This window comes from Syzygium oleosum, unplaced genomic scaffold (genome assembly GCF_021117445.2).
Source record: "Syzygium oleosum isolate NSW1041296 unplaced genomic scaffold, Sole_v2.1 Sole_v2.17, whole genome shotgun sequence".
Lineage (NCBI taxonomy): Eukaryota > Viridiplantae > Streptophyta > Magnoliopsida > Myrtales > Myrtaceae > Syzygium > Syzygium oleosum.
In genome coordinates this window covers 2017708-2089796 of record NW_026607501.1, presented here as the reverse complement: position 1 = coordinate 2089796, position 72089 = coordinate 2017708, and the positions used below count along the sequence as shown (strand labels likewise).

The following is a 72089-nucleotide window of genomic DNA, read 5'->3' as shown; positions in this document are numbered from 1 at the left end:
AAAACGACAGAGCAAAAGTCTAAAAGTCTGAAAGAGATGAAAACTAGAGATATAAAAGATCAAATAAAGAATTTAGTAGTTAAAAAATTAATAGTCCTTCTTTCGTGTGAATTAGGTTCATAGAATATGTTTCGATCCCTGAAGCATCAAGTACAGATAATTTATTTTTCCTTATCACTAACACGAGTTTATGCTAAAAAAGAAAATGGTTAATACCAAGAAAAATCCTAAATTGATACACTTGTGATAAATTTACTTCAAACTAATTTTTTGATAACCAAAAACCCTAAACCGGTACATGCCCTCCGTTAGTGTCCCTTAAACTAGATTAATACCACAAAAAAATCACAAACAGGTACACCTGTGACAAATGGAGGGTAAAACCCAAAACTAGTACATCCATCAACTGCCGCGTGTTATTTAACAAAATAATTTGATAGTCAAATTTAACGGAAACGACCAGAGGGTAAATTTGTCACAGGTGTATCAGTTTGGGTTTTTTGTAGTTAAAAAATTAGTTTATGGTAAATTTGTCACATGTATATCAGTTCGGGGTTTTTCGTGGTATTAACCCAAAAGAAAAATTCAAATTCAGAAGAGATACGAAGGACCAACTTCTTGTTTCACGTACGCTTGGAGGGCCATAATGGACCACGTGCTAGGAATTGATACTCTGCCGGCCCCGAATCATGTTTTTTTCAATGTGTCCATCCACCATTCGAAACGGCCACATGGTATTTAAAGCACGATCAACATTCGAAAGCGAAGCGTGGTCCATGTTATAAATGCGTGGTACATTTGAATGGTAAGTGCACCTAAAGTTAGTGGGACTACTAGGGTACATATAATGTTAGTGGTCTGCCCTAAGAATCAATCAAGGTTGATACTCTAATATTAGTTGTGGATTAGGTTATGTCGGAAAACCGATCTTCACTATACTTAGGTAGTCATAATGTCTTGCTAGAGACCGCTTATGATTTGTGGGCCAAAAGAGTTTTAGGCACACTGCTAATGTTTAGTGAACCTACAGGGTCGCACACAATAGCGAACGGACTTAATATTGTCTGTGCGCCTTGATCTACTTAAGAAGTAGATTTTAATTTATTCTCCTATTTAAATTATCTATGCGGTCGTGCGCGTTATGAGATAATGATTAAACGTACGATTGAAGGTAGACGGTTTGGCGGGCCCAAATAGCCCAGCCCACTTCTTTTAATTCCGCTAGATAATGAGGCTGTATAAATAGATAGAGAATCGTTCTCTGTCTATGGTTTTTCGATAGAGTATCGAAAATCAAAAGGCGTTCAAGAAAAAGGAACTTCAAGATCTTTCGCTAGCACGTGGATCGTTGGAGAATTCCGTTCGTGTGTGTGGATACCGGTAGAAGCGCAACACTTGGGGCGCTAATCCAGACACAATCGATTGCCGATTTATCTTCAATCTGCAAAAGGTACGTATCGAAATTCCTTTTCGATTTCAATATACACATGGATCCTGTCTAGGGTTCTCTATTCCGCTGCGTTGTTTTTCGTTGATGAACCCTACAGTGGTATCATAGCTGCTTGTGATATATTGAAATTGAATCGGAAACCCTAATTGTTGATACATATGATGTATGCCTGAAGTGAGTCTCAATTAGGGTTAGATGAATTTAAAATACGAATTGATATGATCAATTGAGAAGGAACGAAGCAGGGATGGATTGATCTTGTTCCGCTTCGCGCTGAAGGCATTGCCCGAGGCGAGAAACGGCGTCGTGCACAGGGCATTGCCCGAGGCGGAGACAGCGAGCGAGAGGCGGTGGCGCGTCTGGGCCTGTTGCCCGAGGCGGAGACGGCAACGCGCCTGGTCATCCGGCACGTCGAGGACTCAAGGCGTTCGGCCAGATGCGTACGGTGAGGGCGCGGGAGGTGGCAGCGACGGATAGTCTCCTGAGAATACAGAAGTGAGACTTCTGTCAATGTTTTCGGGGCTCTCCTGGAAAACAGAATTGAGAATTCTGTCTAGGTTTCGGGGGCGCTGCCCCTCGACCCCGCAAGGGGGCGCAACCCCCTTGACCCATGCATGGAATTGGTCGTTCCCGTATGATTGATGTACCTTTGTTATTATAAGTGATGTTTCGTTTATGTTTATAACATGCATGCATTCATCACTAAATAAACATTAAGAGTCCCTAATAAAATTAAGTAATAATATGATGCCTTTCCAATCATACACCTATTACGACTCGAATCGTCAAAAGATGGGCCTGCCAAAGCAGGGTGTCTTTAATTATTTGAGTAAAATAGGATGGATAATGGTTATCCATATGTTAAGATTGGTTTACTTAACGAGGCTATCAAAACAGTTTTGGGCCTTGAGGCATAGTGTTTGGGGATAAGATATGAGATGTCAACCCCAACAACCAAGAGTTGTATTCGATACAATTGACAAAGAGTTGTCTACCTAAATAATTTAGTCTTGAGCGGTAAACCAAAGTTTACTCGAGTCTTGGTGAAATATGGATATTGGTCCATTATACTTATTGGGACACATATTATAAAAGTATAGTGGGAGTTTATTATAAGTAATATTAATGAACAATTCACTTTGCATATTTGTTGTAGATAATGGCAAATAGCTCTGCATCACACTTTTCACTGCGATCTATCCTTGAGAAGGACAAATTGAATGGTTCAAACTTCTTGGACTAGTATAGAAGCTTGAGAATTGTTCTCAAGCAAGAGAAAAAGGATTATGTCTTGGAGAAATCACTCCCTCAGAAGGCACCTCCTTCCAATGCTCCCCATGCTGAAAGGAATGCTTATCAGAAGCATAAAGATGATGCATTGGATGCATCATGTCTAATGTTAGCTACCATGAACTCAGACCTTTAGAAGCAGTTTGAGAACGTGGATGCCTATGATATGATCATGAACCTGAAAAATTTGTTTCAGGAGCAGGCACTCACTAAAAGGTACCAAACGGTAAAGACCTTAATTGAGTGCAAGCTAACAAGTGGGAGCTCAGTTAGCCCACATGTCATAAAGATGATAGGTTATATTGAAAACCTGGAGCGACTGGGCTCTCCCATTAGCCAAGAGTTGGCTACTGACATTATTCTTCAGTCATTGCCTCAAGATTATGACACGTTTGTTATGAACTATAACATGCATAATCTGAACAAGTATTTGACTGAACTGCATGGGATGCTCAAAACTGCTGAGCAGAATATCAAGAAGGACCCTACCCCTAATGTTCTCATGGTTCAAAAGGTGAAAGGCTTTAAGAAGCCAGGTAAGGTCAAGGGTAAGGGCAAAGGCACTAAGCCCAAACCCAAATCCAAGACCAAACCGGGTCCGACTGCTGATGCTGTATGTTTCCATTGTGGGGAGAATGGACATTGGAAGAGGAATTGCAAGAAATATTTGGAGGATCTGAAGAAAAAGGGAAGTGAGACTTCCGATTCAGGTATTTATGTTATAGAAGTAAATGTTACTACTAGTTCTACTTCATGGGTATTGGATACCGGTTGTGGTACTCACATTTGTATGAATGTGCAGGGACTAAAACGAAGTAGAACACTTACAAAAGGTGAAGTGGAGCTACGCGTTGGGAATGGAGCAAGAGTTGCTGCATTAGCCGTAGGAACATATGATGTAGCTTTACCTTCTGGCATGATTTTAGGACTGAATAATTGCTACTATGTACCTGCTATACGCAGGAATATTATTTCTGTTTCTTGTTTAGACAAGGAAGGTTTCTGTTTTGATATAAAGAACAATAGTTGTTCGTTTTATCTTAATGGATTATTTTATAGTAGCGCCCATATTGTGGATAGGATATATGTTCTAAATCTTGATGTGCCAATCTATAATATAAATACAAAAAGGTTTAAATCTAATGATTTGAATCCAACCTACGTATGGCATTGTCGATTAGGCCACATAAACGAGAAACGAATTCACAAGCTTCATAGCGATGGACTATTAAATTCATTTGATTTTGAATCATTTGATACATGTGAATCTTGTTTAGTTGGAAAAATGACAAAAGCTCCTTTTACTAATCAAAGTGAGAGGACAAAAGAATTATTGGCCCTTATACATGCGATGTGTGTGGACCACTAAGTTCTGACAGGAGAGGAGGTTATCGTACTTCATTACATTTCTTGATGATTTCGGTAGATATGGATATGTTTACTTGATGAAACATAAATCTGACTCCTTTGAAAAGTTCAAGGAATTTCAGAATGAAGTACAGAATCAACTTGACAAGAATATCAAGGCTCTTCGATCTTATCGAGGAGGAGAATATTTAAGCCAAGAGTTCAATGACCATCTCAAAGAGTGTGGAATTGTTTCACAGCTCTCTCCTCCTGGAACACCACAGTGGAATGGTGTCTCTGAGAGGAGAAATCGAACTTTGTTAGACATGGTTCGATCAATGATGAGTCATTCAGATCTTTCATTATCTTTCTGGGGATATGCACTCGAGACAGCTGCGTTTATACTAAATAGAAGTCCATCAAAAGCTGTAGAGAAGACACCATATGAGATGTGGATAGGAAAAGTTCCTAGTATGTCTTTTCTAAAGATTTGGGGTTGTGAAGCCTATGTAAAACGTTTACTTTCTGATAAGCTTGAACCCAAATCTGATAAATGCTTCTTTGTGGGATATCCTAAAGAAACGAAAGGATATTACTTTTACAATCCATCAGAGAACAAAGTGTTTGTTGCTCGAAATTGTGTCTTTTTAGAGAAAGAGTTTCTTACTAAAGGAACCAGTGGGAGTAAGGTAAACCTCGAAGAAGTTATTATGCCACAAGAGGGTGTTCCAGTTCATGAGGAACCTCAATTAGATCTAGAAAGAGTTGTAGAGTCTACTCCAGTGGCACCTATAGTTCGTAGGTCTGAAAGAACACATCGTGAGCCTATGAGATATGGTTTTCACGTGACAGAACATCGTCATCTATTGTTAATAGAAAATGACGAATCTACAACCTATACAGAAGCTATGATGGGCCCAGACTCCGATAAATGGCTTCAGGCCATGAAATCCGAAATGGACTCAATGTATCAAAACAAAGTTTGGACTTTGATTGATCCACCCGAAGGTGTCAAACCTATAGGGTGCAAGTGGGTTTTCAAGAAGAAAACTGATATGGATGGAAATGTTCACATCTATAAAGCACGGCTAGTAGCTAAAGGTTTCAAACAAACTCATGGTATTGACTATAACGAGACCTTTTCGCCAGTGGCCATGCTTAAGTCCATTCGGATTATCCTAGCATTTGCTGCATATTATGACTATGAGATATGGCAAATGGATGTAAAGACAGCTTTCCTTAACGGAAAACTAGAGGAGGATGTGTACATGACACAACCTGAAGGCTTTACATCACCAGATAACACTGGGAAGATATGCAAGCTTCAACGTTCTATTTATGGATTGAAGCAGGCATCACGGAGCTGGAATATTCGTTTCGATGAAACTGTCAAAGAGTTTGGCTTCATCAGAAACAAAGAAGAAGCTTGTGTATACAAGAAGTCTAGTGGGAGTGCAATTGTGTTTCTAGTGTTGTATGTGGATGACATACTACTCATTGGAAACGACATTCCTATGCTTCAGTCAGTTAAGACATCGCTAGGAAAAAATTTCTCCATGAAGGACATGGGAGAGGCAAGCTATATCTTGGGGATCAGGATCTATAGAGATAGATCTAAGAGACTTATTAGACTAAGTCAAAGTATATATGTTGACAAAGTCATCAATAGGTTTAATATGCAAGACTCCAAGAAAGGTTTTCTCCCGATGACACATGGCATAAGTCTTAGCAAGACTCAGTGTCCTTCAACACAAGATGAGCGAGACCGCATGAGTAGGATTCCTTATGCATCAGCTGTGGGATCCATCATGTATGCTATGTTATGCACTCGTCCTGACGTTGCTTATGCATTGAGCATGACAAGTAGATACCAGTCAGATCCAGGGGAACCTCACTGGATTGCTGTCAAGAATATCCTTAAGTACTTGAGAAGAACTAAGGATTTATTCTTAGTCTATGGAGGTGAGGAACAGATCACTGTAAATGGTTACACTAATGCTAGTTTCAAAACCGACAAAGACGACCTTCGATCGCAGTCAGGTTTTGTCTTTTGCGTGAATGGTGGAGCGGTGTCTTGGAAAAGTTCCAAGCGGGAAACTCTTGCGATTCTACGACGGAAGTGAGTATATTCTTTGCTTGAAGCATCAAAGGAAGCTGTTTGGATTCGAAAGTTCATAGAAGAACTGGGAATCAGTCCCACTAGTTCGATTCCAGTGAACCTCTATTGTGACAGCAATGGGGCCATAGCTTTGGGTAAATAACCTAGGTCTCACCAGAAGACCAAACACATACTCAGGAAGTATCATCTCATTCGAGAATTCATTGAAAGAGGTGATGTCAAGTTGTGCAAAGTTGCAACGGAGTTGAATACAACTGATCCGTTGACGAAGGCTCTTCCACAACCTAAGCATGAGCGTCATTGTAATGCTTTAGGTCTTAGACACATTAGTGATTGGTCTTGATGTGAGTGGGAGTATATGTGATATACATTTTCATTGTTCATTAATAAAATATATATATTATACTTCATTTCGATTTAATTTGAGTATATAATTGAATGCGAAATCGTTATCCCCTGAATATTGAATATCCTTAATAGATAATCAAATACGTGATTTGATCGTGAAAATCTATTAATAGAGTGGATATTAATATTCTAAATGTCCCTAGTCAATTGCCATTGTGCATTGGGACGCAAATGGCGTTTGAGACTAGCATGTGAGTCAACTGATGATCAAGTTTCATGGGTCATGAATATAGAGATATAAAGTTGATCACATGGAATACATGTTGGAGAACATTGTATTGGACCGACCCGCTATGAGAATACTGTAGGATTGTTATATAATGTCATCAGTATTTCTCATCACAGCTATAGAGTATAGTCCTTTGGCCTGAGTCTGCCATGGTTTCCTAGACGTGGATTGGCATGCTTTAACATTGCCAAACGTCAGCCGTAACAGGTGATTATAAAGGTAATGGCTGGGTATGTCATGAAGCGTGCTGAGTGATGTGAGTAGACAAGATGGGATTTGTCCCTCTCATATAACAAGGGTATGATTTCCTGGCCTCCCGTAGAGTTGAGACTGTGAAATGCATGGCCATGCTCAAGTGAGTTGAAGAGTCAACTACTTGTTTTGACAGTCTAACTGCGGTATCGGGAAAATGAGTTTAAGCTATATAAGGATGACACTTGTCCTGCCTTATGCTTAACTCGGAAATCAAGTGACAAAGAGACTTAGTTTATATTATTGGTTCTAGTGCAAGTGGGAGATTGTTAGTGGTCTGCCCTAAGAATCAATCAAGGTTGATACTCTAATATTAGTTGTGGATTAGGTTGTGTCGGAAAACCGATCTTCACTATACTTAGGTAGTCATAATGTCTTGCTAGAGACCGCTTATGACTTGTGGGCCAAAAGAGTTTTAGGCACACTGCTAATGTTTAGTAAACCTACAAGGTCGCACACAATAGCGAACGGACTTAATATTGTCTGTGCGCCTTGATATACTTAAAAAGTAGATTTTAATTTATTCTCCTATTTAAATTATCTATGCGGTCGTGCGCGTTATGAGATAACGATTAAACGTACGATTGAATGTGGACGGTTTGGCGGGCCCAAATAGCCCGGCCCACTTCTTTTAATTCCGCTAGATAATGAGGCTGTATAAATAGATAGAGAATCGTTCTCTGTCTAGGGTTTTTCGATAAAGTATCGAAAATCAAAAGGCGTTCAAGAAAAATGAACTTCAAGATCTTTCGCTAGCACGTGGATCGTTGGAGAATTCCGTTCGTGTGTGTAGATACCGGTAGAGGCGCAACATTTGGGGCGCTAATCCAGACACAATCGATTGCCGATTTATCTTCAATCTGCAAAAGGTACGTATCGAAATTCCTTTTCGATTTCAATATACACATGGATCCTATCTAGGGTTCTCTATTCTGCTGTGTTGTTTTTCGTTGATGAACCCTACATATAATTCAACATTTCGTGTGTTGCCAATGATTTTGGTTGATAAAGGTCTGCTCATCGAGATCTTGCATTTTTTTTATATTGTACAGTTATTTTTCCATCGCTCGTCCTTTTTCTTCTGTATATACAAATTAGGCGGATAATATAATTGGACCGTTATATCATATAAATAATGCAACTGATTGTGTAGAGTCGGTTACGTTCCGTAAATTTCAATGATTGTAATTACACTCGATCTTTGTACTCTGATATCGTTGAGAGAGCACTGGGGATTGGGGTGAAATGTTTGGGAATGTGTACTTTAGTCTCTGAACATGCACATTTGTTTTCTAATCGAGTTTGTGTGCTATTAACTTGACAGATCAAGTCCTCGAACGAGACGGCTTTTTATAATCAACTCCCTCCAACTCTAGATCTTGTTTATTGAAACTCAACTGTCTATTTATAGCAACGAGGAGCCTAATATTAAATACTCGATTAAATTATCCGTGTTGAGACATCTGATTGCACGAGGTCGAGGTTTTCAAATTTGTGCTTTTTAGTTTTGTGCATAAGTTGATAGTTAGACCCGACAGATGTATCTCTCCAATCAATTGAATCTGAAGTCGGAGAGACTTAATTAAAAAAAGTTACGTGAATTAAAAGATTTGAGTAGACAAATTAATTATAATTCCCTACTGAAAATAATGTAACGCACAAACTCATGAGCTAAAATGGGACTTTTTACCGTAAGAAAGTTGATCTATCGCGATGTGTGAAATAGTAAATTGGGTGTAAAATTTAGTGAAGCAAATGACAAAAGATCGTGACCCTGTTTTATCACTTACACATGTCATGACACGTGGGAAAGTATAGTTTGATTACTTTAAAATACCTTTTTTATTTAAATATTTTATAAAATTAGAAAATCTGCCAAATCTTATACTATTTATTCATGTCTTACTACTCCGTGATTCTTCAATTGAGTTGATCCTATCAAGGTAGGTGTATTATCACATATTACTCTCAAAGGACTAAAGAACACCCTTTTAATTTTCTTTATTGGAAAATAGGGATATGTTCACTAGAAGTCCTAAAATTTGTCACCAAAATGCAATTGAATTTTAAAACTTGCAAAAAGTACAATTGAGTTTTAAAACTTTTCAAATTGGTTCAATCGAGTCATAAAGTTAACGCCGTTAAATTATTTAACAAAAAAATGCTGACGTGGCATATTTAAATCAAATTTTCTCTCCTACATGGCATTTTTTTATATTTTCCCATTCAAATCCTATTTAAATTAAATAAAAAAACTAAAAAAAGCTAAATTTTTATTTACAAAAACAACAATGAAAAAAAAATAAAAAGAAAGGGGAGTCCTCGCTGTTGGGCACTGCCGCCCATCACCGAAGTAGCGAGGGCGGCCGACGCTCGCCTAGATCTGGGTGAATCCGACAGTCGCTTGAGCCTAACAAGCGTCACCGACCCTCACCTGGCACTGGCGAGGCCTCACCCAGGGCTAGCGAGGGTGGGTGGAGCGCAAATCTAGGCAAGCCTCGCCGACCCTCACTTGGGGCCGGCAAGACCTCAGCCAAGGCGAGCGATGGTCACTGGCCGTGAGGGCTAACGTCGCCCAGATTTGGGCACCTCAACCTAGATCTAGGTGACCCTCGCCGGCCGTTGCCTGGGCAGCGAGGCCTCGACCGGGGTTGGCGAAGGTCAGTTACCCTCGCCCGAGGCCAGCGATGGGCGGCAACGGCAACGCTCTACCGGCGAGGTCTCCTCTTCTTCTTTTTCCATTATTATTTTTTTAAATAAAATTTTAGCTTTCTTTACTTTTTTAATCTAATTTAAATAATATTTAAAGAATAATAATAATGAATGCCATGTAGGAGAGAGAAATTGATTTAAAAATATCGTGTCAGCATTTTCCGTTAGACAAATTGACAGTATTAATGGAAGAATTTGATTTGACCAACTTGACAAGTTTTAGGGCTTGATTGTACTTTTTACGAGTCTTAGGACTCAATTACATTTTCATGACAAGTTTTAGGACTTCCATTGTACGTATCCCTAGAAAATATGCACACGCATGCATTTGAAAAATTGATATTTGCAAGATTAGCAAATACATTTTATTATAAAATATATGATCAGTCAATAAGGAAAGAAATTATTGGTCAAACTACTCGTTGTCCAAAGAAATTGTAAGTATATCATAAAAGAAAAACTATGTACACAGGCACGGGGTATGTCCCAGAAAATAACACGGCTTTATGGCCGAAACAACTTGGGAACTAATCAGGCAGCACAAGCAAACTACTTAGTGTCCAGCAAAAATCAAGACAAATGAACGCATGAGCCAGGTTTGGTTCGGATCGACTTTCGGTTCGGTTCACAAACAACACATCAAGCATGTTCGGGTCAGTTCGGGTATCGGTGGAAACCTGAACCGAACTGACCCGTTGACGCCCTAGCTCCATCCATACACAATAAGCACAAGCACTCAACATGTGCTTAAAACTCCTTGATTCGACTCGACGGATGTCTCACCAGCCTACTGAGAATTTGGAGAATGCCATGCCACACTGCAGGGAAGTTGGAAGAAACAAGTTGCGCGAGAGCAAGTCTCCATACCCCGATAGAGAACTAAACGCTAGACGAAAAGATGACTCGGAGACACCCATAGATACGAGCATATGCTGTGCGTAGGTGAATCGGCAATACCTAGTCGATATAAGCGATCCCGAGTAGGAAGTCTCTCTCGAAAGGCAAGCCACAAAAATTAATGATGACCGCAGAACACCCCCTTGAACCAAATCAACTTAGCCCAATCTACCAGGGGATGACCACTCCTAAGATGATCCAGAGCTGGGGAGATGGAGGACACTCCATTAATGCTAGGCTTCCGAATCGCCTTATCTTCAGCAGACGAAGAGGGGAGGAAGGCTTCAGGATGGTACGATGTATCCAAACCTTGTAGTGCCCTTTCCCCTCCCCGTACGATAGCGGATGCTGCGAGGTATCCGAACCTTCGACAACATTGATTACACAAATGGCACAAACCACCACGATTTTCATGTGTGCTGCCACTTTATGTAAAAATATTTGCGCTGTCAGGGGACACTTCCTGCAATAATTCTTACATGCACCTAATTTGTGATGACAGCACACTTACTATTCCTGGGGTTGCTAAAGAAAATTTCTATATTCCGGGGTAACGACACTACAAGCACTTCCAACTTTCTTTCATTTTGTAATCATGTATCTGAACTTCTTTTTTGTTCAATTGGCTTCCTCAGCTTCACAAATTATGGTCGATGCAAAGCCTCCACTAAATTCATGAATGGAAAATGCTAATGTGATGCTAACGGCTTTAGGTATTTGATTCACATGCTGACGTGGAGGCTCATGTGGAAAAGTATTGTCCATGTCGGCAAAGAATGAAACACTGTGGGGCCCATTTTCTTCCACATCCCTCTCTCCCTCAGCAGCCATGGCTGCTCTTCAAACACCATGAACACCATCGCAGATTTCAGTTTGCTATATAAGACCCAAGAAGAGAGCAGAGACCCAATTGAAGAAGGAGAAGAAACGAAGAAGAAGAAAAAGAGGAAAAGAAAAGGGTTGCGCTTTTTCCACCTATACTATGAATAAAAACGCTCATTATTACAATGTTTAGATAATATTAACCTTTATGAGTCCCACCTTTTTCAAACGGCTTTTCTTCTCTCTTTTCTTGTTGTGCGACTTTATTTCTTCTCATTTATTTCTCTCCAATCTCTCTCTTTCTAAAACATCCCTATCATGTCAATAATAGACAAGTTTATGACACCCAACATCCGTCACCGACACACACACAAAATAAAAAAAACATTACGAAGTTGAAGCCCTAATTTGCAAAAACTTCCTACTCACCCAACCAGTCCTCTTCCACCTACATTTCTTCAACTCAAAGCTTATAACTGTAAGTAAAAAACCCATGTTATATCTCTTTACTCTTCATCCCCATTCCGTCCCTTTCACTCTCTGTGTTATTTGTTATCCATTTCACATCAAACTCTTTGATTGATCGATCTCGAAGAAAAACACCCCCATCCAAAATTCAAATCCGGGAGCTAAAGCCCTCACCCAAATCCTCATCAAGCTCATCAGTAATGCCTACTTCTCGGTCTTGGTTTTCTTGGTCCTGATCGTCACTATCATCGCCAATTGACCATCACCTACCAGCCTTTAGATCCATGGCTCAAATCCGCCCTTGCTCTCACTAAGTTGTTTATGCAAACCGAAAATGCCACCTTCAAGAACGACAATCCCATCCTCAAGACGAACAAGAATTTGCCCCTCCTCACCCCTGCGTCTCTCCTACTTCCGCGCCGATCTTGGTCGCCAAGTTACCATTGCTAGCAATTAAGAGGGCTGAAGAGGTGATTGCGAACTCGACCCTCAAGTCTGAGCCCTTATGCGATAAGGCGACCCTCAAAGTCTGAGTCTGCCAATTGTTCGAATCCCCGTGTTCTGATCGCCATTAAAAAGTTCAATGCGAGAGCCTTCAGGTTTATTGTGTTCCTGGGTATCAAACTCTGGTTAAAGATTCAAAAGCTTATGAGTGCGACATGGCCTAAACGAAGTGACAAAGTAGACCACAAAAGGGAGTCTTCTTTTTTTGACATATACTAACCATTATCGGAACAAAGAGAAGTAAAAAAGGAGGAAAGTGGGACTCACGAGAAAAGACAAAGAAGAAAAACCACAACCAAACAAAAAAGGATACTTAGAAAAAGTGGGAGCTATAAAGGTTAATATCGTCAAAACACTGTGACACAGAGTGTATTAGCTAGGGAAAATTCCAAATAAGGAACTGAAGTGCGTTCATTTTCTCAAATATGGACCTGAAATGGACCTTATCTCAAATAAAGGCCTAAAGTGCCCTTGTTTTCTTAAATAAGGACCTGAAGTGAATCTTGTCTCAAATAAGAACCTGAAGTGGCCATGTCAGTTTCAAATAAAAACCTCACCTCACCGGCCAAAGTGTATTTTCGGCTTTTACTTTTTTGAATTTTTTCCTTTTTTTTCTTTTTTTTTCCTTTTTATGTTTTTTTCTTTTCCTTTTCCTTTTCTTTTCCTTTACTTTTTTTTTTCCTCTCTTGACTGGGCCCGGCAACCTCTGCCGGCTTCGAGCGGAGGCTGCCCTCGCCTAGGTAGGCAAGGGTTGGCCTCGCCGGAATCAGGCGAGGGCCGCCCTCGCTTGGGCTAGCGAGGGCCGCCCTCGCTTGGGCTAGCGAGGGTCGCCCACACTAGGGCTAGGCGGCTCTCACCCGACGCCGGCGATGGTGGCCCTTGCCTAAGGCCGCCCTCGCCCTCGCAAGGGTGAGGATTGCCCTCGTTGGATCTAGCGAGGTCGCCCTCGCCCGCCTAACTCAGGCGAGGCAACCCTCTCCCGATGCCGGCGAGGGCGGCCCTTGCCTGAGGTCGCCCTTGCCAGCCCAGGCGAGGGCGAGGGTTGCCCTCACCCGATGCCGGCGACAGTGACGTCGCCCGATGTGGGCTGGGCGACCCTCGTCCGACGCTGGCAAGGGCAACCCTTGCCTGAGGTTGACAGAGGTCGCCAGCCATGCACAGTGACGGCTAGGGAGGGAAGAAGAAAAAAGAAAAGGAAAGTACAGTAAATAAAAAATAAAAAAAATGTATTCATAATTTTTTGACTAAAATACCCCTTCTCCGACGACGGAATAATCACCAGCCGGCCAAAGGTCCTTATTTGAGACAATTTGGCCACTTCATACCCTTATTTGAGACGATTTGTCCACTTCAGATCTTTATTTGAGATAATATCCACCCCATGCCCTTATTTGAGAAAATGAGAGCACTTCAAGCTCTTATTTGAAATTTTCCCGTATTAGCTATGGTGAGAGTGGAAAAAGCATAACCCAAAGAAAATTAACTGTTACTTATATGGAAAAAACAAAATGATGTGGAGGTCGATGTCATCAATTTGACCTATCTTATAAACCATCTCAGCAAAAAATCAATTGTCGTGACATATAAGTTTTATGGAGGCATGACATTGACAACAATTCAAATTTCTTAACAAAGTATGCAAAAACCTTTGGTAAGAAAGATGTTTCAAACAATTATGATGCCACACACAGTGTCAGAAGCTTGCACAGCACTAAAACGACAAAGGCATGGAGCCACAGTTCAAACAAATCCTTCACCGTCCAATTTCACGAGCGAAACTCCACTCTGATCTCCTCAGGAGCAATGTCGGGCGTGTCCTTCAGAGCCATCACGTCTCGATCGTCACCTTCCACTTTGTCGTCCATCAAGAACGCGACAACCGCACCTCCCACAAACCTCCTCTTGGTCATCTTCGAGCATGTCCATGTGGCCGTACTTCTCAGCTACAAAGTAACAAGCGGGTGGTCGGCATTCCGCGAAGAAGTCCGCGGGGTTCACGCCCCTCGGCGCGCGCGCCGGGAGGAGACGGTTCTTCTTGTGCTCGCCCAGGCCCGACCTGACGACCATCGTGGGCATGTCAAGGCCTAAGGAGCGAGGGGCGTAGGTGAGCACGGGAGGCAGGGTCTTCTTGCCCTTGTCCATGCCATCGACCGGGTCGATGCCGAGCAAAGGCCGTGAAGGGGAGGGTGAGACGGGTCGATGATTTGCCAAGGGCAAGTGCGAAGGTCACTTTGCCTCCCGCCACTGTGGCCAGCAAAGGCGAGCTTGGCGAGGTTCGAGCGGACCTTGGGTGGGAGGAACGTGCCGAGGCCTGGGGACAGCCACTCATCGGTGGTGTCTATTCCGGACAAGATGTGAAACTGTTGAAGATTAGAAACTTGTTTCACCCAGTGGAATACATCATATTAATTTGAAAGATTATACCTTTTTTCATATCTCTCTTGGTGAGAAGGTATATTATGTGTCAAATATTTCACGAGGCAGTGACACGTGATGTAACTAACCAATCAAAATTGAAATGCATAGACACACGACGACAAGTTTGATGGGATTAGAAACACGCGAACATCGATCAATGCATCACGTCATCACTGTAGTGTGATATATTTGTCACGTAAATTACTTTGTCCTATTCTAGGTTTGGTCATGTACATGTGGCAAATGAGTGCATCGTGTCGTCGTAAGTTATATAAGAATGTGGATCAAATTGATCCCCTAACTCATATTCACTCGTTTTCGTTAAATTCGAAAAATATAATTAATTCCTAACCCAACTCATACCTAATTGCACTCAATCCACTCATATGCACCATATCTTAAGGTGGTCACCGCAACCATTACTCCTCGTCTATCAGTTGATGCCGCCTCTATGCCTTCATTGCCGTCATTTGGGGGCCGTGAAAAATTTAGAAAACTTCAAAAAGGTAAATTTGGAAATTTTTGCAGATAAATAAATTAAATCTAAAAATCCACATTAGTATTTATCAAAAGAAAAACCTTAGAAAATTAAATAAGAGCCAGAAGTTTATCAAGAAAAATCAAGAAAGTCATAAAAAAAACACATGATAAATTCATGACAACCGCGGAATAGTGGTTGAGATCTGTGCTTGTCTTAGGTTCTCAAAGTATCGTATGCATCGCAGTCCTTTGGTTCGAAATTGTTCGGTGGACTTTTTGGACTTTTGTCGCATGTCGACGTCAAATTTTGAACACAACGACATAGGCGTCATCAATCATCATCATCATCATCATCATCATCTATCAAAGAGAGAAAAGAAATCAGTTTGGCCTGAGTAAGGGTGTGCAAAACGGACCGTCCAGACTGGGAATTGCTCGGATCGGACTGGACCGGCCAGTTTGGTCAGGTTTTCGAGAATGTCAGTCCGGTTTCCGGTTTTTAAAAGTGGAACCGGTGTCCGGGCGGTCCTGAACCGGATCGGACCAACTAACTATATATATATATTAATTTTTTTCAAAAAATTAGTAAAATATGAACTAAACCCTAAGTGAACTTCATCGACATAAATTTATTAATAAAAATTAGTAAAATGTGAACTAAACCCTAAGTGTTTGACCAAAAAAAAAGATTAAACCCTAAGTGGCCGGTTCCATTGGACCGGTCCGGTTCCCGATCGTAGGATCAATCGGTCTGATCCTCGGTCCCCAATTTTGGGAACTGATTTCGATTTCACCTTAGAATCGGATCGGACTGGAAACCGATTACCCCTAACCCTAAGTGCAGTAAGCAATGGAGGATGCCCAGGTAAAGAAAAGATTTGACAGGTGATGGATACTAACTGGTTGCCCTTTGGACAGGAGAGCGTCTTTAGAAAAATCTGGGAACCATTTGCTCCTCATTGCGCTTTTTCATGAATGTTAATCTTTGCTGTTCATCACTAGACCGAAGCTGGCTTTCTCTCCGTATATTATTATGTCTTACCGAATACAAGTCAATCTTGTTGACTTTGTTTTGGATACAATGCTCTATCTTTTCTTTCATTCGTGGTATGGTTTAGTCATGAATCTGGTCAGGGCGCTCTCCAGATTCACTCCCTTGTCCAACGTAGCAGCACCTGCTAATTATTTACCTACCACCATAAAGAATTGGACGATGTACACTTTACTTTTTTGATTAATATCACAAAAAACTTCAAATCGGTATACACGTAACAAATTTGCCTCAAATTAATTTTTTTACCACATAACTTTACCTTCCATTAGTTTCCATTAAATTTTACCGCCAAATTTCTGAGTTAAATGACACGTGATAGTTGACGAGTGTGCCAGTTTAGGGTTTTACCCCTTTATTTGTCACGGGTGTACCAATTTGTGATTTTTCATGGTATTAATCCAATATAACATGGGGTAAATTTGTCATAGGTGTACCAGATTGAGATTTTTCGTGGTCAAAAAATTAATTTTTGAATAAATTTATCACATGTGTACCAATTTGAAGTTTTCCGTTATATTAACCCTTACTTTTATTGTCTTACACGTATTTAAAGTACGAGGTAATTATTGGTTTACAGAAAGACATTGGCTAGAAAATTTGTAATACGATGACTTCTCAAAACTGTAGCCGCACTCGCCAAGAATACCATAATTTCTTTAACCGCACTCGTTATGATTGTAAACTTCCCCAAAGAAGAACGAAAAAAAATGAAGGATTCACGCCCATCGTGGCCAAAAAGCAAAATGCACATCGTCCCCTGTTCCTGAATCCTGTCCAAACCCCCGCCAACCTTCCATGGATGCGCAGAAGCAAGAGCAGAGGAGCTACTGGAGATGGAGCATGCAAGACTTCTTCCCCGAGGCATCCTTCGTCAGCTTCGCCTCCTACAGGACAGCCCTCTCCCAGACCTGCCCCCGCCTCAGGGACCGCCTCCTCGACCGGTCGACTCAGTCCAAGGAGCTGGTCGAGCTCAGGAAGCAGAGCGAGAACGACATGAAACGCTGCCTCAGCTGGTGGGACCTCGTCTGGCTCTGCTTCGGCTCCGTCGTCGGGTCGGGCATCTTCGTCATCACCGGCCAGGAGGCCCACGACCACGCCGGCCCCGCCATCGTGCTCTCCTACGCCGTCTCGGGCCTCTCTGCATTGCTCTCCGCCTTCTGCTACACGGAGTTCGCGGTCGAGATCCCCGTCGCAGGTGGGTCCTTCTCGTACTTGCTTGACTTGGATCAGTTCTGTGATTAGTGCAGGGGTCATAGTGCTTATTATAGCAATTGGGTTCTCTCGTGGGCATGTATCGAATTTAGTACCCGTTTTCCCTCATGGAGCGAGTGGGGTTTTCACGGCCGCGGCGATCGTGTACTGGTCTTACACGGGGTTTGACATGGTCGCGACCATGGCCGAAGAGACCAAGATGCCGTCCAGGGACATCCCAATCGGTTTGGCAGGTTCTATGGCTGTGATCACCGTGATTTACTGTTTGATGGCTCTGGCACTGACCATGATGCAGAAGTACACCGAAATTGACCGCGATGCGGCTTACTCTGTCGCTTTCTCGAGGATCGGCATGAAGTGGGCTAAGTACGTTATCAGCATCTGTGCCCTCAAGGGAATGACCACGAGTTTGCTGGTCGGGGCTCTTGGGCAAGCTCGGTATATGACTCAGATTGCCAGGGCTCATATGATCCCGCCTTGGTTCGCTCTTGTTCACCCGAAAACCAGCGCTCCTATTAATGCCACTCTATTGATCACCGTGCTTAGTGCTGTTGTGGCATTCTTCTCTAGCTTGGACGTCTTGTCTAGCGTGTTCTCCTTCAGTACGCTGTTAATTTTTATGCTCGTGGCTATTGCATTGCTGGTGAGACGGTATTATGTTAAGGGCGAGACTCCAAAGAGCGACCTTCGCAAGTTTTTGGTTTCTCTGTTTGTTATAGTCGCTTCTTGCGTCGGCGGGACGGCAGTTTGGCGCTCAAACACAGGAGGATGGATCGGTTACACAGTTGCTGATGTTTTTTGGTTCCTGGGCACTTTAGGAATGCAATTGCTGCCGCAGCGGCGTGCTCCACAGCTCTGGGGGATTCCCCTGGTTCCATATTTGCTGTCATTGTCAATTGGGATGAATATATTTTTGATTGGTTCACTGGGCTCCAAAGCATTCTGGAGGTTCTTGATATGCACTGCGGTGATGATACTCTACTATCTCTTGGTTGGGCTCCACGCAATTTATGACGTGGCTTACCATATAGCACAGCAATCAAAAGTCGAAGATGGAAAGGAGAATGTGGATCGTGGCATGTCGTAGGGGATGGTTTTGGTATAGCCTTCGATACTGGACAGTAGTATTCCCCTTCCACTTTCGAAATTGCTGTTGGGTTGGATACTTTTGCAGGATCTGCAGATCGGGACTTTGCTTGATATCAAATTCTCCATTCGATTAACGCACGTCATTTGAAAGAATTTTTTATCTTCAGCCACAGCACATCATCTTACTATGCTACTGCTGGGTATATGCATACTGAATGTAGAAATTATTGTTCATCATTCTGTGAAATCGATTGTATTTGCGTTTTCTTCTTTTGAACATTCTGTTATTTCAAGGATTATCCGGAAGAGGTCTGTCCATCACCATTGGTTACAGAATGCCATCATTAGCTAATGCCTCTTGTGGCTTCCGAGAACTCAGGTCAGCTGGGTGCTCACTGCTGAGGATTTTTTAGACAAAAGTTTACTCATTTTGATTGAATCTGCTGTTCTTTTTGGTTTCAGAAACTGGGGTTATACCATGAGAAATGCTGAAGACTGTTCTGAGGATTTTTGTTAAGCCATGTTAAATAGAGGAATGCTATTAAAATGACATACATGTCATTATGCCTTTCTTGGTCATTTATTTCTTTTGCCCAGGTAACATTTTGTTAGGTCCGGGTTCTAGTCTACACCTCTCTCGCCCGTACTGTTGAGCTGCACGTCCAATGGCATCAATTTACTGGGTATCTGAATGTGCTGATCGGCATGCTTCTATTTTCATGTTTGTCGGGATCATGAGGGAACCTAACATTATCCTTGTAGCATTACGACGAGTGCACTAATTTGCTGCAGTCTTGACATTGTTCTGAATCTGAATGACCGCATCACAAAAGGAACCGATGTTCGAAATGCCTTCATTTGGTTGGCATGGAAGCTGCTCTTCATTTTTAGTGTCATCTGCAAAGCAGAACGTGTTCATTTCAGATTTTCAGAAGAAATCATGATTTTTTCTAAGTATATTTCTTATGATAATGGTCTGCGACTGCTTAATACCGCAAAATCCTTATCTGCAATCACTGTTTCTTTGATATCCCATGAAGTTAACACAAGAAGTTACATATGGGCATGGGAGAGTCGGAACTCTTATCATATGAAAGCACTCATGCAGTGACAAGATCGAGTCTCACTATTCTTACTTTGTTAGATCTCTTTCTTGATAAGTGACGCATGAACAGAGTTAATTGAAGCTTCCTCTGGGCATTGACTTCTAGTTGTCGAGATTCACGAGTGAAGAAAAACTATCGATAAACCGGATCAAAGTATTAACAATATGGTTAAGCTTTTATCTCTTCACTGGACCAATAAAGTAGAGCAAGTAACGTTGCGACTCCCATGTGTGTGCGGGAATGCCTCAATCAGTCTCTGCACGGAATCTGAAAGAGAGAAGGGCGCTCCAGAAATTGCCTCCAGATTTGACCGGCATTCCTGGAGGTCCTCTGTGGGGTACTTGACCAGTTCATATTCAACATCCAACAGTAGTTGTAAGCACAAAACGTGCTTCAAGGAGTCCATTCTTATGGGGACAAAGGCCTTGAGCTAGTGCACAGATGGCCTCGGTTTTGGGGAAACTTCACCAATGCAAAACCATGAAAATTACATGTGTATACGCGATGTGTCCGCGTGATTGTGCACGCATTCCTCTGTACACTTGTTCAGATCAAGATAACATTCAGTTGAATTGCATAGAGATGTACTTCTCAGATTATACCGCCATGCAAGTGAGAGTTACCAGCACTTGCAGCATAACATGAACTAGGTGGCTGGCAGAATATGTTCACACCATCATTTGAGTTGTTTTGTACCAATACATTCATCCGGTTTATCGATAGTTTTTCTTCACTCGTGCTGGTAAGCGACACAAGCGATCACTTTTATGAATGTATTTTCCAAATCATTTATTTTCCATAAAACAAACGCACCTATTCGCCAACATTTTCCATGAAATCATCCATTTCCCATCCTTCATCGACCTCAACTACACAAATCGACATTACTTTCTTGCAAATTTCACATACAAACTTTGGGGTATAACAAAGTTTTCTCGAACCATATGATGCAAAATTTACAACTACACATCAGTAACAAAGCATAGATCTTCTCTCCTACTGCGAAAAAAGCCAAAACATACTCAGAAGCTTTCACAGCAGAAACTCAACTTTCTGAAGCTCCACAGGAGCGACCTCATGCCCATCCCTCAACCCCATCAAGCTCACGTCGTCGCCTTCCAAATAAGCCCTCAAGAACGCCACCACCACCCCTCCCACGAACCTCCTCATCGGCTCCCTGGCCCTCCCATTCTTGCACAGGCAGTGCGTGGCCTTCCCCCTCACCCCCGGCGTCTCGTCGTCGAGCATGTCCATGTGCCCATACTTCTCGGCGACGAAGTAGCAGGCGGGCGGCCGGCACTCCGCGAAGAAGTCCGCGTGGTTCACGCCCCTCGGCGCGCATGCCGGGAAGAGCGGGTTCTTTTTTATCTCGCCCAGGCCTGAACCGACGACCATCACGGGCATGTCGAGTACGAAGGAGCGAGGGACGTACGTGAGCATGGGAGGCGGGGTCTGCTTGCCCTTGTCCATGCCGTCGACCGGGTCGATGCCGAGCAGGGCCGAGAAGGGGAGGGCGAGCGGGGTTGGCGACTTGCCGAGGGCGAGACCGAAGGCGGCTTTGCCTCCCCGGCTGTGGCCGGCGACGGCGAGCTTGGCAAGGTTCAGGCGTACTTGAGGCGGGAGGAGGCCAGCGAGGCCTCGGTGCAGCCAGTTTGTGGTCGCTGCGGCGGAGTTGATCTCGTCGGTCGTGTCCGGCCCGGCCACGGTGTATAGCTGATGAAATAGCAAGGGAAAAGAAAATGAAGTTGATGCCTCTCTATGTTAAATATTAATTAATTTTGCCCAAATTTTTCTATTTCATTTTATGATTAGCCCTCTCTTCAAGGGGAAATTCTTGCCTAGACCCGAGTTTACGATCCCGGTACAATCACAAAAATTAAATTTTGTGAGACCTCTAAGCAAACATATATCGAAAAATTAAACGTTGGATCGGCAAAACTATTCCCATTTTGCCCTTCTCAAACATGTTTCAAGAGGTGCGACTTCAAAGAGAAAGTAGGGAGAGAGATCGAGCTTATTATCCATGCCCGTGTCTTCATAGAGCCTATTAATCAATGTAGATGAACGAGACGATTTTACACGTATCCACCAAATCAATCGAGTCAGCTCAATATTCGGATCCTCGTATGGAAAGCAAGTCTAATTGACCCGAGAATGAATTGACATTGTTCAAGTGTTTGAATCAAGTATTATTAACGAGAGTTAGAGTGAGAGCTTGCTTTATAAATTCCATCAAACAACAATAGATAAATCATAACGTATTTAAAATTTCGTACTAGACAGTACGATAAATTGCTTAACACGATAATCATATAACAAATATTGTTTTAATTTAGTTAATTAGCCATTGCCCCTGATGGTCCATTAGATTATATTCTCTTCCCAATGACATTTGACTGCATGCACATTGGAGACGTTTTGTGGTCCATGTGAACATTAGAGGAGAGCTCACACCCACGACAGGGACAAGAAGCAAACAGAGCCAATAGTACTAGAAACACTTGTACGCCCCTTCCATGATAAGATGCCCAACCAAATGCCAATAAAGAAAAAGAGAGAAGAAAACGATAGCAAGCAAGATAGTCAATAAAACCACAGTGAGAAAACGAAAGCTATTATTGTCCACCATCTTACTATTCTTCTCCACCAAGTTATCTTGGTCAGTAGGAAACAGCCCAGCTAGCTAAGTCTTTTTGAGACTTGTCTTGTTTGTTTCTTCGTTTTTGTATGGTCAAGTTTCGCCTACTTAAGTCGCGTGTCTCGATTCATATCGAACGGACAAGTGTTCGAACCGTTAAAAAAGCGCATAGATATTTATCCTGATGTTCATCTAATAGTTTAATATTGATGGACTGCTCAAGTGATAAGCGTGTTCGTCCTTCTCGTTCAAAGCCTAGATTCGGATCATCACAATTGCGCATTCTCTTCGGACTATCCCTAAGAGCACAAACATGTGTGTCTCCAGTGATAACTTGATATGTGTGGGATGCAGGGACAGACCACACCCGATGAGGGATATTGGGTGCTCAAAAAGCCCAAACACCCCGTTGATATAAAAAGAAAATTGTTTAAACTTTTAGATTAGTTGAAAGCAAAGTCACGAAAATTTTAAAGACAAAAACCTCGTAAAAAAAAGGGGCTCCTCCTCAGTCGGCATTGATTTTGGGTGCTTAGAACATGTTATTACACTTGGCAGAATCCATTTTCGCGCACATTTGTTACTGCTTTTTAATGGAGAGACTGCTAAAGAGTGTCATTGACAAGGTTAAAATTAAGACTAGACCCTTGAATGTAAATCCGATCATGTAAACATCTCATGTATTGAATCTCTCTATAAACGCATAAGCAAAACGATAGGAGCTCCGAAGTTCGTACATAAATAAAAAGAATGACTAGGAGATTTTTCGACAGCTCGACTCCATTCGTCCCCCAGAGACCCGTTTTCCCAAGTGCAAATTGCTATGGTTAAGATGATTAATCGAGCCAATTTATGAAATTCAATCGATCTCACCCCCCCGACTCAAGATGCAACAATAGTTTTTCCACCCTCTACTCCCTCGCCTGAAGCTCCGCGTCCGCCGCGGAAAAAGAAGAAGCAAATCATATACGGAAGACAGAGGGGAGGGGCCGACCTGAGGGGCGACGACGACGAACCCGTGGGACGAGACGTGCCGGATGAGCTGCGAGTAGAAGGAGTTGTAGAGGAGATAGCCGTGGAGGAACAGCAGCACCGGGAATTCCCCGGGGGCGTCCGCGGGGAACGCGATCAGGAGGGGCTTCGGAGGCGGGTCCGCGGGAGCAACGCACGACGGCGCAGACGCAGACGCCGAGGCCTCGACTCTCCGGAGCGCGGCCTTGTACTTGCCCATCTCGAACACATCGCTGGTGGTGGTCGGAAAGGAAGAGGAAGGCATGAGTTTCACTTGGGATGTTTTGTCTCTCCTCTTCTCTTCCCTTCCTATGTGCACGAGTTCTTACAGTGAGGGAGTGGATAAGTGTGTCCCTATGTGTTGCCTTTGCAGCCTCTCTCTCAGCTTGGTAAAAAGGGACGAATTTGAAGGAAGAGCGCTTGATTTTTACGGGTCAAATTCAATTTGGGTCTTGATCTTTCTTGCGCACTACGGGTGGGCTAGATTGGCCCGTGGGCTGTGTGCTAGGGTTCAGTACTGAGTTTTGGTTTGTACCCAAAAAAGAAGAAAAAAAACCATGAACACAATAATGAGATCGAGAAATTTGCATTCAAGAGTTAGGATTATTACTTTTTCTTTTCGTTTTAGGCTATATTTTATTTCTTTGTGTTTGAGTTCCCTTTACCTGATCAAATGCAAGAATTATAGCAAAAAGTTTAAATGAAGAAGAAAATTCTGGGCGGAATTTTTTTTTAATTGGGTCTTTATGAAGAAATACAAGAATCCATCGGAAGGAAGTGATTCGATGGGATGTTTGCAATTTACGGGGATTATTGTCCAAAAAGTCTTAAACCTATTGTACGGCGACCAATTCAATCCTAAATCTTTCGATAATGCCAATTAAGTCTTACACCTTTTGACGATTTGCCAATTTAGTCATAAACCTTTCAATTTGTCAATTTAGTTATAAACCTTTTAAAAATTTGCCAATTTAGTTCTAAGCCTATTATTTGGATGATTGGTCGAAAGGACTACATTGGCAAATTGTCAAAAAGTTTAGGAATAAATTGACAAATCATCAAAATGTTTAAGAGTAAATTGGCATAATTGAAATATTAAAAACTGAATTAGCAGCTATAAGATAGGTTTAGGAATTTTTGGACAATTTTTCCACAATTTACTTTAGTGTTTGGTGTGATTTTTATTTTGTACTTTTCCCTCTTTGATAGTGTTCGAAATGCGACTTTATATTTTTACGTAGAATATTAGTATTTTTTTAAACAAATAAAAATGAAATGAAGATATATTATATGTTTTCAATACTTTTACAAACTTCAAATAGTTTTTTCTCATTAAAATTTTGAAAAGAAAAAACAAATAAGTATTTTATTTACTAAGTTGAACCAAACGAGATGTTCTATTTACTGTTTTGGGCCTTTTGACGACTATCTACATTCTCAGATGTAAGGGTTGACCATGGGCCTCGAGGGCTGGTCCATGTAACAATTTTTAAGATAAAGTCAGAAAACCATGATGATTCAAATAAACTTTACGTTAGATCCTAAACTTCGGAATTTTATTTAATTAGCTTCCTTGAAACATGGACTCGATTCTAGTCTGTAACACAAGGGATTTTCTCTCATGTCGAAATCATATCTTAATTACGTTTAATTCCTAAATTTGAAGAAAATTAAATTTATCCCGCACTCGTGTGACCTATCAATCAGTCTACCTAAAACTCAAAGTTAGGAATGATTTTCAGCGAGCAGATAGAGATATTCGTGCGTTTGCACCAATTTCACGGATTGATATTGGTCACTATAGAGTGGAGGGATCGAACGCAATATGAGATTAACTATGAAATTAACTTTGAGGTTTCTTCTGTAGGATGTTCTAATTTGAAATTTGCCCAAAGCTTCAGGGCTTTAGAGCAATTCCAATTTCACCTTTGGTAATATTTCGAATATAGATAGTGCAATTATATCTTACTCAAACTCGAAAATGAGCAAGGATAATTCTAGAGCTTTTTTTGCTTTATTGACAGAGTATCCGAGGGGTTCAAAAACAACATCCCGTATTTTCGCGACTTTATTTACGGACGCTTGTGTTTTTGAAAATACAACTTTTCGACTTAGGATACAATTCAAAATTGAATAGACATGTCCTTATTAAAAAAAAAGCAAACAATCAATCCTCGAATCTCCCACAAATTCTAATCTCCTCCACTCGCCGTCCTGTGTCCACCACACTACTCGACCCCTCCGAGCACTGTCTCCACCGCCTCTGCCGCCCTCGGGCTCTGAAAACCTTAGATCGCGGCCGTCGCAAAGGCAATCTCAATTTGGTCACGAGTCGCCGCCGCCGACAACTTCAATTTGAGGTTCGTGACTTGCACGACCTATATATGAATCCCGCATTCCTCTTTGTCTTTTTTTAAGATTCCTTTTCCATGGCTCATCCCCATATGTTCAAACTCCGAGCTCCTTTCGTCCCCGGTCTTTCACCACTTCCTATCCTGATTCTTTCTCCTGGAAAAAAAGTGTGGAAAAGTGGCGGAGGTGATTGCAAAAAGGGAAGAAAAGGTCGGTGTAGAATTCAGGGCCACAAATAAAAATAAGGGGGCAAAATTAGGGGGGTGTGGGAAAGAAATCCAGAGGCCCCACCATTATCCTCCACACCCCCCTCAAAGTGAAAGGAAAAGTTGGAAGAATTGGCGCCCAATGATTACGAAAATAACCTCGTTGTATCCGGTCATTTACAGCTTTTTGTCCTCGTCAATATCATCCTAGATAAGGGCAAAAGTGTAATTTCGGTGCCAATATATTCTTTCCTCCCAGTTTCTTTTTTTTCTTCCCAAACAAATCAATTGGTAATTCTTCCCCTTTTTCTTTCCTCTCCATTTCTGTCTCTTCCAAGCAAACTCCAAGGGAAATCAATTCCTACCATCAATTCTTTGCTCGCCTCACATTTTTCCGCTTGGGTTTTTCTCATCCTCTCACTTGCATCATCCAAACAAAATCCTTAAGAAGTAAGTACTATGTAAGAATTTTTATCATATCCATTATTTATAAAAAAAAATTTGTTGTTAAATGATAATCCGATCGCATGCACGCGTAAAATCTAATCATTCTACGCTTACATAGATAGATACTGATTGCACCTATCGCCAAAAGCTACTTGTGGAAATAGATCGTTTCCAATCATTGCAGATAGATTAAAAGACCACTAACTAGGTGATTCGTCCGTGGTCCAAGACTAGTTTGCAAGCTACGATTCCTACTCTATTATCGATCTCAGGAAACCTTGGTTAGTCTGCGAAAGGACGGACCCAGACGTCGGTTCATCGCCGGTCTTGGGCTTTTCTCACTTGCAATTGGCAGGCCTATAGTGACGGGCTCTTCTAGTTGGTAATTGGTGTTTTGTTGGTACCTTAAACCGAACATTCTAGCAATAAACGAGATAGGTCCCAACCCCCTCTAAAACTCTTTTTTGTAATAGAAAAGAATACATTAAAAGACCTCAAACTTTCATTGTACCTATTCTACTGAGACCCTATTTGGTTGCAATATGCATTGGATCAACTAAACTCAGCTTTGCTCCGTCACATAAGCGGAAAGCTAAACACATCCCTGATATGGCAAATAGGGAAAGATTAAGGAAAGATTCGGTATTGTCGTTTCCCATGTAAACAAACGCAGAAAATATAGATTTTAGGGAAGACTAGCGTGATCCATTTGACAGAATCCAAGTGCCAAAACAAGACAAAAGAAACACTAACACAACGTCAAACATTCCCTGGATGTTCTTTAGCTAAAACCTAGACGTCCAAAGTCTAAGCTAAGCGTACTTTATGCATTCAAAAACATGTGGTCACCACCAAGAACAATTAACAATTAGCAGACTGCATCGTGCATGACAGATGAACACAATGCCCAAAACCTCAAACGAGTGCGCTCCAATCAAACGAAAGGTGTCTCTATCTCAGCCCACCAGAGTCCACAATCACATGAATCGAAAACAAAAAGAGCCCTCAAAGAATCAAAAGCCAAATCTCTCTCCACTATGTTATTCCTTACTTAAATGAGACTCTTCCTTCACTTTTTTGACTGCCCTAGTCCAAGACTCCCCTTTTTTTTCTTTCCCTTACGGCGAAAGAACAAGGACATACGAATCACATGGTCTCTCTTTGCTTTCGCAGACCACATGTCTCACTGCTTTACTTTTCCAGTTTCAGATTAGGATAGAAAAATTAAAAGAGAAGACAGAATTGTGGACTTGGACTCAATCTCTGTCCAGATCACAAACAAACAAAAACCAAATCTCATTGCATCATCATCATCCCCAATTTATATGCTTTCTTCTGGATAAAGCATTTGACATTCATGAAAGAGCCACACATTCAATCAAGCAATCTTCTAGAATAGAATATATGATATGATGGAGGAAAACCCAGAAAAAAATTTAGGAATTTAGGGAGACCCAGATGGAATTTTGCCATTAATTCCTCCTTTTTACAATAGAAGAACCAGAAAAAGACCCCAACCCAAATCTAAGAAGGCTCTTACATATTCCCCTTCCGGGGACAAAAAACCTTACAGATTATAAAGATTATAGTTTAATTCAAAAGGGTGGTCACGTAGTTAAATCCCCCAATCACACGAGCTTCAAATTCTATGTCTATTGCTTCGATCGGCAGCAATGGAGAGGAGCCTGGCGACGCCCTGAGTCCAGTTATCGTAGTCTCTCTGGCTCGAGCACTCAAACTCTACGACACCCCTCATCACAGTCTTCAGCGCAAAGTATCTCCGGTTCTCGCCGCCCTCGAGCAAGTGACGGCCTGCCCAGGCCGGCACGTCTTTAATCACTTCCAAAACCACATCTGCAGGAACAATTTCGAACGGGTTCAGGAAAAAGATAAAGCAAAAGATGAATCCTTTTGATCTTCTTCTCTCCACTTTAGTGACGAGTTGGATTGAGCTTTCACAAATCCCCAAATGGAAGACCCACATCCACTTTCAGTGTTCACATTATCATTAGAGAGAGACAAAAGCAATCAAGACTCACTCTTTTTCTTTTTTGTGATGGTCCCAGCAACATGCCTGCTCTTCATCTTCAACATCACCTGCGCAAAAGAGAAGCATTTTATAGAGACCAAAGGTAAAAGTAGTGAAAGTAGATCCATTTATTCCATCATCATCTTCAGATATTTTCACTTTTGGTCTTGTCTCGCATCTTTTAGACCATCTCTTCACTTTCAAAGCTACAAAAGTCTAATCTATGCCCAATTATTGAGTCATCTCATTGAAAACAAAACCATAAAGTACAAGCTTCCACATATGCCAATTACCTGATTGAATCGGTTTATGTAAACAGAGACTATCTTCCAGTGCAGATCACCTGCGATCAACAGGGAAAATCACATCAGCAAAGAGTCTGCGAACGTGTGTGTGATCAATCATCAATCCAATGCAGCTACTAACAAACGAAGAAAAACAGGTTTAATTGTAAATACTTCACCCTCTAACACAGCGCGTAATGACCCGTTGATTAAACTCGAACAACTTAACGACAATTCATTCGATTGTAATGGCCTAAATGACTTAGGTATCCACCACAATTCACATGAACCTTTTGCCCTGAGATTCCTTGTGACTAGAAACTACCAATTTCAGTGATTAATAGAGGACCCAACAAATCTACAGAGCTAATTTTATCGAGCAGATGCTACCAAAAAATTATGCTTGTATTGGACACAAGAAGTTTGAGACCGCTCTTCATTACCCTTGCGAGTGCGCTTGAGAAGCTCGCATCCTCTGGCCAGCCACTCCCTGCTGCAGATTCCTAGGAAATTCTCTTCCGGGACGAGTTCGTCGCTGTTACTGCTGTTCGAACTACAATTGGTGAGGCTAGCGCCGCCACCGCCGGCGCCTCCGATCCCCTTCTCCACCGGAATAACCGCTGCTATGTTCCACACCTCCTTCAGTGTCCTTGCCTTCAATGTCGCCGCCCCACGTAGAGCTGGGGAACCAGGGCCAGATTCACCCAGATCAATTCGATTCCATCATTTCGAAATCACAATCCAACAGAAATTCATAACTCGATTCTTGACTCAAAAGATTGAATCCCGAATGCATTTATACCTGTAGCTGCGCCTGCGGTTAAGGTCATGATATCGCCAGCCGACCGGACATTGACAGCAGAGCTGACGATTGCAGCAAGGTGCTCCCTCTCGGCCCCCATCGCCTCGGCAGCCTCGACGCACTGCGCGGCCACCAGGGTCGCAGCCGAGGCAACCGCCACGTTGGTCTTCGCCATCTGCTCATCCTTGCCCGACCCCGACGAGGCAGCGGTGGCAGCCGCCATGGCGGCGACCGCCGCGGCGACCCCTGCAACAGAGATGGCCGCATGGAGCTGGGCGTTCTGGGCCCGGGCCTCCTCCTTCTTCTTCTCCCTACGGTCCTTCAACCACCGCCCCACCGTCTTGCCCCCGCCGCCACCGACCACAACGGCTCCTCCGCCGCCGCCGCCGCCTCCTCCTCCACCCCCTGGCGTGGAGGAGGCCCTCAACTGGTGGACATTGAGGGAGTTGTTCGGCCGGCAAAACTGCATGGAAAGATGATTGTGGGTCACCCATTCCATGGAAATATCACATTCAAGCCTTCAAATTTAAGCAACCCCCTTTCTTAAAATGGTTATTGCTAGTGCACGTGGACATTGCCATCATGGACATTGGCCATGGGACGATCAGTTTTTGGCTATAATTAGCGACGGGCCAGCGAAGAAAATCGTTTAGTGGTACGCGGGGCTGAGAACGCACCGCCAAACCGCGCCCCCCCCAACCCTTTTTCCATTTCAACATTCATGTTTTCATTGGGGGGAATGGTGGGTCCATAAATAAATCCATTAATGCGACCAAAGTTTGAGAGACGACCATAATTGAGTAAAGAGTCCTGATGAGTGGCTCTATGCACCGTACATTAATGTTCCACCAAACGCTTGCTACAAACACCAAACAAATACTCCGTACTTTTACAGAGAATGAAAATTTCAGATCTTGTCTTTGCCTTCCCAAACAGTTCAGCATATACCAGAGGGAGGGAGAGAGACAGCGAGAGAGAGATTAAACTAATGATCCGAGTAAACACACTCATTGTTCTGTGGTAAACCCGAGAGAAGTTTTGAGACTTTTTGTTCTCTAGAAAAAGGGTGAGAACCCGAAGAAGAAAGAGAAAATGTAAAGAGGAGCGAGAATTATTGCATTGAGAAAAGGGAAGCGTCGCAGTTCCAGGTCTACTCTATCCGAGTGCAATTAAGTGGAGGGTGGCTTCGATTAAAGCAAAAGCTGATTACTTGTTTCGCGCAGTGTTTCTTTCCTCTCCCAGTACAACCACAGTCTTCGTGCTTCCCATCCCCAAGCTCACAGAACAAAGAAAAAGGAAAAATGAAAACTAGGGTCGTGTCGAATTTCGATTCATGCTCTGTTCTCTTTAACCATGCTGAAAAAATTATTTGTTTTTTCTAGTTTGTGTTCAAGTTTTGTCCATATCTGTTAACGTGAGTAGGGTTTAGATCGTGTCGGTTCGCGTCTAAAAGAAAAACCTCAAAAGCGAAGCGAAGAACAGAGCCATGACAGTTGAAGGAGGATCAAGAAGAGAGCGGAGAACGGGAAAAGGGGAGCGAAAAAAACTGACCTTGGCGTCGTCGATTTCGGAGGGAGAGACAGGAGGGCTGTCGGTCAGGGAGCCGCAGCTCTGAGTCCCGTTGAGCGGTCCGCTGCTGTGAGAGAGCCTCCCTGAAGTTCTTGGCGACACCTCTTGCTGCAAGAATCGCCGAGGCCAACAAAGAAAAGTATGTTACCACCGAGGAATCTTCCTTTTGGGTTTGCAGAGACGATCGAAACGATGAAGGAAACGAAGTGGGGAAAAAAGGTTCGCGTGCGCTCGATGATAAAGTCCCCGGAAATTTGAGCTTACGTGAAGTTTGAGGGAATTACCAAAAATAGCATGAGTTTCAGAAGATGGGTGTTTCAGAGGAACGCAGCAAACGTGTGTGCGTAGTGTGTGTGTGTGTGTGTGTGATGATCTTGAGGAAACAGCCAAAGAAGATGGAGATTGGTTCGTGATTTCACAGAGAGAATGGAGCAATTTTTCTGCTGCCGAAAGAAAAACAGAGCACTTTTTTGGGCTAAATGAGACAAGCACGAATACGTTAAATTACAAGAAATGTTGCAATGCGAGCGACACCACTTCACAAAGAAACCAAAGAAAGAAAGCCAAAGAAAAAAAAACGCAAGAACTCTCAAACCATGCTGAGTTTTTCTTTTGCCGAGCACTCACCGACTGAGACATGATGCGCTCCATGACCATCTGGGACGTCTCGGAGGACGCGAAGGAGAAGGGGTTCCCGGAGCAGGTGGCGCCCTCCTCGAGCTCGCCGGCCAGATCCTCCAGGATCACCCCGCCGCAGCCGCCGCCGTCGCCGCCGACGCCGCCAACGGGGTAGGCCTTGGGGAGCGCCGGCGGCGGCGGGGCGAGGGCCTTGGAGACCTCGAGGGCGGACACGCTCCAGGAGCGGGAGAGGAACTCCATGGGCTCGAGCGGCGTCTCCGGCGGCCGGAAGAAGATGGGGTCGAACCGCCACTGCTCCGCCACCGCCTTCTCCATGGGGGGATGGAAGCTCGAGGTCGAGCTGCGATGGCGACTCTGCGTGTGGTTTTGCGTGTACTTAGCGATCAGGGAGAGAGTTCGTGCTTTTGAGGAAGAGAGGGAGAGAGGCAGGGGAGTCGGTGTGTCAGCTTGCGTTTATATAGCCTTTTTCAGCATACGAAATGAAGGCATCTTTTCTTCGGCGTTTTTTTTCCTTCTTTTTTTCTGGTAATTTTTTTGCTGCTTCTTGTCTTGCTTTTTCTTTTTGTGTTTCTCTTTCTTTTTATTTGATATAACGACACAAATAATCCCTAAACTTTAACTCGATATATAATTTGATCCCTAAATTTTTAATTTATTCAATATAATCCCTGAATTTTAACCCAATACGCAATGTGATCGCTAAACTTTTAATTTATTTAATGTCATCCCTAAACTTTTAGTGCATATTCAATTTAGTCCCTGAACTTAGGAGTGAGCGGATCCCGGTTCGGTCCGATCCAAACCAAGAACTGGGAATCGGACCGGGAGGACCGGTTCCCAGTTTCTAGGATCAAGGACCTAACCGGATAGTCTTGGGACCGCAGATCGGACCGATGGTCCGGTCCGGTCCGATCCGGTTCCAATTGGACCAATATTAAATATTATTTGTGAATCGGGAACCGATTGTTCCGTTCTTTCTTTTGTAATTCTGATTTGATCCCATAAGGCCATGGAAAAAATTGAAAAAATATATAATATATGAAAAATTGAACAATCTGTTCTAATGAAACCAATATTAAATATTTTTCATATATATATTATATAATATATGAAAAATTAGAAAAATATATATTTATCGGTCCAGTCCGATTGGTCCGGTTCCCACCCTAGAACCGGAAATCGAATCGCCTGGAAACCGGTTCCACTTTTAGGAATCGGGAACCAGATCGATATTTCCAAGAACCGGATCAAACCGGTCAGTTCGGTCTCGGTTTGGGCGGTCCATCTTGCTCACCCTTACCTGAATTATATGAAAATGTTCAATGCTGAAATTGCACATTGAGCAAAAGTTCGGGGACTATTTATGTAATTTTCCCTCTTTGTTTCGTGGGATTGTGTTGTGCCCTTTTTCAAATTCTTTCTTTCTTTTTTCACGAATTGTTTTCCCATTAAGGCCTAGCAAGGATAGAGAGAGTGAATTCATTGATGATTGTAAATTATTTGGGATAGTTTAAATGTGAAATTATTTGAGTGAGCGAGCTGATGATTTTTCAATAGCGCACTTTTTCGAGTTGATACCACGAAATATCTTGTGATAAATTTACCCAAAACTAATTTTTTGACCATAAAAAATCCTAAACTAATACACTTGTGACAATTTTACCCTCCGGTAGTTTCCGTTAAATTTTACTGTCAAATTTCTTAGTTTGATTACATATGACAGTTGATGGGTATACCAGTATGGGGTTTTTCTCAGGTTTCACAAATATAACAATTTGGAGTTTTTGGTAATTAAAAAACTAATTTTTGGTAAATTAGTCATAGGTATACCACTTTTGGATTTTTCATGATATTAATCTCATTTTTTCTATGAAGACAAGATTTTGGCTGTTTAATGGGATGACATGAAACTTGGAAATAGGTTTAGGGAGCCGATTGAAATAAACTGAAATTCGTGTAAATATATCGTGTGCGTTCGAAATATTCCATGGATAACCACAAAGCTCACGAGAGCAGTGATTATTATGAACATCCTCTGGGAATGTTGTATGTAAGACTGGGTTTGATCGTTCCAATTTAAGAAAAAGTGTCTGGCCAAAAAGAGATACATAGATAGGACATTGAAAGCTAATGTCATTCCAATCATAAGATGCTTTATTCAAGTTAGATTTCGGGCGACAAAAAATATTCACAATGGCACAATAGCATGTCAAGTATTAGAATGTCTAACCCAATAATTTAAGCTATCAAGTGGAGAAATATCACGTGTATATAAATAGCATATAAAATCCGTTATTAAGCAGTGTCAGATATTTCAACATCAAATATCATGGTGGATTTTGCGTTTAATTACAAGAGCGGAGAATATTAATTTTTCAAGATAGCTTTTTTTTCTCTCTAATTAAGTACAGAGATAAAGCACAAACACAAAACCCACATTTCACAAATAGTGTTAAATTACCGATGAGCATGAGTCTATCGATCTCGTACTATCTATTCAATATGCATGATGTTCATTGAAAATTGCTCGTGAAAAATAATATTTCAAACCGTATTCATCTTCGGGCCTTTAACTTCGTCTTACATTTTACTGTGCGATCTTCGCAACGTGAGATTTTGGTATACACCATTTTTCGCAGCTATAGTCGTCGATACTCTTACCAGTGTGTGATAAACTTAGGTATTATTTACAAATTACTAATACCAGATTTTTTCCTAGCATCAATGAAGTGGAGAAGTATCAAAATACTGTGCATGCAATTCCTTAGAATCAGAGTTTACTGTTGGATAATAAATGAAGTTACCCTGTCCCACTCGCAACTTTGGGAACGTTGCTGAGCCTTATTAAAGACTAGATTGATGCAGAAAAATGGAATCATAATGTCAAGAGTTGATAGCTCGAGAAAACCCAAATTAATATATTTGTAAAATATTTATCATAAATTAATTTTTTGATCATAAAAAATCTCAAACGGGTACACTTATGATAAATTTACTCTCCGTTAATTTCTGTTAAATTTTACTATTAAATTATTGAGTTGGATAACACATGACAGTTGACAAGTATAATAATTTGGGATTTTACCCTTCGTTTATCATATATGTACTGATTTGTGATTTTCGTAATATTAATCTAATTTAACAGAAACTAAGGTAATTTTATTTTACCCTCCATTATGGAAAAGCTCCTTAAAACCTAATTTTCAACCCTAAACTCTTACCATCCCTCTCTCTCTCCACCCATCTCCTTTCCTTTTGATCTTCTTGTTTTTGCTTCTTTCACTTTGGTCCTTTGCGGCGTAGCTACAGAAAAAGTCAGGTGGTTTTGGACCGATTCAATCTTTAATGGTTCTTTCATTGAAACACACCGACATCGACTTATTTAGATTGGGTGAAATATGTTTAAATCTAGTTCTGAGGGAGAATACCTATTCTACAGATATCAATTCAATTATACAGCTTTGCATGAAATTTCAATGTAGTCCTTCCGATTAATTTTTACTAGAAATCGCTAATGTGACAGTCGAGCCATCGCTGGCCATCCTACGTGATAGTGTGCCACGTTAGTGATTTCTAGAAAACATTGGCCAAAAAGACTATATTGAAATTTCAAGCAAAAAATTTATGATTAAATTAGCAAAATGAAAATTTTAGGACTGAATTGACTCCATACAATAGGTTTAGTATTGATTAAACAATTTCCCTAGTTCTAAGGTGTGTTACGGCAATAAGATAAGCTCACAAAACACCCAACTTGAGTCGGTCAGACCTTAGAATGGCCGGTGCCCACTTTTCGCCGCAGTAACAAACTTTTGCCGAAGCAAAGCAACATGCCGCCCGGATTAACATCGGACACCCACCTTTGACCATATTTTAATGGGTCACAACATATCGTACTAGACCACATTGCTCCTCGCGCTCGATGGATTATTATCAAGTGGACCAACGAAAATAACTACGTAACCACTATAATCAATTTGGCAATTCTCAAATGATGTGAACCTTTACATAATCTCATCCCCCACCATCTATCCTTACGAGAGGGGCACGGGGACGGCGACAACACTTGACCGAATCCATCTCCCAGTATTGGATTTGATCGTGACAAAGAAAGTGAAACGAAAAATGAAATTTTTTTTTTTAAAGAATGAAAAGTGATGGGAATTTTATTGAAGGATAATGATACAAATAGTCCCTGAACTTTTTAGCCTAATGCTCTATATGGTCCTTCAACTTTTAACTTGTTCAATGTGATCTATCAACTTTTGATACACGTTTAATGTGATCATTAAATTATATGAAAATGTTCAACATAGTCCTTGAATTAATGAAAGGACTACATTGAATACTTTCATACAATTTAGGGACTTAATTGAACATAATATTGAACAAATTAAAAGTTCATGGACCACACTGCATATTGGGTTAAAGTTCAAAGATCATACTGAATAAATTAAAAATTTCAGGATCATATTGAATAAATTAAAAAATTTAAAAATGTAGAGACTCTTCGTGTCATTTTCTTTTTTATTAATTTTTCGGGACCCTTCTCGGACCCAAGCCATACCAATCGAACTGTATCCATCTGGAATATTAATTGAATTGGGGCCAATTTCGAAGAGGAAGAGAGGCTCGTGAAGAGCCCGCCACGCGTTGCGAGGGTGGGATTTGATAGCGGTGTTGCAATTATCGTGAAGATTTGTCTGGCGCGTACGTGAAATCGAGTGAACAGTGGCCATCAATGAATGCTGGAGCCGTACGTGATCCGATATGTCCGGTTAAATGAGTCGATCGCTTTTGTAGAGAATTTCTCAAGACCCGAGAAATTACAGTGTACTTTACTTTTGTTGACACCTATGAATTGGTCAAAAAAATGGGTATTGGCCATTCGAAGAGATGCTTAATTTTTTTCTTGTCAAAAGAACGTTTCATCCATTTATAAAGATCAAACTTGGAGGAACCAAGAAAATTTTCAAGCAAAAAAAATTCCATAGAGCTGCGAAACAAAACAAAACCAGGAAGTAACAAGAGCACAACCCATAGATATAAGCACGTTCTCTTCCCCAAAGACCAGATCTGTCACAGTACCGAAAAAATAGTCGGCGGTTGATCATCGAATTCTCGGTAATGGGCATATGCCGAGATCTTCTCTTCCAGAAATTACGGCTTGCGGTGTGCACATACGTTCGACACTCTCAACACCATCGCCATACAGAGACGACGACAGCAACAATAACATGTTGAATAACCACAGATCGAACGCCTCTAAGGAATTCCTAGATGTACATTTAGATCGGGAGAGAAAAGCTCCTAAATTTAGATCTAAACCTGAATTGGGAAAAGAGAGCTTTCATCGAATCTCGAACAAATCATAGAACCACGGCCCGAGCATCTTGTTGGTTGGACTAACGACGACGTTCTCACAAAGTTCACCATGATGAGAGAAGAAAAGCAGCAGCAACAATGAGCGGAAGAGGACGTCAAACAGGGCATAAAAAGACTCCCAGATTAGATCGGAGAGAAACAAATAGAAAATCAAAAGCCTAGCAAAATGTCATTGAGGGTTCATTGGGAGAGAATTATGAGACACAGAGAATTAGAGAGACATTGATTTATGAGACATAGACCATATAGAGCAAGACACTGGCTTTATAATTATATGATGTTATGGAAATTATGTCAATCGGTTTGTGATCGGCCAACAAGACGTTTGTCATGTGCCGGATCAACATAGGCCATTTTTGGTGATGTCCACACGAAAAAGAGAAGTAGAGACAAGAAAGTCCGACCTTTAAAAATCTCGGGATACGGGAATCATGACCAAATACGGGGGGGCACAGGGGCCGGCATACACGTGGCAAAAGTGAAGGGTAGGATGTCAAATCAGTTAAAAGTCCCGGAGAAAATTACAGAAAATAGAGCGACAGATTTCGGGGTCGAGCACGGACAAAAGCAAATTGGCATGCGTGGAGATGCGATTAGAATGAATACCAAACCTGCTACTATAAATTGATGCCAACCTGTTGGGGACACGTCCAAAACACAGGGTACACGTCTTGAACATGGGGTACAAGGGACGCCATAGGAGGGGAAGGACGACACGCAACTTAACCCTATCGCAATATTTCACTTGTTCTATCCATCTTTTCGTTCATTTTTTTTCTTTTGTGGTGCTGAATTCTCGCTCTTGGGAGTTCGATTTGAGCTTTATGCTGTCGATTTTTAGCTTTGAGTCGCTCATAAGCTTAGCTGATGTTGTTTTTCTAAGATATTAAATCGTTTCACCAAAATAATACAAGGATGTGATAAACTCAAAATTTTTAAAACAACATTAGGCTAATTGGGATAGAGGTGAAGTTGCCATTGATGCCCACGACACACCAAAAAGAGTAGTCGAGGCTGCCTTGCCTTCTTTAGAATCAAACGGTTATATGCACTCTCATTTGTGCACACTTAAACGACGTGGGACTTCGTCCTTGCCTAGAGGCCTCTTTTCCTTTTTCTTATAACCGATAAAGTACGAAAAATTTTAGAGAATCAGTGAGATTAGCTCACGATCTTAAGGAAGAAATTATGCATATCGTTGCTACTAGATTTTTCATACACGAGTGGGTGGTGTCGAATGGGTTTGTCTACATTGTAGAATCTCTCTCAATATATACAAGTCGTCTCGTTCATACATATTAAATAAAATTTTAGTGAATAGTGAGAAATCGCTCGAAACGTCCAATTAAATTTTTTTTTTTAAGTTTTATACTTAGATGGAGCTAAACCCATGCGCGTTTTTGGGACATTGCACCGGGCATTTTCGTGTGTCCTTTTCATGTTTTCACCTTATTTGGAACCCCGGATCTCCCATTAAATTCACTCGAGATCTCACACAAGAATTCTATAGACGCTAGTCTACATCTTTCATTTTCTCAAGATTTCTGCCAAAATTTTTCATATTCCGAGGCGACTCTACTGCAGTTTGAACAAGTTTTTCGGATCATTATTTCAAGTCACATGACTCCTCTCGAATCAAAAATTGTGGCCAGTTTATAGATGCTAGTCCGCATCTTTCATTTTCTCAAGATTTCTCCCAAAATTGAGTGCAATTATTTGCAATGTGGAGCACCCCCGCTCCGCGTGATCCGGCTGTTGAAACTTACTTTCGAGAACGAAGACAAAAATAGGAAATGATATAAAAAAATAATTCAATTTCGAAAATCCGTACCATACTCAGCCTAGAATCTTCCCTTTCTAAGTTGGGGTGAGCTACAGCGATCCAAGCGCATAACTTAATATGAAAGTAGCCGCCAATCATTTCTCGGATCGATTGGAAATATAAAACTCTAGGTGTTAGGGCAAGACAATTAATCACCTAAAGGTTAACTGTTCTACGAAAAATAAAATGGTCAATACCATGAAAAAAACTCTGAATTATAACACCCATGATAAATTTACCCCAAACTAATTTTTTGACCACCAAAAACTCCAAACTGATACACCAGTGATAAATTTACCCTTCATTAGTTTTCGTTATATTTTATTGTTAAATTGCTTTGTTAATTGATATGCGGCAGTTGATAAATATATCAATCTTGGGTTTTATCCTCCATTTGTTACAAGTGTACTAATTTATAATTTTTGGAGGTATTAATCCAATTTAACCATATAATAACTCAGCTTATCGAATGTGGGTTAAGAAATTGATTAATAACGCATTTCAACAGGTCTACTCAAGCCCGATCACGCGTAAGAAATCAATGAATTTTCTAGGTTAAATCGACAGAGCCGGGCAAAACCCCACCCCCGCTGGTCCCCCTTCGCAACGCCATCCTTAACGGGAGACTCGTTACGTTCAACGGTTGACCGGGTGCGCACATGGCCTTTCCCAGCGATTTGACTTCGTCCCCGACAGTCCCTCGCGCGCTCGCTCTCTCTCTCTACAGACAATGTCCACGTCAGATGGGTCCCGGTCAACCCCCGGGCTTTGACCGCCACGTGGGACGGAAGATTCTGCAGCAGCAGCAGCAGCAGCAGCAAGAGCGCAATGGGGGAGGGAGGGAGGACCCAGGAGCAGGAGAGCACTAGCAGCGCGACCCGAGCGATCATGTCTCTTCCCTCCTCCCCTCATGCGACCCCAGGCTAACCCAGCGAGGAAGAAGAAGAAGAAGACCTCCCTCCCTCTTGCTCAGAGCACTGAAGCTCTCTGCAACTTTGGCCATGTATGGAGGAGACAGCGCGCAGTGCTGGCCACTGACAAACTCAGAATTCGCCCTTCTTTTTCTGCTGCAGAGATTCACTTTGCTTTTTCATTTAATTTCATCTTTTGAGCACTCTGTTTTCTCGTGCTTTCGTTTGTGTTTGTTTTTTGGGCCCTTTCTCGTCGCTATGATGAGCGCGGGAGGCGTGAACTGGCTACGTCATCATCTCCCTCTTTCGATTTCGTCTCCTTCTTCTTCCCTCTTCTTCTTTTATCCTTTCCACCCTCTCTCTGCGCAGAAAAAAACACTTCATTTGCTTGGCTGGCTTTCGCTTTTTCCCCTCTCCTTCTTCAATAATGCTCCTGCAAATTTTTTGCAGAATTCTTTTCTACGCAGAGATATGCAGTCGATGGGGGCAGGAGCCCCCCCGTGAAAGCCTGTATGCCATCATGCCAAAACAAAAGAAAAAGACATATTTTGAATTTTTTTAGAACTATACACGTTAGTTAAAGTAAGTATGATTTAAGGTTTGGTTTATTTCGAGGAAAATATTTTTCGAGAGAACTTTTTTCGAAATTTCCGGTGTTTGGGGCGTGGAAAATGAGCGGTCAAAGTTTAGATTACGTATGATTTGAATGTTGAGCTTAATTTGAATTCCACTTGTTATAGATAAGAAGTTAATGAAACTCTTGTAATGTTCAATGTTGAGATGCCATGTTGGGACCATGTGCGAGTACTAAATAGTGCTCGATCGAGTTGAAGCCAAATATAGCTTACGAATTATCGGTCTAAGGTAGCCGTGCTTTAACCATTTCAAAAAAAGTAAAACGAAGAAGGTGATGCTGCAATTAGAGAAATATAGTCACAAATTATTCCTTTAATATGATAATTAATTCGTTCTAAAAATTCAAAGAAAGGGCACAAGTGAAATAAAAACTTAAAGAAAAATGACACAAATGGTCCATAAATTTTAGTATATGTGCAATATCGTTCATAAAATTTTAATTACTTTAATGTGGTCCATGAATTTTGGCCTAATATGCAATGCCGGCTCTAAATTTTTAATTTGTTCAATATGGTCCATGAACTTTTGATACATGTTCAATTTGGTTGTTTTAGTCAAGATGGGCTAAAGTTCAAAGACCCAACGAATTAAAAGTTCAAGAACGACGTTAAAAATTAAGTTAAAATTCATGAACCGTTTGTCTGATTATGCCAAAAGTTTATTACCCTTGCACAAACAGAAGTTGTCATAATTACGTATGGTTTGAATGTTGAGCTTAATTTGAATTCCACTTGTTATAGATAAGAAGTTAATGAAACTCTTGTAATGTTCAATGTTGAGTATAATTTGAATTCCACAGGTTATAAATAAGAAGTTAAAAGGCAGGGGTGTACAAATCAACATTCTACTTTGAAAATGATTACAAATTCTAAAACCTATAGTATTCGAAAACAATATAATGACTTAATTGTTAACTCTTTACGTGATAAGTTGTGATTGACTGTTGCAAAGTCTAGATTACGTATGTATGTATCAGATTACATGCACACGACCGATGGACTTATAAAAGAGATGCCATGTTGGGACCATGTGCGAGTACTAAATAGTGCTCGATCGAGTTGAAGCCAAATATAGCTTACGAATTATCGGTCTAAGGTAGCCGTGCTTTAACCATTTCAAAAAAAATTAAAATGAAGAAGGTGATGCGGTAATTAGAGAAATATAGTCACACATTATTCCTTTAATATGGTAATTAATTCGTTCTAAAAATTCAAAGAAAGGGCACAAGTGAAATAAAAACTTAAAGAAAAATGACACAAATGGTCCCTAAATATTAGTATAACGTGCAATATTGTTCATAAACTTTTAATTTCTTCAATGTGGTTCATGAATTTTGACCTAATGTGCAATGCCGGCTCTAAATTTTTAATTTGTTCAATATGGTCCATGAACTTTTGATACATGTTCAATCTGGTTGTTTTAGTCAAGATGGGCTAAAGTTCAGGGACCCAACGAATTAAAAGTTCAAGAACGACATTAAAAATTAAGTTAAAATTCATGAACCGTTTGTCTGATTATGCCGAAAGTTTAATACCCTTGCACAAACAGAAGTTGTCATAATTGAAGGACAAAGAACCTGCATCGAGACTGAATACAGAAACAAGTGATTACTGGGCAGTGAACATCTCTGTAGGTGTGCTCATGATGACTTTGGTTCCCTTCCCACACAATTTTAACTCACAACCAAGAAGGAAAATGGTATAGAGTGAAGCATATATAATCCCACATGCCAATTTTAAAGGAGTACTCAGCTCTTGTACTACCTTACGTGTCATTCTTTGTTTTCGTATCGATAAACTGTGATGACTAAAATGATTTACGGTGACTTATATATATTCTCAAAAATGTTGATGAATTTTTTTTACCTTTAAACTAAAAAAAGGTACATATGAGATTATAAACCTTAGACTTTAAAAGCAATCAAGTCCTAAATTTTTTGTCTAAAAGGGGTCCTAACTATTTCAATTTACACATTAAAGTCGTTAGCATTTATTAAAAAAATGCAACCCATTCCTAAATCCATATTGAGAAATACAGATTAAGTTGCCACGTGAGCAACTTCCCAGTATCCCATACACACATTACTCATCGAGAACGAAAAGATTCGGTTGCGCTTTTGGACAATAAGATGAGCTTTGATTGTTTTAATAAAAAAGTTATGGACTCGATTATATTTCCGTGATACCCTTTTCTCTTACTAAGTTAAATGAATGCCAAGGGCACATGATTATCGAGGGGACAAAAAGCTAGGGAAGTTCCACGAATTTCAAAAGCTAGATTGGGGGATGCATTTAATCTCCCTTTGCGACTCCTTAACCTCAATGTTACAACTTGTTCCGTCGTGAGGACAAAAACGCCTGTACAATGTATGTAAGGTCAATTATGTGTGGCTGCATCTTGCAAGAACACTGTTTTCGCCACTGGAGAATGTCTGTACTTTATTCATCACGGTGCGTACATCTTGTTGGGTGCCAAATAAACTATGCCAATCCGACAAAGTAACTCGAGAATTTATTATTTGACCCGTGGATACAAGTTCATTGGGCATCGTGCGGGAAGGGGACCAAAGCCATCATGAGCACCCACCTACGCAGACATTCACTGCCCAGTAATCACTTGTTTCTGTATTCAGTCTCGATGCAGGTTATTTGTCCTTTAATTATGGCAACTTATGGTTGTAAACGGGTAATAAGACTTTCAAATAGTCCTCTCACTTTGGTCATTATAAAATATCGTGATCCTCAAATTTTTAATTTGTTCAATATGATTTATGAACTATAATTCGATGTGCAATGTCATTTTTAAAATTTTAATTTATTTAATGTAAATTTTTATTTAAATTGTGCCTTTTTATTAAATCTAAGTAAATGGGTCTTCATGCTCATATCTTTGAATTTGTTTTTTTGAAAACATCACGCAATTACTTTTTGGCATAGATGATGGAACCACGTGCTACATGTTTGCATTGGTTTGGGTAAGTTGCCTATGACTACGAAATTTATACATCGAGAAGGTTGGGGCTCTCAATGATTACACTGGTCATATTGAGATTTCTAAATTGAGCATGTTCCATTGGAAAAAGTCCATTAGAAAGTCTGACAAGAATTTTTGCAATCTGTTTGTTTGCATTGCAATGACGGCAAGCTCTACGGACGCGTTCCTTATTTTTACGTGCCGGTGCCTACAAGCCCTCCCCCTCATTGGAGAATAGTTTTTCATCCCTCACCTTAGGGAATACCCCCTGAGTTTTACATCCCAAAATTTAGACGAAATAGTTTAGGGATTTGCTTCGGTCCATATGGAAACTATTCCCAAGTCAAATAGAGTTTTTTTGGATATTCGTTATCATCGCCCCTTTAAGTAGTTGTTAACTTTCTGGTAATAAATACATGGATATATATATATTAAAGGAAACACATGAAAACATCTTCATATAACCAGTAGAAGGAAAAGATACCGAGAAAAAAAAATATGGTAACATAATTGTATAATCTCTGCGTATCTCGTAATGATTAGTGCACGAGGTATTTCACGTATCTTAAAAAATGATCATCCGAGGTAGAAAGATAATATAATATCAATCACGATCAATTACGATCAATCAAGGATACACATAATTTGTGGACGTAAATGCACGGTCGCGGGAAGAATCAACTAATTACCTCTAAACGCTTAATGCTCATGCAACAAATATTCCTGTTTTGGATTAGAGATCATGCATAATCGGGGGGCAGTTAAGAGAACATCCAAATTATCCCTAAACACAATTAATGATCCATATGCAATAAATATTCTTGCTTTGGAAATTAATTGGCAGTCAGCCCTAATTTGACGGTACAAATAGTCAACGAGGGGTCTTCTCTTCCGAAGGGCAAGATTGTTTCAGTTTCCATTAATCAAGCTCGCCTGTGAGTCTTTTACATGTTCCTTTCTTTCTTTTTTTTTTTTTTTTGGTAACCGAGGATCCGCCACCATTCCCCGGGGACGAGCCTGCACGAGTAATCGGGGCGCCTATACCTCGGGGGAGACTAGCCCAGCAACCCACCGCCGGGCCCCCCACTTTCATAGTGAATTTTGAGAAAAATAATGTTTTTCTTCTTCTTTTACTTTTTCAATGTCTTCGAAGTTCTATATGCCACTCAATTGAAATGTGTCCGGTACGATAAAGGAAGAGCCCCCCTTTACCATTTCATTCTCATTTTATCTTAACTAATTGACAATTTTTCAATGCTTTTGAGAATAGGTATGTTGAAAAAGATGTCATCAACTTTGACGATCCTCCTTCCGTCGTTACTAGCATTGCTGCACTACCATATCGGAATCACGGAGGCGCAGCTCGACATCGGCGTGAACTACGGAATGGCTGGGGACTCTCTCCCCTCGCCGGCCACGGTGGTCCAACTCTTCAAGAAGTACCGCATCCAAAAAGTGCGACTTTTGGAGCCGAACTCGGACGTGCTCGAGGCGCTTGAGGACAGCGGAATAGACGTCACGCTAGGCATAAAAAACGAAGACTTACCATCCATAGCATCGAATGCCACAGCGGCCGAGAGATGGTTCAACAACCATGTGGAACCCTACATCCCAGTCATCAATTTTCAGTATATTACAGCGGGTAACGAAGTCGTTCCCGGAGATTTGGCTCAATATGTATTACCGGCTATGCAAAATATACAAAATATTATAAATTCGTATGAATATGATGGATTGAGGGTGTCCACGGTTGTTGGGACTGCTACCTTGGGGAGTTTAGACCCACCCTCAAGCGGTGCATTCGCCGATGAAGCTCGAGCCGACATGGTTGGAATCATAAACTTCCTGTCGAACACTAGCTCGCCTTTACTAGTTAATGTGTATCCCTATTTCGCATTTGCCTCGGATCCTAATCACGTGAGATTAGATTACGTTCAATTCACCGCGACCAGTCCATTGGTTCAAGATGGCAAATTGAGCTACTCAAACATGCTAGACGCGATCGTGGATGCTTTCTACTGGGCGATGGAGAAGGAAGGCGTGAGCTACGTGGACGCGGTGGTTTCCGAGAGCGGTTGGCCGTCGGACGGAGGCGGACTCTGGGCCACTCCGCAGCTTGCAAAAACTTACAATCAACATTTTGTGAAGAAGTTTCTTGCCAAGCAAGCAACTCCAAAGAGGCCAGACCGCTACTTGGAAGGATTCATCTACACAATGTTTAATGAGAACCAAAAACCTTCGGGCGTGGATCAACATTGGGGCTTATTCTATCCGGATGGGACGCCGGTTTATCCTCTATTTTCATAGGGTTGATAAAGAGAAGCTGATTGAATCCTTTTCAAGGGAGTCTAGGAGATGAGTAATGAATATGTTTGAATATAAATAAGTATTCATCGCTTCGTTTTAACATTGTCCCTATTCATCTACTTGGATCTAGAGTTTCAATTCAACGAGTTGTTTAGATGGAGTTTTATGCAACAGGAATCGAATAAATTTCAATTTCAAGGATCAATAGGTTGGAAGTTCTAGATCTTATAGACCGATTTCAATTTGGTCATAAACTTTTCAATTGCTTCGCTAAATAGTTCTAGATTTAAATCTTACGTTCTAAATCTAAAGTTTTCGACTGGCGGCCAAGCACTCTCTGGTAATCGCCATAGGCGCATCGCCCACGCCTTCCTTCTCCATTGCCCAATATAATGTGCATGATCGCATTGAGCATGTTCATATAACTCAAGTTGCCATCTTGAAGCAGCAAGAAGTCTCGGTGAATTCAGCGTAACCTAATCTCCCGTTTGTTGGATATGAGGCCTACCCAACTACGGATACACATAAATTAGTGGCAACGAGTCAGTGCTTGGCAAGAAGTTTACGATATCCCACCCACGTTGGCCTAAGCTTCGTCGGACGATGCACCGCTTAAGGTTCTAGCACCACGCCAAATGCATCCGAAGAAAGAAGAGCCATTCGTTTGCCAGAAGCTTGGCAAGAACTCCTGCTGTGCTGGATGCGATGGTCACAACAACCCTTAGAAACGACAAGATCTTGCAAATTAAGTCAATGCAAAAATACCAGAGTTCCTTACCAAAAAAAAATAATAACCTTACCAAAAACAAATACCAGAGAAAATAACGAGCAATAATAAAGGATATCTGAGATTTACGTGGTTCGGTCCGAGTATCGGTACCTGCATCCACTAGGAGAGCCAGTAATAAAGAATTTACTGTAATCGGAGAATCGGAGTCACAATTGACTCATATGCTCGAGTGTTTTTCGTACCTAAATCTAAGCCACAACCCAGACCGTTTACAAATAAACAGCTCAATCGGACGAAATAAACTCACTGCACAAATCACCGTGCACGGCTATCCAAGATCGTCCTCCAAGTTCCGTCTTCGCGGCTCCTTCGCGTGCGATCAGAGAGCGTGGTCGTGCGTGGCCTCTCTATTCGCTGTTCCGCCCTTTTCTACGAGTCCTCGGCGGCTTCAGCAAAGCAGGTAAAGAATAGAAAGAAAAGAAACCCTTCCTCTTTTGTCTCGTTCGGAGACAATGACCCTTTTACCCACTCTCGTTTGTGTGCCCCTTTTACTAGTCCGCGAAATCAACTTAGATCAAATCTTGCATATTTTCGTGATTTTCTTTTTCTTTAACAAACCGATTAATATCCGTAAACGATTCAAATTCGAGACATAAATTCAACGACATTTATAATTTACTTAAATTGGTTGAAGATTTCGCATTGTCGGTAGTACGTAGTGGGCTAAATCTCCGGAGATGACTTCGTTAACGATCGGAAATACGAGGAAGGCCGACGTTGCTCCCGTAGAGGTGCAAATTGGTGCCGAGCTATGTCATGGATGCATCGGCGCTCGATGCTTACGTTTTGCAAGTCGAGATGTTATGTGCGTTCTTCCAGTCTTGTGCTCTTGTAGAGTTGGACAACCGTGACCGGATGAGGGAGATTTTCGCCATGCATTGCCTCGTTCCCGTCGGTGCGGCCTTCGCACAACTGATTTCATAGTGAAGCAATGATAAGATTGATAGAACGAGAATCGTCAAAGCCAAGGAGATCTCTTAGAATTTTTACTACCAATTTCAAAAATAATGAAAATTATCTTTTAATTAGTAATATGAAAGAGGTAACGAGAGAGAGAGGAAGAGATTATTCGCGACAAATTATCGGAAGGACATGGATGAAAAATTGAAATTTTCCGGTCTGATGAATGCCAGAAAATTAATTTGGTCTCTATGGTTACTCGGAAAAGTCCCTACGAGGTCATAACACTTAGTTTGCAAAATGATCCTTCAAGAATGATGATCGGTAACTAGACATGCATCCATTGAGGTGGAGGTTCAAATAGCGAATGCTCTTTGATCCTAATGTTCTTACAAGAATTAGATGGTAATAATTAAATAATTCTATATATATCTTTCCGGATATGGGACAAACAATGAAAGTTTCTCTTTCAATCTGAACTAAATGGCAACAATTAAATAATATTATAAATATATGGTTAATAACACGAAAAATCCCAAACCGGTATGCCTACGATAAATTTACCCAAAACTAATTTTTTTACCACAAAAAATCCAAAACTGATACACCTGTGATAAATTTACCCTCTGTTAGTTTCCGTTAAATTTTACGGTCAAATTACTGATTTGGATGACACATGGCAATTGACGAGTGTATCAATTTGAGATTTTACCCTTTGTTTATCACAGGTGCACTAGTTTGTGATTTTTCGAGGTATTAATCAAATTTAACGAAAACTAACAGAAGGTAAATTTATCGCAAATGTATCAGTTTAGGGTTTTTGAGCGTCAAAAAATTAGTTTGGGGTAAATTTGTCATAAGTGTATTAGTTTGAGATTTTCTGTGATCAAAAAATTAATTTGGGATAAATTTATCGTAGATTTACTAGTTTTTGGTTTTTAATAGTTTTAACTCATATATATGTATATCTACAGGCTACATTGCCTTCACTTTAAAAATCCATGTGTAGTATCATGAAAATCTGAGGCAAAAACTTATTATATGGCAAGGAATATCCAGATACTTCATTTGACTTGGGAAATATTTCTAAGAACCGATTCGAGTCACAACCGTAAAAATTGGGTAAGGTTGATTTTTAGGCTAATAACATTGATCGTTTCCTCTTTCAAGTCCCGTAGCTTCACGCTTATCAAGAAGGTCCTTGAACTCATGTTGATGACATAGATTTAAGTCTTCCGTTGATTCCACATGAGGAACGACACCAATGGATAGCCCGCAATTTCGTAATTTTATTTATTTATTTTATATTTCGAAGCAAATCCTAATTAATAAATTATTTTTTCTTTTAACGTTAAGAAATTCTCGCTTGTAGGGAATAGAAGAAAAAAAATCACCTGTTCCAAGACTGACTCTGAAACTGGACCGAACTGATCAGTCCGGTTTCAGGACCGGGTGAGCCAATTCCCAATTCCAAAACAAATTCGAGAGGTATTTTTTTTTATAGGATTAAGAGGTAAAACAATATTGAAAATTAAGCTTGCGTCGTCATCCTCCTTCACTTGTCGCCGCCGTCACCAACTTGCCAGAAACATGATCCGTCGCCATGTGAAGGTCTGTAACTTGCAAACAAACAACACCCGATTCAATATCAGCCAGCTTTTCCTTTTCTTTCTTCCTTTTGGTTTATTTCCCTTCAGCTTCCCTTTTAATCTCTTTTTATTTATTTATTTTTCTAAAATGGCTGATATGGAAATCACATCAGCGCCTCTCTTTTCGGAAAACAATAAAAAATATGCCACATCGTAATTTTTCGTTACTCAAATTGACAAAGTTAACTGACTTTCTCGATTGCAGTTTGCCGACAAATTTTGGACGTTTTGGTGCACTTTTCGTTTAAAAACGTGACATGCCAAATTTTTTATCAGGAAAAAACATTGAACACACTCAATCTCACTATTTTAAAGATTATTAGGATTGAAATGTGCAATAAAGAAGTTGGATACCAAAATGTACCTCGAATGACAATTTTAGAACTTCGACTGTTATTTTTCCATTTAGAAAGACTTAGCCCGTCCCAATCTCGATAGTACTATCTCTTTTTGCTAATTTCCAATCTACTCGATGATAAGTTTCGAGTTTCATGTACTTGGATGCATGATGAGATGTTTAAATATCTCATCATAAATCTTCATATTACTCAATAAAGTTGCTATAACAGAAAAGTTTGAATACTCCCATCTAGCTGTATTTTATAGACAAAAGAACCAAAGTAATCAAGGATGATGGCAACTTTTTACTTCTCCTTGGCCCAAACCAAAAAACAATATATCAATGCCCATAAAAAAAGAATGGCTCATCTACGAGTAGGACCCTCCAAATTCACTGCTCGCTACCGATCTCTTGGCTTTTTCTCTTCCCTCTTCCATTACATCTTTTGAAGATATTAAACATGATGAATCCTATGATTGGCGCTCATGCGTCCTCAAATCCGAAGCCACGCACACAATTTGCAATGGAGAGTTCAAATTGTAGAACATGAAGAGATGGTGAACAGAAAAAAGAGGGAGAGATAAGAGAAGTGATTAGAGTGGTGGGACAGGAGGATCTCGTTGTCATCATTAAAACTGGATGCTACATGCCCTTCGGACACCCTACGAGCCCTGTTCATATTCCACTGAGTGAACAAAAGACATCCTCAGGTTCTAAGGTTGGTCTCAAACGTGGACCCCAACATTGACCCGGTTTAGTTCGATAGATCCCCACTTGCCTTTATTCGTGGGCTTGCACACATGTTTTTGTCACCCCGTGGTGAGTGATGAAGCATTCCATAAATTTTGGGGGGAAAATGTGGGGATAGAGATAGAAAAAGAATTTTAATTTTAGGGTAAGTTTTGTTTCGAAAAACTTTACCATTGGAAGATGCTTTCCCTCATTTTTCGATGTTTGGATTATTTTTGGATTATTAAAGAAAGAGTAAACGAAAATTTGTTTCATAGTCAATGGAGAAATTGTAATTAAACTCGGGAATATGTTTCGGGGAAGTTTATTTACCATGAAACAAGCGGATTAGGTTACGTGTGATTCTCATTCTCTAACTTTTTAATACTCATGCAATTTGATTTTCTTAACTCTTTTTATATGGTGGAGTCTTGTAATCAAACCTTTTCTGTTTTTTAAGTTATGTATTGGTGCTGAGTGGTTGGGCAATGACCCAACCCCCTTGGGATTCCTCTCCGGGCATTCATAGTGGACCCCTAGACAGATGCCGGACCATAAATGTACAAACCATCTGAAGTTCTCAAAATTGTTTTCTCAACCGATATAGACTCTCATGATCACGCCCATGTGAATTGCGATCGATGAGATGGTAAAAATTTAAACTCCTCCTCGATTTTAGGTGGAATCTTTGACTATAACCACCATCCCAACACCTACATTCTTCTGAGACTATAATGATCTTATGAGAGGGGTTGACGCGGTGTGCTTTGTTCTATCATCCATGGCAACTAGAGGCCCGCCTCAAAACTACATTCCATCGAACTCTTTTGTTCGTATCAACTTAGCATTCGACTCGCTCGGCGCTCTTCCTCACGTTTGAAGCTTATTTGGTGTCGAGTTCGAGCTCTTTCACGATGTCTCCATCGTTCAATTAATAAGCCGTCAAATTAGAGAGATGCTAATACATTATCTCTCTTGGAATTGTCGCATGAGATCCACACGAAGCCATCACGTTAGAGATCCACTTGTTCATTAGGGACCAATGTCTATCACCATGTCTGAATGCGATGATCTAGAAGTTTTTGTCATTCCTTTTCAAATAAAATTATTTCGCAATCTTACGAATGAAAATGTTGTCTCCCACGGGTAGAAGATCTTGCTTACAAGTTTGAGATTTTTAGTATCACAAAAAAAAAAAAAGAATAAATGTGTCATAATGGGTATAATTTTGAGTTTTTGGTAACTTTGCGCTAAATCATAAAATTTTCCTTATTGAACAAGCTTAATAAGGAAAATAGCAAAAACCACCAAAAACTTTAAACTATGCCCACTGTGACTCATATATCACAAATTTTTTTCTATGATATCAAAAATCTTAAACTTGAACTTGTATAACACATTTACCTTCCATAAAAATTTTGTCAATGCAAACTGTAAAAATCTGCTTATATGGACGCCAGAAAGTAGGGGTAAGCGATTCTTGGTTCCATACAGGTTCCATATAGAACTTGGAACCTACTAGTTGAAATAAGTTCCTCATTTTTTGAAATCTAAAAACTACATTGCATACCCTGAAACCTGGAACCTACCTTATCACAAGTTCTAGGGTTTACCCAGATTTTACCTGTATTATTAATTGAACGATTGCAGTAAATTATTACTTTTAATTACTAGCACTTGCTGCTATAATTCATTGACCACAACTTATATTTAGACACACGAAAAACATGAAACATTAACAAAGTAAAAGTCTTAGTTATAAAATGGAAGCTTAGATTAATGATTGTAGATTATACACTCATTATCAGACATCATGAAATATCGTAAGATCACGCGAATATGTAAATCAAGAAAAACACAAAAACTTGTTTCTAGTTCCTCCTATCTAAAATCAGGAACCCACCCATCGAAATAAGTTTCCCAAATATTGGAACTTAGAACTTACCATGTATACTGCAAAACCTTAAACTGGACAGGTTTCATCGGTCCGGTTCTCTGGTTCCAGGTTCTACTTTAAAACCATGCTCACCCCTATTAGAAAGCAAACAATGTTGACATGATGGTGAAATAAAAACGATGTAGTTTTAACTGAAAAATCATCGAACAAAATCTTAAAGAAGGATAAATGTATCACATAAGTGCAAGTTTGGAATTTTTTGTCACAAGAAAAAGTTTAGAATAAATATTTTACAGAAGGCATAGTCTGAGGTTTTTGATGTCATAAGAAAAAGTTTGGAATAAAAATATCACATTGGGTATAATTTAAGATTTTTAATATCATAATAAAAAATTTAGGATAAATATATCATAATGGATATGGTTTGAATTTTTTTTTTTGCTTTTTTTCTTAGGAAAAATTGCCTATATGTTTTTTTTATTTAATTCACTGAAAGTTCTTGCTCTATTCGTTCTTAAATAAGGACACCTTTCCCATCACAGCTCACATCTCTTTATCAAATCACACAGAGAGAATAGGGTAAAAGTGCTCCAAGTTCCGAGGACAACTCCTCAAATCGAAGTTTATTATTCATTAATTTCTCTTTTACCCTGGCAATGATAGACACCCATATTGAAAAACAGTAAAGTGGCAATTACAAGTAAGTGCTAAAACGTGCAAATTCAATTACATGACAAAGTGACGCCAGTTGGTACAAGATAATTAATTAAAATAAAGTTGTTCAAGTACACAACTTAATAAGATTATAAAATTCGATTATGACATATGAACACGAATTATCAACCTATAGAAAAAAAGAGAGAGAGATTGGTGATGGAAGAAAAACAAAAAGTAAGATCATCGGGACCTTCTCACATACTTAGTCAAAAAAGTTTAATTTTAAGGAATTTTTTTAATAAATGTCTCGATATTTGTGAATTAATTAACTAAAAAAAATTATAAATTTTAATAGATTGATTATTTTTCGTGACATGTGTGATAATCATTCTAAATATTATTTTATTCTAATAAAATATGTTTAAAAAGTGAAATCCAATTTTTAAAGCCAAACGTTAGTTTCAAAACAATGCAATGATTTATAGAAAAAATGAGCAAAAGTCACAAAAAATTTAAAATTTTGCCCACTGTGACACACAAATCTCAAACTTGTACTGAAGTTTTTGTTGAGACACATAAATCTCAAACTTGTATTAGTGTGGTATATTTATCCTCCGTTAAAATTCTGTCAATGAGAACTGTTAAAATTCTACTTACATGGACACCATGGCGCCTACAAAAACAACATTGTTTTGATCAAAAAATCATTTAACAGAACCTTAACGGATGGTAAACGTGTCACATAGGATAAGTTCGGCTTTTTTTGTGCCATAAGAAAATGTTAATGGGTAAATGTGTCACGATAAGTATTGTTTGGGATTTTTTATGTCGGTGGATATAATTTAAGATTTTTTATGACTTTTTTTCCAAAACAAATGAAAAACCTGGTAAGCTTGGGGAGGTCGAGACGTTCCAAAAGCAGGCTTTGTTTTTTGAAGAAGAGAGAAAATGGAGGCCAATGGGGTCCCGAAATTCAAAAGGAGACGGAAGTGGGAACCAATCAAGCTGGCTCTAAAACTTTTTCGGGGCTTTTTTCTTTGGTAACATAAAGACATTTTGTTAAATATACTGATTCTAAAGTAATATGATTGTTAATTATTCATTACACACGAAATGAGCACCGTAAGCGAATTGGAAACAAATAATTTCCTAATATTGAAGCAAAATATCTTTAACTATCTCGAATAGTAAGGATTGACGTATCAAGAAGAGCCATCTTACTCAATAGCGATTTAATTTCAACACGTAGGTTCCATCTGTTTCAAGGAAAATGAATGATTTAGAAAAAAAATTTCCTAAAAATGATCACTTATATCACTTACAAAATTGAATGAATGAAAAAATTTCATCATTTATGAAAATATTTAAACATAAATTATTGCTGATAATGAAAATATCTTTCATTGGTTATTTATTCCAAGCAATACAAATAATCATTTTTTGGAAAATATTTTCTAAATTATTCATCTTTCACGAAACTAACAAAATCGTAAAATGTCTCTAAGTTTCTATAGAAGATATAATATGCCTTCTTCAAAATATCTGTCTTTTCTTTTGCCTTCATTGTAACGGGGAACTTATCCTTTTCATTGATGTGTCTCCAACGATGCAATCTTCTTAGTGCTATCTAGACTATAAGAACTTCTCTCGTTAAATTACCCCGACTCGAAAATCTTCTTGACTAGAGATAATTTCCAGAACTATCAAATCAATGTAACGAGTTAAGGGCTTTGATATCAATTTGATAACAAAATTGGGAAGGGTGGACAAAACATGACGTGGGCGATTTACTTTGATTTTCATACTCATACCTCAATGCTGCATTCAAAATTTATCTCTAAAGTATAGTAAATTTCGTACCTTAGTGCTTTTGACAATTATCGTCTAACTCCATGCCATTATCACATTTTCTCCTCCATGTTGGTATTTCATTTAAAGTTCCACGTCATCCTTTGGTAATCTTTTTCAAAATTCTTTTACCAAAAACGATAAAAAAAAATGTAATATTTGCATTTGGTTTAGTATATATATGTGGAGGTCAAGTTTTACTTTTTGTAGCACGACAAAAACAAAAAAATCCTACCAAAGCAGCAACAATATCCAGGTATGTCTCTCTTTCTCTCAAATAAGGGAAAATAGCACAAATGATTTATGAACTGTGTCTCAATATGCAATGTGGTCTCTAAATTTTTAATTTGTTTAATGTGATCCTTGAATTTTAACCTAATATGCAATGTCGTTTTTGAACTTTTAATTTGTTCAAAAGTAGTTCTTGGACTTTTAATACATGTTCAATTTAATCTCTGAACCATATGAAAATATTCATTGTTATCCATGAAAAAAACATATGCATTTTATGTATTCGTGCTTACACAAATTCGATGCTAATATTAACTTATTTTCACATGTGTAGAGGCAATTAGAGTTTTTAAAATATTTTTTTATACTATACTTCTCATTTTAAAGTTGGATTAGATATTTAGTCCTGGGGACAATAATATTTCCTCTTAGCCAAATTATTCTTTCTTCTTCTCCTTAAATTTTCATTTCATTCGTAATTTATGGAAAAGTTGACAAACTTAACTAATACATATGTACGCATGTATGAAAATGATATCTCATTTGGATAAGCTGGTAATTAAATACCTATGTAACGATCTTATCAATTTCGTTATAACATGTTATTGTTTAATATAATAACAACGAGCATGGGCTATGCATAAAATTGTTTTATGAAATTTCGATATTGAAATGAAATGTCCGGGTGGATTGATTAATCATCCATGTGAGAATACTATATCGTAATGTTTGGATACATTATGAGTGCAATATTTCATTTTTATGATAATTGCAGTAAAGCCCGATTCTTTACTAGTTATTACTAAAACGCTTAGCGGTGTAAGGCTTACTTGTGAGCAGATACGGATTCTCCAATCATAGGTTCGAATTCTCCGGTCGCTCTTGGCCTAAGGAAGCCTTGATTTGCCGCTCCTCAGCCTAAGTAAGTTTTAGTTCGTCCGTGACTTACATGTTACATGGCCTAAGAATTGTTGGGATTTACTCTCACTAGCACCGAGGTGTAGCGGTGTGAATGGACGCGATCAAACTATGCCTCAAATTAAATGTTCTATTAGAGTTGTGAAATTTCTATGAAAGTACCGATCCCAACCGTTCCTTCCTTCATCTTAGTTGCGAAAACCGGGGAGTAATTTTGGAAATTCTCTTTTTGTTGTATTTTGGGAAAATGATACAAACAGTCTCTGAATTTTGATTCAATGTGCAATGTAATCCATGGATTTTTTATACATGTTCAATTTAATCTCTGAACTATATGAAAATATTCAATGTAGTCCTTCAAATAATTCAGAGACTAAATTGAACATGTACATGACTATATTGAATATGTACATGACTATTTTTTACATTTTCATATAGTTCATGAACTAAATTGAATATTTACAAAAAATTTAGAGATTATATTAAATAAATAAAAATTCAGGGATCAAATTATATATTAAGTCAAAATTTAAAAATTATTTGTGTTATTATTTTTTATATTTTCGTTGTGAAAGTAATAGCTTTTACTTGGCCAGTATAAGTAGGTGGTTCCTACGAAATGTCCTTTTTACTTAATTAAGTACGTAAACTATAGGCGACCGTGCGCCGCCGCTTGAGAGGCGCTGTAGAGGAAGAAGAGGAGGCGATGCACATGTCTTGGGACTTGAAGTGATCACGAGAAAATATTTTCTTTTCCTCTTTCCATTATTGATCTTTAGTAGCTGGGATGGCCTCGTTTAGAAGGGGAGAATAGGCTTAGGGTAAAAAAACCCTTTGACAAGCAACAATGACCTATAAATTTTGGATCTTCGTACGCACTTTCGTGGTACATATAGCTCACCATTTGAATTCGTTTTTGGGGGTTTGGCCCAATGTACTTTTTTTGGAAAACGATTGATAAGAAATCTCAAAAATCTTCTTAACCACGCTAGTCTATAAAACTTCAAAACAAACCAAAAATCATAAATCGAAATACATCATTAAAACATGATTGGTAATGAAAATCACATGCTCGTCCTTCAAGAATATATCTGCGACTGCATCTAAGTAAAAGATCGGCGACTGATCACCGAATTACACATCTTTATTAATGATGAGCACACGCAAGGATCTCCATTTATAGTTACGGTTTTGCCTTTCGGCGGTGTGCACCATGATTCTGTGTCCCAACACCATCACTGTACGGAGACAACATAAACATGTGAAACAAACTTAGATTTGACACCTGTGAGAACAAGCCCTTTAGCAAGTGTGAGACTTTGAAACTTTTAACAAAAACACGTTGAACAAGCATAAATTTAATACAATTGAAACTGGAGGCGGAATATTTATTTATTAAAACTCCTAAATCTATAATTAGATAGGCAAGAAAACCTCCCAAATCTAATATCGAAAGAGCAAAACTTTAATATCTAAAACTAAATTGAGAGAGGAAAGAACAAGAAGAAATAAAATGAAAAACAACAAAGCAGGATTGAGCACGTTGTTTCAGTAAAGCTTCTTGCAAAAGAAAACAGCGAAATACTCATGCATGTGTCACGGGTCGATCGATCTAGCGTTCTCACACCCGTGCGGCCTTAGGAATTTCTCCCCAAGTAAGCCTTCCCACACTCACATTCACAAGAACTTTAGAGAGAGAACTCTAGAGAGAGAAGCTCTGAACTTTGTATTGCTTCTTGAAAATGAGAGATGATAAAATGAGGGGGGAGACCCCATTATATACAATTATCGAGCTGATCATATCAGTAAATCTCTCTCCCGATCTCAACGGTCGAGATCGTACTCCCCCAACTACCCCACCTACCGCATTTATTATGGGAGGGTACAATTACCGTATCGCCCGCCTCCAGAAATATTCTAGAAGACATTAAGAAAACCCTAGTACTAGGACACTCGGGGCCCGCCTTCTCGTCTAAGGGTCGGTCACGGTTCATCATCCAGAAAACCTCATGAACGATCCAATTTTTCGGGCCGTGACACATGCTTGTCATAAGTACTTGGAACAACCAGGAAAAAATAGAGAGCTTATGAGCAAGACGATTCATGTACTAGATCCTAAGGAAATAAGAGGACTAACAGAAGCATGAGATTTGCACATTCTACCAACATCTCACTCTCATGAAAACTTGTGTTCACATTCACCTCTCTGTTGAAACTAATATGTACAAAGAGCTCTTCTGTGTACAATACATATCATTCAAACGTGGTTGTATATTCACAAAAACATCATCAGCAGTCTCTAATTCTAATATGCTACGAGAGATATCAGCTTTCTACTTTACCTTTGGCTTTGTGGGCACTGAACAATGCCCGAAAAGAACATCAAGGCAACTTACCAATGAGAACTCCCTCGCATAAGTGAGCCGGTTGAAGAAAGAAGAGATACGTTGAAGACGTGATTCAGCCCGAGAACAAAGTCTCTTGACTGATGTAATTCCTATTTTCGTTTTCGGGGGGCCAGCTCTTGATGGGTTTTATGCAATAAGCAAAAATTGCGAAGTAAGTTTTGATTAATTTTTCATGCCTGTGCTGTCATTGTAATGACTCCCATAACAATTCGGCTTTAGAGAAAGCTTGTCAAAATGCGTCTACCAAGGATTAGAATTTTGCAGAAACTCTTGTCAACCTTATACTCGACTTACATCTTTCTCTTTCATGAGCACAAATGAAGTACAAAAACTTTTGTCAGTACACAAGATACTTTCCACTAGCTGCAAGAGAGTTGTTTTTGCAATTTAGAGAGCTCAAAAGCCAATTGAGTTTGGGACTTCACGTAAACCTTACTACCTCTCTATCCCTCACAGTCTGCCGAAGTGGGTGCTGAAGCAGTATCATTCGACGATGAAATCGCCACATTCCGGCAATCCATTCCAATTGCACCTCCACAAGGAATTACCTGATTAGGCTCACCAACATTTGGCGCAGGACTTACATTGTTTGTAGCATGGAAAAGCAGTGAGATTGAAGAGATTGTAGCAGCTCTCGTCACATAGGCAACTGCATGAGAAACTTGAAGTCTTGTTATAGGAGCCACCTCCACAATCAGCCCAATGACAGGCTAGAAATGGAGAAGCCGAACAAATTCAGCATAAACCCATCTACGACAAACCAGCACAAAGCTACTTGAGACAACAAGCAGATCAAAGGTAGTATAGTAGTTATTACTGTTCAAAATTAATTCATTAGCTTGTCTTGTTTTCTCCTCAGCTGAAGCAGAAGATTTCATGCAAGAGTAATTGAGGGTGCCTGCAAAAAATGGGGAAGCAAGAAAATGAATGTCTATTAGAGCAGCAACGCAATGATATAAAGTTGATTAACAAAAGAAAGAACTATAAGAATAAAATCTTTAAGGTTAATATTAGATATTTCTTTCTAGTACAAGATGCATATTGTCACATGAAAGAAATTATTGCCTCAAGCATGGAAGATCCCAGTCAACTGCAGTTTCACTCGTAGATGATATCAAATAGGACATCTTGCCGTTTGAAACAACTTGACACGTAGAAAAATGATGTGATCTTGACGCTACCTATCTTTATGACATTGAATGGATTTTTCTCTCTCTCGTAGAAAAGTCATGTGATCTCGACGCTGCCTATCTTTATGATATTGAATGGATTTTTCTCTCTCATTGGGCTAACAACTAGTGACAGCAACTCCGTTTCTAGGAAGATCAGTATAAAGTACCCCAGCAGCAGGTATCTTATCAACATCACATATTATTATTGCTTATTTAACTTTCTAACCATTAAAGTATCCCACATCACTTATCAATGATTCTTATATGGGCAGTATATTCTTGTAATCTCATTGCACCAAATAACTTAAGCTGCTTGGTTGGATTTTTTCACATGATATCGTAGCCAAGTTTTACCCTAGATTTATTTAATGGGGATTTATTTCATGTCCCCATTCATCAATTGGACATGCCGTTCTCAGTTCTCAGTTCGGTTATGGGCCTTATATTCATGTTCTCTCTACCTAATACCTAAGCTTTGGATTTGATTCTTTCACATCAACAATGTCAGACAAAATTTCAGAGTAACAAGAAACGATAAATAAGATGAAAATTTGATTGACCTGCATTACCAAGTCAAGCTAAATGTTAAAATAGATATTGACGATTATGACAGATTCTTCTTTTATTATTTTGGGGTTCTCTTCAACCTCAAAGTATCAACAGCAATCAATCTAGGCCTCCCTTCTTCAATCAAATCCACAGAGAATATATTCCAGTAAACTGAAACAAACAAAGCATAAAAGAGCAGTTCACATTATGTTATAGCTTAAACTAATAACTAGTCCAAACTGTTGTGTTCATAGAATCATATTTGATCATGCCCTATGACCTGATTAGAGAGAGAGAGAGAGAGAGAGAGAGAGAGATTACAGTTGAGAATTGCACAAGGGAGGAACTTCGAGACGATGATCAGTGCTTGAAAGAGTCTGCTTCCATCCAGGTTCGCATTTACATTCAAACAAGAAAGTGCTGTTCCCACTTGGCTTGCACGTTCCTTTCCCACATCACTTCTTTGCAAACATCATCTGCAATATCGAGGGACCCAACGAAACCAAACAAAGAACAAATCGAACTCAGTCGCGAACACCCAGTTGGTCGTATGTCATAAAAAGGACAACCCCAGATAAAAACAAGGGAAAAAACCACAAACTTTGCCATATGTGACACATTTATCCCGAATTTTTTTTTCATGACACCAAAATCCCGAACTTTGCTTTGTGACACATTTACCCCAATGTATTTAGTCCATGGGCATTTTCGTCTTTTTGCTTTTTCTTTTTTTTTCCTTTCCTTCCGCGAGGGGCCTCGCGGATCCGGCGAGGGCTGCCCATCGCCGGATCCGGCGAGGGGGCCTCGCCGCGTCGAGCGAGGGCGGCCCTCGCCGGCGTCGGGCGAGGGTCGCCCTTGCTCCGGGCGAGCGAGGGCGGCCTCGCCCGACTCGGCGAGGTCGACCCTCGCCGGGCGGGCGAGGGTCGACCTCGCTCGAGCCTGGGCGAGGGCCGCCTCGCTCGCCCGTGCGAGGGCGACCCTCGCCGCGTCGGCGAGGTCCGCCTCGCTCGGGCGAGCGAGGGCGGCCCTCACCCGATCTCGGCGAGGTCGACCTCGCCGGCGTCGAGCGAGGCGGCCCTTGCTGTATCCGGCGAGGCGGCCCTCGCCGGCGTCGGGCGGCCCTCGCCAGATCGGGCGAGGGCGACCCTTGCTCGACGCCGGCGAGGGCCGCCCTCGCCGAGGCCGGGCGAGGGCCGCTCGCTGCCCAGGCAGGCGACCCTCGCCCGACGCCGGCGAGGGTCGACCTCGCCAGATCGGGCGAGGGCTGCCCTCGCTCGCCCGAGCGAGGGCGGACCTCGCCCGACGCCGAGGGGTCGCCCTCGCTGGGCGGCGAGGGTGGCCCTCGCCCGAGCCAGCGAGGTCGACCCTCGCCCGACGCCGGCGAGGGTCGACCTCGCTCGAGCCGGGCGAGGCCGCCTCGCCGGATCGGGCGAGGCGCCGCTCGCTGCCGGCGAGGGCCGCCGCTCGCTCGCGCGAGGGCCGCCCTCGCTCGACGCCGGCGAGGGCCGCCTCGCTGGCCGCGGCGAGGGCCCCCTCGCCGGATCCGGCGATGGGCGCCCTCGCCAGCCGGCGAGGCCCCTACATGGGAAAGGAAAAAGAAAGAAAAAGCAAAAAAGACGAAAATGCCCATGGACTAAATGCATTGGGTAAATGTATCACAAAAAGCAAAGTTCGGGATTTTTGATGTCACAAAAAAAAATTTGGGGTAAATGTGTCACGTATGGCAAAGTTTGGGGTTTGTGGTGGTTTTTTCCCTAAAAACAAAGCAAAATTTCTCATTGAGCTGGATTGTCAAACAGTATAAGAACAGTGACCAAATCAGAAAACGAGGCAACGGTGGAGCATTTTTCAGGGAAGGAACTACGCGAACCAGCGATGGGCGAAAGGGCAATCAGAATTTTTTTTTAATTAAATGGGCAACCAGAAACCTAAGTAGTTCAATTTGTGCACTTAAGTCATTTTTTTTTTTTGGTAACCAAGGTGTCCGGGCCAGCTTGCGCGCACCTCGACTATTCCTCGGGAGAGACTAGTACAGCAACCCACCGCTATGGCCCTCCACTTAAATCACAAGTGCTCAGTTGGGGAATCGAATTTGGGACCAGTGCGCCTAACCACACAATCCTAAGTACGCCATAACCAACTGAGCTACCCATGGGTGGGTATTAAGTCGTTAATCTTTATTAAAAAGTATAATTAAATTCTAAAATTACATTGAGAAATACCATTTAGATTGCCATATATGCAGTTCTCCATTACCACATAGGCACATTGCTCATCAGAAATGAAAAAGGCTCTATTGCACTTTCGAAAACATATTAGATTTGATTGTATTAATTGAAAAGTCTTGCACTCGATTAATATTTTCTTGTCCCTTTTCTTTTTCTTAATAAAATGAAGGCTAAGGCACATGATTATCGACTCGAGGGACAAAAAGTGAGGAAAACCTCACGTATTCAAAAGCTAGATTGGGAATGCATGTAATCTCTCTTTGCAACTCTTTAAACTCAGTGTGACAACTTGTTTGTCGTGTGGACAAAAATGTCTGTAGAATGTATGTGAGGTCAATTATGTGGGGCTGCATTTTGGAAATACACTGTTTTTGCCACTGGAGAATGTATGTACTTTATTCATCGCCATGCGTACATTTTGTTGGGTGCTAAACTGTGTCAATACGACAAAGTAATTCTAGTATTTATAATTTGACTCGTGAATGTAAGTTCATCGGGGATTGTGTCGGAACCAAAGTCATCATCATGAGCTAACATACAGATTCATTCACTGCCCAATAATCTCTTCTATCTATATTCAGTCTTGATGCAGGTTCTGTCTTTTAATAATGGCAACTTCTGTTTGTGTGTACTGTACCTTTTTCAGTGTGGAAATAAACTTTTTAATTCAACTGTACCTCTTTTTTTTCCATCTGAATAGACGGGCTTCTACACCCCAGAGTCATAAATATAAAAGATTATGCAGTTACGTTTCCGTATAAATTATACTCGCCACATGCATTCGCGAATTGTGTGGTTGCTTATGAGAAGAACATGAGCGGTTTCATGCACAGGAAATTGAATTAAATGAAAAATTATAAGAGATGTGCAAATTATATCCTTTTTTTATCCTTTTACTATTTATTACATGTGTGATTGAAATAATTATGATCCAGTTATAAGGAACTTGCAAAACGAATCCTTTTATTTGATTGAGTGCTCTTGAGGCTAACTAGACAACTTAGATGGGGTGAATAAATTGTTTTGAAAATTTTACGAAAATCAGCAACCAATATTTGGAAATCAAGAGAAGCTGATATTAAGAATATTAGGAGATGCTAATGTGCAAAAATAAGATAAGAGCGGAAGTAATATAACTTACGTCCACTCTCTAGACTAAGATCGATAACGAAATATTTTTTTTTTATCAAAAGTCGTTCTTCAATTTTTATAAGAGGAAACGGGTTTTGTAGGGATTCCGGATAGGAGTTATATCAATAGAGCACAAGGCAACGGATAAATATGCTTCAACGGAATTTAATTAACGTCAAAGTATATAAAACTTTGCATGAATTTAATTGACGATGAAGATCTGAAAGATATAATTAAGATACATGTTGGAATTTAACTGACGAATGAGATTTCTTGAAATTGCAGTTAACGTATAGGAATTGAAAAGATAATTGAAGGATAATAGGTTTTATCTGTTTGTTGGAAGGGGGGGGGGGGGGGGGTTGTCTATGATGCCCAAGTACTAGTATTAATAGAATTTACAACATAACTGCTCACTAGTAGTTCTTTAATAGGTCCAATCGCGCTTCTGTAATTTTAGGCTCCACGATTCTCGACTCCATGCTTTTATGTCGCCACGTCGCCTTATCTCGCAGCAAATACTCCTTCAGAATCATACTTTGATTCCCCACATTTGTCCGTTGCCACGATGACTTAGACCCAAGTCATTATTCCTTCGGGACACGTGTTTCTCACTCTTTGTAAAATTTGACCCATTTTTAACATTATTTGATATTCTTCCCACATTTTTTCAAATCATCGGATGGAATTGGGTCAAATTTGAGGTGTTGGGTTTAATTTGCAATTTTCGGGTAAGTTGGGTTAGATTTGGTTGAAATGGTCTTTATGAACTTTGAATCCACATCTTAAATTTTCTAATGGTGCTAGAATTAACTTAATTGAACCTCATTTGATAGGCCAACTGAGTCTAAATAAAATATGCTTGAAATTTGGACTTTAATTGAATGAGTGATAGGGTCACTTCCCCTAGTGTGATTGATTGAGAAACAAGGTCACTTGGCCTAATTGCATGCTTGATTTATTGTGCATGCATGTGTTTGCTAGATTAATGATTAGATGTGAGGCTTGTTCAGCGGGTAGCCTATCGAGGATACTTAGAACCGACTTTAGGAGTTAATTGATATCGACCATCGTTTTGTGAGCGTAAATGCTGGCCGATTGTCATTAACTATTAATTAATGGATCAAGTCATTAGGAATGGGGGTGGTGATCGAAATGCATGGAAATCAAAGGCCAACCCCGATGCCAACTCATTGTTTTGATGATTGGGTGTTATTACTTTGCCTTGATTGTTTGCTTGCATGATACTTGTTTGAAATGTATGAGTCAATCAAAAATTGGCACCACCAAGGCGGCCCACGAAGGAGATGGCCAAGGATCAAGAAGTTGGAAGCTCAAGACCAATGTCCAATTTGGTCTCATCTTGTATTGATTCATCTTACTCCGACCATACCTCGAGTTTTCAATTCAAATTTAAAATAAACACTCGACGAGTTGGAGGTTTTCTTTCTTACACTTTGAATAGCTCAGTTTTTATTTTCATTGAATGTTTATTTCCGTACCGTTTTAAATACATTGTTTGTTAATTTTCTTTTCTAGGCAAAAATTAGGATCAGCTTAGAACTTAAATGGAAAATCACAAAAATAAGATGCGTGGACATTTAGTGAATTAGGACTTTGACATGAAATCGATAATTCAAGATTGCATGACCACCTTAGAAAGCAACCAATTAGTTAGCGGTACCGAAAGAACGTTAGTAAAAATATTAACGTAAGCAAGTTCCCGCACCTAGACATCTCTAGTTCCATGAAAATCGAAATGAAATTCTCACATTTAGATTGGGTATTCTAGCCGACCCCTGATAAAGGCTAGTGGCAACTCTGAGAAATATGTTTAGGTTGATAAAGAACATAAAAATGATCTCTTGTCATGCGAGGTATGGACCGAGGGAGAGTCCACGTTTGAGATTGATAGACCTCATGGACGAACTTAAGGACGACGCTTTTTGAGTTGCCTTTTGGGATGTGCCATTTGGAACGTATCTTGAATAATTATCTCTAAATTTACTTCTCAAGGTGGCCCTCGAGAAGTAGGTTATGACAATGGGATTATTATTCATTTTTACAATTTCCCTTGAGATACTCAAGGACCCAATATTGAAAATGATAAACGTTAGAAGCCTAAAATTGACCTTTTTAATTTTCATGTGTTGGATCCCTTATATACTTAAGATCTTTTCCTACACAAAATGAAGCTTTTGGATAATCCTTACCATTAGCTCTTTAACTAGTTCGATAGCTTTCTCATAAAAGCTTCATTGCATAAGGTACATGCCTCACATTTGCATGCAATCATAATGGATATTTGAAGTAAAGGCAACATGGACCTATATAGAAAATGATAAACGTTAGCCTAAAATCAACTTTCTTTTTAATTTTCATATGTTGGATCCCTTATTTTCTTAAGATTTTTTCCTACACCAAATGAAGCTTTTGGATATTCCTTACCATTATCTCTTTAACTATTTCAATAGCTTTCTCATAGAAGCTTCATTGCATAACGTACATGCCTCACATTTGCATGCAATCATAATGGACAATTGAAGTAAAGTCAACATGGACCTGTATATGGTCACGTAAGAAAACAAGGTACTATACTATAAATGTTCAAGGGAAATTAAGATACTCTAGGACCCAATATAGCAAATGATAAACGTTAAGAGCCTAAAATTAACTTTCTTTTTTATTTTCATATGTTGAAAACCTTATTTTTTAAAGATCTTTTCCTACGCCAAATGAAGCTTTTGGATATTCATTACCTTTAACTATTTAGCTAGTTCGATAGCTTTCTCGTAAAAGCTTCATTGCATAACGTACATGCCTCACATTTGCATGCAATCATAATGGACATTTGAAGCAAAGGCAACATGAACCTATATATGGTCATGTAAGAAAACAAGATACAATACTATAAATGCTTATAGAAAATCCATTCTTAATTTGGAAATCAACTGCCCATGAGCCAGAGAAAGGTCACTTACCTCTTTAACTAGTTCGATAGCTTTCTCATAAAAGCTTCATTGCATAAGGTACATGTCTCACATTTGCACGCAATCATAATGGACATTCGAAGTAAAGGCAACACGGTCCTACATATGGTCATGTAAGAAAAGAAGATACTATACTATAAATGCTCAAGGGAAATTTTGAGATACTCAAGGACCCAATGTAGAAAATGATAAATGGTAAAAGCCTAAGATCAACTTTCTTTTTAATTTTCATATGTTGGATCCCTTATTTTGGTAAGATTTTTTCCTATGCAAAATGAAGCTTTTGGATACTCCTTACCATTATCTCTTTAACTAGTTCGATAGCTTTCTCATAAAAGCTTCATTGCATAATGTACATGCCTCACATTTGCATGCAATCATAATGGACATTTGAAGTAAAGGCAACATGAACCTATATATGGTCATGTAAGAAAACAAGATACTATACTATAAATGCTCAAGGGAAATTAAGATACTCAAGGGCCCAAAAAAGAAAATGATAAACTTTAAGAGCCTAAAATTAACTTTCTGTTTTATTTTCATATGTTGGATCCCTTATTTTGTTAAGATTTTTTCCTATGCCAAATGAAGCTTTTGGATATTTCTTACCTTTAACTCTTTAACTGGTTCGATAGCTTTCTCATAAAAGCTTCATTGTACAACGTACATGCCTCACATTTGCATGCAATCATAATGGACTTTTGAAGTAAAGGCAACACGGACCCATATATGGTCATGTAAGAAAACAAGATACTATACTATAAATGCTCATAGAAAATCCATTCTTAATTTGGAAATCAATTGCCCATTAGCCACAGTTTAACAATATAAATAATCAAGAAAGGTCACTTATCTCTTTAACTAGTTAGATAGCTTTCTCATAAAAGCTTCATTGCATAAGGTACATGCCTCACATTTGCATGCAATCCTAATGGACATTTGAAGTAAAGGCAACATAGACCTATATATGGTCATGTAAGAAAACAAGATACTACTATAAATGCTCTAACAAATTTCCCTTGAGATACTCAAGGACCCAATATAGAAAATAATAAACGGTAAGAGCCTAAGATCAACTTTCTTTTTAATTTTCATATGTTGGATCCCTTATTTTGTTAAGATTTTTTCCTATGCCAAATGAAGCTTTTGGATATCCCTTACCATTATCTCTTTAACTAGTTCGATATCTTTCTCATAGAAGCTTCATTGCATAACGTACTTGCCTCACATTTGCATGCAATTATAATGGGCATTTGAAGTAAAGGCAACATGGACTTATATGTGGTCATGCAAGAAAACAAGATACCATACTATAAATGCTCATTGAAAATCCATTCTTAATTTGGAAATCAATTGCCCATCAGTCACAGTTTGACAAAATAAATAATCAAGAAATGTCATTCTGATTCTCAAGGACGAGTTGTTAGTATCCATTGATCAAGCTCAACTGTGAGTTTTTACATGTTTATTCTTATAATAATGTTTGAGGCAAAAAAACTTTCACTTTTTTTTTTTATCTCCCTGAAGTTCTATATGACACGCCATTATATGATAAATGAAGAGTGTCCTTACTCTCTTTCAGATTACTAACAATGACGATTTTCATGTTTCTAGATAGGGAGTAAGAATCTAAGAAATGGCATCAGCTTGGATAATTATTGTCATATCAGTAGTACCATTGCTTCACTACCATATCGGAATTACAAAGGGGATGCTCAATATTGGTGTGAACTACGGAATGCTCGGAGACAATCTCCCCTCTCCAGCGACGGTGGTCCAACTCTACAAGGAGTACAACTTTGGAAAAATTCCACTACAAAAAAACAAGAGTTTTCCAACGAAATTTCCAACGAAAAATTCGTCAAAATTCGTTGGAAAACGAATTTCCAACGAATTTTCCGACGAAAAAAAATTCGTTGGTAATTAGTCGTCGCAAAATTTTCCGACAAAAATTTAAATTTTCGTTGGTAATTTCCAACGAAATTCTTTCGTTGGAAAAAATTCGTTGGAAACATTCGTTGGAAATATTCGTGGGAAAAATTCGTGGGAAAATTCGTTGGAAAATTCGTTGGTAATTTCCAACGAAAATAGTGACGAAAAAAAATTTCAATTTTCGTTGGTAATTTCCGACGAAAATTAATTCGTGGCAAATTTCGTCGCTAAATATCGTTGGAAAAATTCGTTGCAAAATATTCGTTGCAAAAATCGTCGGAAATCCGCTAAATTTTCCGACAAAAAAATACAATTCTCGTTGGTAATTTCCGACGAAAAACAACTTCGTTGGAAATCCCGAATTTTTCGAAAAACAATTTTTTTTTTTTACTTTCCAACGAAAAAAAGATTCGTTGGAAATCGCGAATTTTTGCGAAAAATAATTTTCGGTGATAATTTCCAACGAAAAAAAAAATTCGTTGGAAATCCCGCATTTTTCCGACAAAAAAATTTAGTTGGTAATTTCCGACAAAAAAAAATTCGTTGGAAATCCCTCATATTTCGGCCAAGAAATTACAATTTTCGTTTTTAATTTCCAACGAAAAAAAAACTTTGTTGGAAAACCCGAATTTTTCCGACAAAAAAAATTTTCGTTGGTAATTTCCGACGAAAAAAAAAATCGTTGGAAATCTCGAATTTTTCCGACAAATGAATTTTCGTTGGTAATTTCCGACAAAAATAAAATTCGTTGGAAATCTCGAATATTTCCCACAATAAATTACAATTTTCATTGTTAATTTCCGACGAAAAAAAAATTCGTTGGAAATGTGGGATTTTTCCGACAAAAATTTTTCGTTGTTAATTTCCAACGAAAAAAAAATTCGTTGGAAATTTCGAATATTTCCCACACAAAATTACAATTTTCGTTTTGAATTTCCAACGAAAAACAAATTCGTTGGAAATTGCGCACTTTTCCGACAAACAATTTTCGTTGGTAATTTCCGACGAAAAAAAAATTCGTTGGAAATTGGGAATTTTTCTCAAAAACAATTTTCGTGTTAATTTCCAACGAAAAACAAATTCGTTGGAAATCTCGAATTTTTCCGACAAACGAATTTTCGTTGGTAATTTCCGACAAAAATAAAATTCGTTGGAAATCCCTCATATTTCGGCCAAGAAATTACAATTTTCGTTTTTAATTTCCAACGAAAAAAAAACTTCGTTGGAAAACCCGAATTTTTCCGACAAAAAAAATTTTCGTTGGTAATTTCCGACGAAAAAAAAAATCGTTGGAAAGCTCGAATTTTTCCGACAAATGAATTTTCGTTGGTAATTTCCGACAAAAATAAAATTCGTTGGAAATCTCGAATATTTCCCACAATAAATTACAATTTTCGTTGTTAATTTCCGACGAAAAAAAAATTCGTTGGAAATGTGGGATTTTTCCGACAAAAATTTTTCGTTGTTAATTTCCAACGAAAAAAAAATTCGTTGGAAATTTCGAATATTTCCCACACAAAATTACAATTTTCGTTTTGAATTTCCAACGAAAAACAAATTCGTTGGAAATTGCGAACTTTTCCGACAAAAAAATTTTCGTTGGTAATTTCCGACGAAAAAAAAATTCGTTGGAAATTGGGAATTTTTCTCAAAAACAATTTTCGTGTTAATTTCCAACGAAAAAAAAATTCGTTGGAAATCTCGAATTTTTCCGACAAACGAATTTTCGTTGGTAATTTCCGACAAAAATAAAATTCGTTGGAAATCGCTAATATTTCCCACACGAAATTACAATTTTCGTTTTGAATTTCCAACGAAAAAAAAATTCGTTGGAAATTGCGAACTTTTCCGACAAACAATTTTCGTTGGTAATTTCCGACGAAAAAAAAATTCGTTGGAAATCGGGAATTTTTCTCACAAACAATTTTCGTGTTAATTTCCAACGAAAAAAAAATTCGTTGGAAATCTCGAATTTTTCCGACAAACGAATTTTCGTTGGTAATTTCCGACAAAAATAAAATTCGTTGGAAATCCCGAATATTTCCCACAATAAATTACAATTTTCGTTGTTAATTTCCGACGAAAAAAAAAATTCGTTGGAAATGTGGGATTTTTCCGACAAAAATTTTTCGTTGTTAATTTCCAACGAAAAAAAAATTCGTTGGAAATTTCGAATATTTCCCACACGAAATTACAATTTTCGTTTTTAATTTCCAACGAAAAAAAATTCGTTGGAAATTGCGAACTTTTCCGACAAATAATTTTCGTTGGTAATTTCCGACGAAAAAAAAATTCGTTGGAAATCGGGAATTTTTCTCACAAACAATTTTCGTGTTAATTTCCAACGAAAAAAAAATTCGTTGGAAATCTCGAATTTTTCCGACAAACGAATTTTCGTTGGTAATTTCCGACAAAAATAAAATTCGTTGGAAATCCCGAATATTTCCCACAATAAATTACAATTTTCGTTGTTAATTTCCGACGAAAAAAAAAATTCGTTGGAAACGTGGGATTTTTCCGACAAAAATTTTTCCTTGTTAATTTCCAACGAAAAAAAAATTCGTTGGAAATCGCAATTTTTTCCGACAAAAAATTGCAAGTTTCGTTGGTAATTTCCGACGAAAATTTAATTCGTTGGAAAAATAATATATAAATTGTTTTTTTTTTCGAACGAAAAATAATATATAAATTCATCCTTATTCGTTGCAAAAAAATCGTGGAAAATCCGCGAAATTTTCATCCAAAAAGTTAAAATTTTCGTTGGTAATTTCCAACGAAAACAACATTTGTGGGAAAATACGTTGCAAAATTTGACGCTAATTATTCGATGCAAAAATCGTTGGAAATTCGATTTTTTTCCATCAAAAAAATTCAATTTTCGTTGGTAATTTGCAACGAAAGCTATTCGTGACAAAATTCGTCGCTAAGTTTGCGACGAATTTTATTTAGCGATAATTTCGATTTTAAATCTAATTATTATCAATATTAATTTTTTTTTGGTAAGAAAGCAATAGTAATTTCTACAATGCATAAGTTGCAAAGTCTCATATGATGATATTCGATTTTCAATCTCATAATACGAAGAGGCAGCTAAGCACTAATGAACATAAGGTAATACATTCAAAACATTGAAAGAACACGGGACAACCATAAAAACGTTGGCAGTTTTGGTACTCGAGAATGAACTAGGAAGGACTGACAATAAAATCATCAGCATCATCATCATCACCATCACCATTCGCCGCATCATTTTGTGGCTCAGCATTATGCCCATCATCAATTGGATTAATATGAGGTAGAGGAGGAACCTCATTGCGATCGATGTCGAGATGTCGCATGACAATTTGCAGTTGTTGTTGCATCACCCTTATTTGTTCGTCCTTCTGTCCAAGTAAATACTTCGTTTCTTCGTCCTTCGTACAAGCAACCGCTTCAGCTTGGCTCAATTCTTGGGTTATCTCGCTCCTCACGTTGTGTCCTCCTTGAAACAATTTGCATTGGAGGACGAAGTTGCACCAACCTTCGATTTGTACATCCTTGACAAGGATCCCATCCCAAATATTTTTCCTCCTTTCATCCCACCCGCTGCCTCCACCCATAATGCCATACTGTCAACCGATGGCTCAGACACAGCACGACCATCACCACCATCATCACCACCATCACCACCACCACCACCACCACCATCACCACCATCACCACCAGCAATGCTCATTAAAAGTTCATCATATTTTTCCTATATTAACATTATAGATGGAAATAAAATAAATTCATATATATTACCATAAATATTAAAACATTCATGATTTTCATTCTAGTTTCCTATAAGTCCGAACTATAACCTTACATACC

The 72089-nt window shown here is 39.6% G+C and overlaps 4 protein-coding genes and 1 pseudogene across 5 annotated transcripts; 2 read left to right on the top strand and 3 right to left on the bottom strand.

The window, feature by feature from the left end:
* Positions 1-14264: 14264 nt before the first annotated feature.
* LOC130140280 (chlorophyllase-2-like) lies at positions 14265-16356 on the bottom strand (annotated as a pseudogene).
* Positions 16357-17191: 835 nt separating this feature from the next.
* Positions 17192-19465, top strand: LOC115693237 (cationic amino acid transporter 8, vacuolar-like). Of its 2 annotated transcripts, XR_008818212.1 has the most exons (3): positions 17192-17645; positions 17698-19130; positions 19214-19465. XR_008818212.1 is itself a non-coding variant. In XM_056318959.1 (2 exons), exons 1-2 carry the CDS (start codon positions 17246-17248, stop codon positions 18747-18749), a joined length of 1452 nt encoding a protein of 483 aa, XP_056174934.1. In that variant the 5' UTR covers positions 17192-17245; the 3' UTR covers positions 18750-19465. The 2 variants fall into 2 exon arrangements, 1 of the variants encoding a protein (XP_056174934.1); XM_056318959.1 differs by having other exon boundaries at positions 17698-19465.
* A 1262-nt stretch (positions 19466-20727) lies between these two features.
* On the bottom strand, positions 20728-23893 carry LOC115693236 (chlorophyllase-2). The gene is made up of 2 exons (XM_030620216.2): positions 23490-23893; positions 20728-21570 (listed from the first exon to the last, which is right to left on the bottom strand). The coding sequence occupies exons 1-2, from the start codon at positions 23769-23771 to the stop codon at positions 20890-20892; spliced, it is 963 nt and encodes a 320-aa protein (XP_030476076.1). The 5' UTR covers positions 23772-23893; the 3' UTR covers positions 20728-20889.
* Positions 23894-27945: 4052 nt separating this feature from the next.
* LOC115693232 (VAN3-binding protein-like) lies at positions 27946-32265 on the bottom strand. Its single transcript, XM_030620213.2, has 7 exons — positions 31823-32265; positions 31178-31303; positions 29627-30089; positions 29268-29504; positions 28834-28883; positions 28551-28608; positions 27946-28365 (listed from the first exon to the last, which is right to left on the bottom strand). The coding sequence occupies exons 1-7, from the start codon at positions 32147-32149 to the stop codon at positions 28151-28153; spliced, it is 1476 nt and encodes a 491-aa protein (XP_030476073.1). The 5' UTR covers positions 32150-32265; the 3' UTR covers positions 27946-28150.
* A 12580-nt stretch (positions 32266-44845) lies between these two features.
* On the top strand, positions 44846-45868 carry LOC115693243 (probable glucan endo-1,3-beta-glucosidase BG4). The gene has a single exon (XM_030620220.2). The coding sequence runs from the start codon at positions 44846-44848 to the stop codon at positions 45866-45868; it is 1023 nt and encodes a 340-aa protein (XP_030476080.2).
* Positions 45869-72089: the final 26221 nt, after the last annotated feature.

Coding starts and splice junctions, on each gene's coding strand:
- LOC115693232 (XM_030620213.2), bottom strand. CDS start 32,149: ATGGAGAAGGCGGTGGCGGAGCAGTGGCGGTTCGACCCCATCTTCTTC. Junction 31,304..31,822: donor AGCGCATCATGTCTCAGTCG/GTGAGTGCTCGG, acceptor CGATTCTTGCAG/CAAGAGGTGTCGCCAAGAAC. Junction 28,609..28,833: donor ACATAAACCGATTCAATCAG/GTAATTGGCATA, acceptor TCTTTTGCGCAG/GTGATGTTGAAGATGAAGAG.
- LOC115693237 (XM_056318959.1), top strand. CDS start 17,246: ATGGATGCGCAGAAGCAAGAGCAGAGGAGCTACTGGAGATGGAGCATG. Junction 17,646..17,697: donor GGTCGAGATCCCCGTCGCAG/GTGGGTCCTTCT, acceptor TGATTAGTGCAG/GGGTCATAGTGCTTATTATA.
- LOC115693236 (XM_030620216.2), bottom strand. CDS start 23,771: ATGCCTTCCTCTTCCTTTCCGACCACCACCAGCGATGTGTTCGAGATG. Junction 21,571..23,489: donor TCGTCGTCGTCGCCCCTCAG/GTCGGCCCCTCC, acceptor CTATTTCATCAG/CTATACACCGTGGCCGGGCC.
- LOC115693243 (XM_030620220.2), top strand. CDS start 44,846: ATGTCATCAACTTTGACGATCCTCCTTCCGTCGTTACTAGCATTGCTG.